Below are 72,089 nucleotides of genomic sequence, written 5' to 3' on the forward strand. Positions count from 1 at the left end.
TAAATCATGAAATAATTGAAAAAAAAAAATATAGCAACCTTTGTGTTTGGCTATCATTGTAGGGAAACACCCTGGTTCAAGTGTGACGTTTCACAATATCCACACTTTTTTTTATTTTCAAAGTTCTTTAATGCAAAAACATCTTTACAGCATACTGTACCTTTTGATGACATTTTTCTAAACTACAGTGCAAAGAAGTTTGCCGTTAAAGTTCAATCACTTTTTAAAATCAGGTGCAGTACTACTACTTATCTGTCAGCCAATTCGACCACAGACTGAAACATTTCACATTAAACTGACTGAAGCACAATTGGCCCTGAGTGTTAGTTCTGCAGCAGACCATTATGCAGTGGAGACGAAGAAGCAGTTCAAAGGAGGATGGATCTTCATACAACTTGCAGGCATGTCCCACAGTTCTGTTCTGTGACCAGGTGGTTGTGCATGGAACCCCATGGAGAGAGTATCAAGGCAGTAGCATTTTTGTCAAAGCCACAGGCCTTTGAAGTGGGTGACAGGTGCGAGAGTCAGTGTTAGCCTTTGGGCACCAACTCTCGGACTGTGGGCCAACTGTCTACTGTGCATTCAGTATCCAAGAATGAGTGAGGGTAGTGTAGTCAAAGTAGGAATAGTAAGAGTCATTTGCTTCCACTCTCTTGTTTGTGGCACCAGGTCTACAACCACATTATATCACCACGTATGTGGATTATGTTCATGATGATAAACATATGCCCAGTTAAACGTACTTGCCCTAAAGTAGCAAACATAATTCAGCATCTACCTTCTCAACCAGAGGGAAAGGCAAGGTTTTTGTAATGAGAAAAGGGAGTCTGGCCAACGAGCTGGAGAGCCCGCGGTGCCAGGAACAGAGAACGATAAAGTGATCAGAGGGATTTAAGGCGACAGTCAAGACTAGCGAGAGAACAGAGTTACATCAGGGAAAGGCTATGGGATCAGCGAGAATAGTTAGTATCGTCAGTGATGGCGACAGCAATAGAGGGTTGATGGGTGTGGGACAGGGCTGGGAAGAGTGAGGAATAAAAAAAGAGCGGGCTGTTTAATCCCTTAACCGCAATAGTATTAGGGTAGAGTGAAACAAAACAAATGGTGCGAGGCAATAGGGGGACTTATTGTAAAATCAAGAACATTTTAGAGGCCAACAAACCTAAATAGTGACTTTGCGCCTGCAGTGGTGGAAGGGCTCACGATACATCACAATGCCTTTCAAAGAGCTTAGCTGTTTTCTTGGGAATATTTTTTTAATTTAATACAATATAAGGTAGATTTGCAATGAGTACAACACACAGACACATTTTTCTTTTGAAAAGAATACATTATTGAGTAACCAACTTGGAAGGGGGCAATACTGTCCCTGGCATTCACAAACAATGTGAAGTACTAACAAATATAGGGGGGGAGGATAACATAGTCCTAGCCGAAATAATTGATGAAAAACAGTATTGTAGTTTATAGAGGGATCAACAAAGACTCTTATGGGTCTGTATACTAAACTCCAAGCTGCAAAACTGGGGGAATACAGTGCAAAAACAGCACCATATTTATCAAAGAAAAGTAATCTAATTCAAAACAATTGTTTTCCCCCTCTTTTGATAGATCTGTTGCAATTTTTTTTGCCCCAGGTTTTTTGAGGTAGAGATTATAGTAAATAACCATATTCATTTCAGAAAGGAAGATTTTACTCGACTAAGGAATATTCTGCAGTGAATACATTGGGATAACGTGCTTCAGGAAAAAATACAGACAATATACAGTATGGGCATTCTTTAAACTATTGTTGGATGAGTAAGTGTATGCCCTTTGATAATAAATATAAAAGAAACAAATCAAAATCAACATGTCTAAATTAAGAGATACAGGAAGGCATGAAAAGGAATAGTCAGGCATGTGGCTTGTTGGAGTCAGAAGGGACATCATTTCAGACTGATGGAGAATGTAAGAAAAGCAACAAAAGGGTATCAGAATAACACAAATAAATTAAAAGAGGATTACAATGGGAAGTAAGATCAATCTTAAGAACTCCTTCAAGTACATCAATAGCAAAATGATTAGAAAAGCAAATATAGAACCATTTCACTGTGTGATTAGTAAACAGTCTGTGATAAGGAGAAGGCAGACGTATTAAACAAATTACGTACCTAGGTATATACAGTACTGTAACAGAGAGGAGCCACTAGCAAAAATATTACAACAAAAGGAAGCCATAATCGTAATATTAACTAACATTTGGCCAACACAAGGATAAGTGAAAAGGCGGCTTGAAGAAATTAAGGTAAATAAAGCACTTGGCCCTAATGACATTCACCAAAGGGTGTTAAGGAGCTTAGTCCTGTCATAGCCAGACATTGATTTAATATTCAAGGACTCGATTTCCACAAGTTCAGTGTCACAAGATTGGCGTAAAACAGAAGTCATGCGTTTATTTATAAAGGGAGCTAAATCACAATTAGTGAATTATAGACCTGTAAGTCTGACATCAAAAGTGGAGAAGCTACTTGAAGGGTAATTAAGTTAAATACATTTTGGATAACACAAATCTTTGTAATAGAATGAATTCATGAGGGATAGGTCATGCCCAGCTAGCCTTATTAGTATATTTAGGGAGATAAATAGGAATACAGACCAAGGCAATGTAGTGCATGCGATCGTCTTAGATTTTTCAAAGGCTTTTGATAAGGTGCCACACGAGGTTAGTGTATAAAATAATATACATGGATTGAGACCTCTTTGGAGGATACGAAGCTGAGAGTTGTCATAAATTGAATTGTAAGCAGAGTGCCTCAAAGTTCAGTACTGGGGCCACTGCTTTTTAAGTTGTTTGTTAATTACCTCAAGTTAGGTAGAGAGAGCAAACTCGCCATCTTTCCTGTTGAAACTTGAAAATTGTGAAAGGTAGTAAAAACTCAGAGCAGGATATCATTTCTCTACAGAAGTACAGTACTTAGATGAACTACAAACCTGGGCAGGTAAATGGCAGATGAGGTTTAATACAGATATACATGTATGCAAGATTATGTAGTTTGGACCCAACAACAATGAGGCTACCTACAAACTAAGGGGGACTAAATTCGGATGGAGAAAGCTTTAGGAGTGCTTGTAGACACCAGGTTTATCAATAGTGCCCAATGTTGGGCTGCAAAGCCTGAGGATATTAATGCAGGATAGAACAAAACTTTGATGGGCATGGATTCTAGTAGGCTAGGAAACAAAGCTAAACAGTATTTTCCCATGGTGGCAAAAGAGCTTGTGTTTTATATCTTTCTGTTTGCGGCAGTCAAAATGTTGGGCAATTACTGATAAACTCCTGGTAGGCAGAGATTTGATGTGATTTGATGTACTGCATATGTAGCACCCTTGGGGTATGCTAGACTTTTCTTAGTAATTCCTAGTCCCTACTGGGAGGTAAGGGGTTACGTCCTCTTACAGGCCCTAGTTGTAACCCAGGGGTGCGTAAACTGGGGGGCGCAAGATTTTTCAGGGGGGGGGGGGGGGGGGGGCAGCACTCTCCTACTTGAAATTTGATAGGGTTATGACAGACACGTGCCAATCCAGAAAACGATCACCGCCGGCATCAGAAAAACTATTAGTAAACATAAACAGCATTCCTTTAGAGGTATATAAAAATGAATCCCATTGCTTTATTAACTTAACATAAAGTCACCTTGATAAAGAGCTAACGCTTGAAACCCATAGGTGGAGGCTTTTTTGCCTGTGTATGCTGTATGTATCCATGCTGCTAATAAATTAGCTTTGTTTTTCACTTTGGGAACGCTCTCCCTGCCTTTTTGATCATTTCTACCTGCTGGAAAGTAGTGCTTTGTCTTTTTTGGTTCCTGTTTTAACATAAAGTCATACTGAAAAAAAGGCTGTGTGTGCTGTGCACGTGCATAGTAAGTGAAACTTCTTTGACTTTTGTCACATAAATTGTATTTGTATTGGTGATGTTTTAATTAAAAATCAAAATACAATTTCATTGACAAAACGCAAATAAATTTGACTTAGAACGTGCGTACACATCCCTTGTATTTGCACTAAGCGTGAATTCCGTGTGTGAGTGTGACTGTGTGACTGTGCGTGTGACTGTGCGTGACTGTGCGTGACTATGCGTGTGACTGTGCGTGTGTGCGTGACTGTGCGTGTGACTGTGCGTGTGACTGACTGTGTGTGACTGACTGTGTGTGACTGTGTGTGTGTGCGTGACCGTGTGCCTGCGTGACGTATGCGCAGCCCCCCTGCACCTCATATATCCCCCTAACCTATTCACCCCCAATACAGCTCCAGGAATCCCACCCCAATACCCCCTGCCCTCCCCCTAATGATACACCCGAATAACCCGGGTCCCCCACCCCAAATGATATAGCCACACCAATACCCCCTGCCCTCCGCCTAATGATACACCCCATCTCCCCAGTCCAGGCACGCACTCACCGGGCGGCAGGAAGAGGCTGCCCCAGACCCTTCCCTCCCGCACCGGGCTCCGTGTCACCCCCTCCCGCATGAAGCTCCTCTCCTGGGCGGCCGTGGCCAGCAGGCGGCCGCACGGCTCGTCTGCACATCCCTCCGGAGCAGCCTTCTGAAGGGAGTCCGCGGCTGCAGGGAGCACAGGAGCCGCTCGGGCTCTACCCCACAGAAGCTGCCGCCCTGCAGGGCCGGGGAACGGCTCAGCTCCAGCTCCCCACCCGGTACCGGCCCAGGGAGGTGAAGGTCTCCCCGCCCTCACCAGTCACAGTCACCTCCTGCCCGGAGCTCAGGCCTGAGACTGACCCGCAGCGGCTCATCCCACAGGCAGCGGCCGGGGAAGGCCTACAGGGACACGGGCATGCACCGGGAGGGGAGGAAAGGCCGCGGGAGATCAGGGCCTGCATAGGGCCCCGGGGAGCAGTGTGGGCTGCCGTGTCCCTGTGAGGAGAGCCGTGGTGTCTTGAGCGTCGCCATGACTACCGTGCTGGGGCGTGTGGGGAAAACCTTATTTTAAAACACTATATTAAGACTCATAATTGTAAAAACATTGTAAAAACCATTATATCAACTTTATATAAATATACATTTTAAAATATATTTTAAAATGTATTTTTATATAAAGTTGATATAATGGTTTTTACAATGTTTTTACAATTATGAGTCTTAATATAGTGTTTTAAAATAAGGTTTTTAATAAATTGAATTTTTAAATATTTTTAAACAAACATTATTTGAGTATCTTGTAAAACAATCATTTAAACTCAAAATATAAAAAATTTTAAATTCATTTTAAAAGACGTGAATTTATAATGGTATCAAACAGCATCATTTGTAACTTGTATCTGATAGTGCCATTTAGTTTTTAAAGTGCAAACGTATGTCACATCGATATAGGATGGATCAATATATTGGCAAATATGTCATAACTGTATGTTACAGATATAGAACAAATTCTTTGTCTGTTAGGATATTTTAGGTATGATGTGTTATTTATGTTTTTTCGTGTGTTTTTTTATGTATTATATGTCTGTATTATATGTATGTTAGGATGCTTTTGCACAGGACATGACTGACAGGAGTTCTAACCAATCATGGCCATCACAAGTTTATTCAATAGGCATTTTCCCAACCAATGTTGTACTCCTTGTCAGTATATAAAGACTCCATGGACTGTGTCAATTATCCCCTGAAGAAGTGCGCATGCTCACGAAATGCGTTGGGCATTTGAGAGTTGCATTTTGGCATTGAACTTTAATAGGAGCAGACCTCTGCAAGGATCCATCGGGCTACAGTAAACAGGAGAAGTGAGTTCCGGGAATTGGTCCCGCCCACAGTGACGCGTTTCCGGTCGCGGACGGATGGCATCATGAGAAGCTGCCTGCAGTGACGCCCAGCCTGGTACTTATCAGAAGAAGTGCCTGCAGTCTTCCCTGAGCGCCACGTGTCCACCAACAGCTGCCGCCGGACCACGCTCACAACATACACCTGCCTGTACCTTTTGTATTTCTTGTAAGTAGGATTCCGGTTTTACACACCGGATCCCAGACCTGCTCTTCATTGGTTCATTGCATTTTATTGTGTTAAATAAATTCTGTTTTATTAGTCAGCCTATCTGTTATTGTTGTATGTGTTAGTTTGTCTATGTCTATGTGTTATATGTTCAGTTCATACCTTGTTACGCTATGATTTTCCCTCTTGTCTCCCCTGTACTATATATCATGGTTGTTGCTGTGGAGTCTGCTGTCTAAAGATTGGATCATCCTCCATTGGACATTGCAGCCAATCTTTGGACTCATCCTTGTTCTTTCCATTTGGACTTTGAGGCGCCGGTCTGTATTGTTTTTCTAATGTACCCAGGGCCGCCAACAGAAATCATGGGGCCCGGGACAAGAGCAGGCAGGCCCCCCCCCCCCGAACCCATAGCGTAACTACCACGAAAAAATATCTTTTAGCGCGCAACTTTTACTTAACTGTTTTCTTATTGTGATACAGAAAAAAACATTACAATGCAACCTGTTTATTTTTATATTTTCAACAAAAGATATGTGACTGCGTGCCTGGGTAAGTGAGTGGATGGGTGAATGACTGACTGGGTGGGTGAATGACAGTGACTGGGTGGGTGAATGACAGTGACTGGGTGGGTGAATGACAGTAGAATGACAGTTGGGTGAATGACAGTGGGTGGGTGGGTGGGTTGGTGGGTGAATGACAGTAGAATGACAGTGGGTGGGTGAATGAATGACAGTGAGTGGGTGAACGAATGACAGTGGGTGGGTGAATGAATGACGGTGGGTGGGTGAATGAATGACAGTGGGTAGGTGGGTGAATGAATGACAGTGAGTGGGTGAACGAATGACAGTGGGTGGGTGGATGAATGACGATGGGTGGGTGGATGAATGGATGAATGACAGTGGGTGGGTGAATGAATGACAGTGGGTGGGTGAATGAATGACAGTTGGTGGGTGGTTGAATGAATGACGGTGGGTGAGTGAATGACAGTGGGTGAGTGGGTGAATGACAGTCGGTGGGTGGGTGGGTTTGGTGAATGAATGACGGTGGGTGGGTGGGTGAATGAATGACAGTGGGTGGGTGGGTGTTTGAATGAATGAATGACAGTGGGTGGGTGAATGAATGACGGTGGGTGAATGAATGACAGTTGGTGGGGGGGTGGTTGAATGAATGACAGTGGGTGGGTGAATGAATGATGGTGGGTGAATGAATGACAGTTGGTGGGTGGGTGGTTGAATGAATGGCAGTGGGTGGATGAATGAATGACATTCGGTGGGTGGGTTTGGTGAATGAATGACGGATTGAATGAATGACAGTGGGTGGGTGAATGAATGACAGTGGGTGGGTGTGTGAATGACAGTGGGTGGGTGGGTGAATGACAGTGGGTGGGTGGGTGGGAGACAGTGACTGGGTGGGTGGGAGACAGTGACTGGGTGGCAGTGGGTGGGTGAATGAATGACAGTGGGTGGGTGGATGACGGTGGGTGGGTGAATGAATGACAGTGGGTGGGTGGATGAATGACAGTGGGCGGGTGGGTGGATGAATGACAGTGGGCGGGTGGGTGGATGAATGACAGTGGGCGGGTGGGTGGATGAATGACAGTGGGTGGGTCTGTGGATGAATGACAGTGGGCGGGTGGGTGGCTGAATGACAGTGGGCGGGTGAGTGGATGAATGACAGTGGGTGGGTGGATGAATGACAGTGGGTGGGTGGATGAATGACAGTGGGTGGGTGAATGAATGACAGTGGGTGGGTGGGTGAATGACAGTGGGTGGGTGGGTGAATGACAGTGGGTGGGTGGGTGAATGACAGTGGGTGGGTGGGTGAATGACAGTGGGTGGGTGAATGACAGTGGGTGGGTGGGTGAATGAATGACAGTGGCTGGGTGGGTGAATGAAGAATGAACAGAGCTCTATCCGTAACAGAGGTCTATCCTGGATCTTACTTCTCCCATCGTACTTTCAGTGTCTCGTTTGCCAACACCTCCTCCTCTTCTATCGATCTCGCTCTGGGTTCTGTCTTGGGACCTCTTCTCTTTTCTCTTCTCTATGCTGATGACACACAAATTAACCCTTCAACCCCTGACCTTACACCTGCTGTACAGTCCAAATTCGCCAAATGTCTTTCTGTTATATAAACCTGGATGGCCATCCGCTGGGGTCACACTCGACTCCCCCCTCACATTCACAATGTAGCTAAAATGTTACCTCTATGACATTACAAAGATACGCTCTTTTCTCTGTCACTCTACTGCAAAAACTAATACAAGCCCTCATTCTCTCCCGTCTCGACTACTGTAACCTTCTACTGTCCGACCTTCCTGCCTCTCTCCTACAATCTATCCTTAAGGCTGAATCCCCGGTGGTCACAGTGGTACGCGCTACGGCGTGCGTGCCACACACCGCAGCACAGGCCTCTATGTAGCAGGCCACAGTGGCTGTGTGTGTGCGTGCAAAGCGCTGTGACGTGTACGCTAACAGGGAAGAGAAGAATTTTATCTTCCCATGCCGCGGTCACATGGTCGGTGCGCAGGCAATGGCAGATATGCCCCATCACGGTCACGCCCCCGCCCTCCCCTACAGACCACCGATCACGGCTGTAGTCTATGCATGCACCACCATGCGCGCGCGCGCGTGCAGCAGGGAGGACTCGGGCCGTAGCCTATTGCTGCTGCTAGCATCACTTTATGCTCTCCGAAATCTCTCAGCATCTCTCCTGCTGAGATTTCTTTCTTTCTGCGGAGCTTCCAAACAAATCCCATATTACTTAAAAAAATTCTACTCCTCTCAAGGCTATACATTCTTCTGCTCCTCCTTACATCTTCGCCCTAGTTTCTTGCTATACACGCTTGTGTTCTGTGCAAGGATGTCTTCCGCCTATCCATTTTCTATCTTAAGCCCTCACCCGCCTAAAACCTCTCTCACTTTGCCCCACACCTCTGGAATGTTCTTCCCCTCAATATCCGACTGGCACCTTCTCTCTCCACCTTTAAGACCTAACTAAAAACACACCTCTTTAACAAGGCATGTGGGTTGCTCCGATGGCTGATGCTACACATCTCAGATGAACCGACCTTGACCCCTTGCAGATGTATTTACCATAACACCCTCCTACGGTCTCTATAAGTTTCACTAATTACCACTTAGATTGTAAGCTCCTCAGGGCAGGGACTTCCTCTATTGTTACGGTCATGTCCGAAGCACTTATTCCCACTATGTGTTATATTATTATATCACATGTATTACGGCTGTGAAGCGCTATATAAAGATATACATACATACATACATATAAAATACACCAGCAACAACTCCACTCCTGCTGCAACTGGGGAGAAAGGGAAAGCGGACTGCTTGGGTGGTAAGTGGTTGAGAGCTGCTTGCTGCCAACAAATATCTTAAAGGGTCACTTCCTATGCGTTTCACTGCAAAACTGACTTCTCAGCAATTATTGAATAGTATTGGCATGGTGGAAGCTGGAAAAAAAAGTAGAAGATTGCTATTATTCTTGACATACACATTTGGAAGGTGACAGATTCCATGGGCGATGGGTTCATTTGTGACGTCCAATACTCCTCATTCATCACAGAAATAACTTCACAACATTAAAACGTACAAAATATTATTTTTATTAAATGCTTTAAAAAGAAACCCAATACATCTCAGCTTGGCAACTATGCTTCTGTCATGGAAACAAAACCACGAACGTGACAGAATTATGGCACTTTAATACCACAAAATAGTTTTATTTCGTTCTATTTCATAAAAATGTCCACACTATAAAAAGATTGGCACAGTTTTTTTGTTGTTGCCATTAATAAAATAAAAAGCACACAACCCCTTCTCTGCCACAATAGCTTGGCTATTGTAATTGTAATTGTAATGCTTTGTAGGCACCCTGACCACCTAGAAACATACATACTGTACATATCATTATTCTTCATTTTTTATCAGGCTGCAATACTGAAATTTCTACAATTACTTTAAAAAACAAAACAAAAAACATTGCAATTTTCACATTTAGGAATACAAGGCATGTGTAAAGAAGAGTCAATAACTCAATGATTATTTATCTAAGAAAAAAAACATTATATATTTGCAGCCTAAAACGTAAACATTTTTTTTTACATTCAAGCAGTATTTCATAGAGAAAAAGGTACCATACTTAATTGTTGGTGACAAATCTAGGTGACCACCATTTATAAGAGGGTACAGTTGAAAGTTATAGCAGTGGTATTGGTCTTGGAGAGCAGTAGATTTTGTTGTAGGTCATGATACCTATTAATTAACATGACCATTCTTCATAGAGGACATAGTGTACAGACCTTTCATAGTCTCACAGTACTCTTCTGTATGTGCACCAACTGAGGACCTAAAACTCCTTCAAAATGTGTTGTGATGGGACTGACACCCTAATTATTTGTCTTTGGGGCAGATAGTCCCAGAATGCAACACAAACAATCACAGTAGATCAGCGCACAGCAGAAATTACCCAAACAAGGCAAAATGCAACGCAGCTGATTGTATCGCTTCACATGTTAACATACAAAGAAACCACCAAAAGGCACAGCACAAAAATAAAAAAAAATAAACAATGTATAAAGGCCAATGTGGTGTTCTTCGTGTGTACAACCCAATGCTTTACTTTAAAGGTGCAATCCCCTACACCCAACTTTATATGATTTTGTGATTAAAATGGCTGTCAAGTCACGTGGTGGTTATAAAATATTACGGCTGCTACATCTGTGTGATTAACCCCATTTTTGTGCTGAACTTATGACTATGTATATATAATAAAGAAATAATAAATAATCACTTACCCTGCACCCCCGTTGTCTCCGTGACGGGATTCCCCAACCGACCCCATGTAACAACAAAAAGGAAGAAATAGCCGCGCTCTTCGTGTTCAAAGGATCCTCCGATCATTTATTTTAATTCAAATAAGACCAGTGATAGCGTTATCTCTGGTCTTATTTGAATTCAAATAAATGATCGGAGGATCCTTTGAACACGAAGAGCGCGGCTATTTCTCCTTCTTCCTTTTTGCTGTAATATGTATATATAAACACACAAAATAACAAGTTATCAATACAGAAATATATTTAATAAATAAGATGTTACGAAAGACCCCAGTGGAATTTTATGCAATTAAATAATATTTAATGGCTGGCACGGACAGGACTTTTGTGAACAACCATAGGTTTATTCACAAAGACTCAATGTTTCGGTCCACCATTGGGACATTTATCAGAAACAGTGATTGAGGCTTAGCGACACCGCTGTATGCCATGGGTGTGGCGCTGGAGGGAGACGAATCAACGCAAAAATGAGAGCCAGCCAGCAGCTACGTAAGTTGTCTTGCAACGGCAGCTGTGTAAAGACAATGTAATGTAAAAATAAACATACAACGTAACACATCGCTGATAATATTCAAAAAGCACTGAAGGGTGAGAAACGTGTAGGTTTCTATGTTTGACGTGTTGTTGTTCTAATGAACTGTAACCTTTTACTGAATCTTGTCTTTTCAAGTTTGCTTTGAAGCCCTACTCCAGTGGGAAACTGCTACTTGCGCTGATAATATTGTGCTGGGATTACATGGAGGTTTAGGGATACATTGTTACTCTCTGTGGTGTCTGTAGCATATTGGATACAATATACAAATGTCTACCTACCTAGGGGGGATGCCCTCTTTCCCACACAGGGTTAAGTGGGCTATCCTGCTCCCACCATTAGCTCCCTCCCCACTATTTTATATCACAGTGTATATATACCCTGTATTATATATATATATATATATATATATATATATATATATATATATATATATATTTGTGTTACCAATAAAGTTAAATTTTTAACTGCAACTCTATTTAATTGAATAGCCTATGAAGGGACACTGTTACCCTTGGATTACATTTTTCTAGCCTAATCTAAGTTCCCAGTGAGTGCAAAATAAGGCATCCTTTTGGTTGACTCCTATCAACCACTTTTGTACGCATATTGGATACATAAATAATGTTGGAGAAGGACAACGAATAATAAGCTGGCACATGTAACGTACGTATCTCTAGTCCAGGACAATAAGGTGCCAAAAACATAAGTCCATGTGGGTACACTCCGGGGTGAGACTCGCAGGGAGTATCACAGCCAAATTGGCAGTGGGACCTGGGCAGACATTTAAAGTCCAGGAACCCACACCATCACCATGATCCGCAGCCCCAGAAATTTGTAGATAAAACATGGAGTAGATATTTATCACACTCATCTCACACTAAAGGGATGGTTGAAGCTTTACAATGTGATCTGCACAATTATCCAGCAGGGCTAGAGATATACTCTTGGCCTGTGTATTGTAATATGCTATTATTGACTGCCCTCCTCCAACATTCTTATGTATCTAATGTGCTATAGACACCACGCAGAACAACAACAGCCCTAAAGATATAAAACTCCCACCTCGTTACATTGTACTTCTTTATTTTTATATTCAATTCTCTTTACATGAACATGGTGTTTAGAGATTTTATGAATACAACGTTTTCCTTTCATCTTTATTTTGCACTTATGTCACAATATGCCGTGATGAATATGATCATTTTACGCTCAGCATTTGCGTGACAGTTGTGTGCGTCCACACCTGCCATTGCCTGGTAACGCAGACAGCCACGGGCTCGTTCACATTTTTGCAACGTTTCTGCTCACGTGCACAATGGGGCCTAGTCGCGATTCAGACCTCAGGCGTTCTGGGGGCTTGGATTTTGATTCTCCTCCCCCCTACTTTGAACAAATTGGTTTTTATTCCCACTAAAAGTATTTATTTCCATTTTATGCCCCAGCAACGCAGGGGGTGTCCGCTTCTAATTTTCAAGGAGCACAGCCACTTTTAGAAGGACGGCTTCCAGTTTCTCTCATAAAAGTAATATGTCACGTAGGTAGCAGTCTTACTGTAGATATAGCAATACAAGTAGAGCACTCAAATGCACCTGATAAACTTTCTCCAGAGAAAATAGTGGCGACTCCCCAGTCCAAAAAAATGTAGTTTAGGTGATAAGAACTCCCATTCATCCCTCATGTAGGCGTACAATCCATGGAACCTGTAGGGAGAGTGTGGCTCCCTCACATTGTGCGTTTGCAAAGTACGTGAAATAAAATAATGCGGTTTTAAAGAATGGGTGTTCTTATCACCTCAAATTCATTTTTGGACTAGTGAGTCACGGCTATTTCTCTAGAAAAAAGTCTATTCAAGCAACAGTCAGAGCGGTCAGCCCCTAAAAAACAAGCATTTGACCGTGACGTACCTGGTACTTCATGATGCGCCGGCTATGTCAATAAGGCATTGAAAAGATTAAAGGCATATTTTAGGAACTCTAATAGTAGGAGGCTGCACCTAAAGTAGTATCAAAAGGGTAATTTAAACCGCAGAACATCTACAAAGAACTTTCCTGCTGGCTCATTACAATGTATTACTTCTCACAAAAGAACAGTTTAACATAAGGCAAGTTTTATGCAGCCCTCACCCACTGACACTTGACAGGTCAACTATATGTTCTGGTACAGTGCCAAACGTGTTTTATACCATAGTAATACCACACAGGAAACACTACTGCTGTAGTCACTTGTCTCTTTTCAGTGGTGGTCAGCAGTGGACTCAGGGTCTGTAGGGTTCTTTTTAATGGCTCAGCATAAAAAGTGGGAGGCATTTGGGGGGCTCAGAGTATGCAGTGATGTTCAGTACCATTATACACAACAGCATATTCAATTCCAGAAGAGGGTAAGGCAGTACTCAGTTTCATAGGTTAAATGTCATTGAAAATATATTTACTTGTCTACATTTTTTTAAATCACTTTTTTTTTGGACATTTTCATGTACAGTAAGGGACTCTGAAAAGTTGGGTTTATCGAATTTCTTTCATCTCTGTTGTAAGGTAATTTATATCGCCTTACTGTCACAGAAGAGACTATTATACATGAGTGAGAGGGACAGATTACCAGGCACAAAGGAAGTTAAACAATGGTCTGGCAACGAAACACATCCCCCAGGTCTCACCTTACACACATTTCTAGGTAAACTGTCAAAGATTATTTCAAACCAAGATAAGTTAATAATATTTAACCTATTAAACGCAACATTGCCACGAGCGGCCACCTTGGCCCTATGTCAGAGTGCATTATAAAAGATAAATAGAAATGAGAAGCACTTAAAAAAGGTAAAATTAACATTTTCAAACAAAAAGAAAGAAAATAGTGCTCTGGGGCAGTATAATACACCCAGTGTAACGACAGAAAAGCTTGCAACCTTCCAGCACAGATAAACGCACGCTAGAAATTGCACACGTGTAGGAGCTTCCTAAATATTGCACAGTGTAATCAATACGGACATGGAAGATTTGGTATTGATGAACCTTTGAGCTGCTTGCCCCAAAATAGGGGTGAATTCAAGGCACTTGTTTGCTGCGTATCACAGCTTGCATAGGTAAACTGTTCTTATAGGTTGTTTTTTTTAAACTACAATCTTGAAGAGCGCTCTGCTTCAGAATGGCGGTTCTCCACATTTGGTTCTGGTTCATACATATCCCAGGGTTCACACATTTCAGCAACATCCATGTTTCCGTTCATTTCCTGCAGCTGATGGTAAGAATACTTCCCGTCTCCCTGTCTGTCGCCTTTGCACCACGGTGCCTGCCTTGCGTTGAATGCAACGCTGACCGCAAGCAGCAGAGCAAGGGCGCCGCATACTACTATCCATGTCTTCCTGCAACAAGGGATTGGACATATTACTGTAGCTGAAAACAAACAAAATAATGAAAATATACAATAAAACGTATTTCAAAATCACAAGATCATGTAATAAACTATTATAAGAGAGTCATGCAGAAAGCGCAGTTACTTTGGTGCAGTTCTAGTTGAAAAATCTTTTTTTCCCCTTCTTCCATTTACATCATGGTGACATTTTACGGAAGTTTTCCGTCTTGGGGATTTGTTGATTTCAAATAATATTTTGGTAAACACACAGATACCCAACAAGCTCTGTCAATGTATATAAGTGCTAGTAGGCGTGGCTAAATGTATACAACAAAAAAACAGACAGAGGCCCAAAGCTACTTCCAATGTGACAAAAATACACAGTGCAATACCTATATATTCTCTTGAAAGTGGCAGCAGACTTAAGACGCTTTGGCCAAAGGGTTAAACTAAATTACCCTTTTTTCAAGAGAATATATAGGCATTGCACTGTGTATTTTTGTCACACTGGAAGTAGCTTTGGGCATCTTTGTCTGTTTTTTGTTGTATACATTTAACCACACCCACTAGCACTCCTTTTGACACACACATACATACATACATACATACATACATACATACATACATATATACATACATACATACATACATACACACATACATATACACACATACATACATACATACATACATACATACATACATACATATATATATATATATATATATATATATATATATATATATATATATATATATATAATGTGGTAATGTTAGGGGTTTCTCAGAGCTTGTTGGGTATCTTGTGTGTTTATTAACTGTGTGCAGCTGGTCTCAGTTGCTTATGGGAGGGTAGTGGCCCCTCCCCCCCAAGGTTTAAGCTTGCCCCTCCCCACTTTCCAAGTTGGCAGGTCAGTTTCATTTTCCCAGGTTACGACAGATCCAATGTGATAATTCTTCCTGTAATTATACTGGTTAATAAGTATTTTAACCCAGAAAGTGTTAGGACCTGCTATGGTCATGTCTTGAAAGTGGCAGCAGGCTTAACACGCTTTGGCCAAAGGGTTAAACTAAATGACCCTTTTTTCAAGAGAATATATAGGTATTGCACTATGTATTTTTGTCACATTGGAAGTAGCTTTGGGCATTTTTGTCTGTTTTTTGTTAAATAATATTTTACATTCTTAATCCCTTCTCTGCCAGCTCTTCTGTCTAACAGCTTGGTCAGTGCAAATTTGGAATCCCTGTGAAATATCGAACTTAATGTTCTGAGGAATATCTAACTCTGTAAGATAGGAGACCCTAATGAGAGCAGCATAAATTGTACGCAACATTCTGAGAGAAATATGAAATATTACTGAATATATGTTAAACAAATAAATATATATATATATTTGAGCAAGTGTAAATAGATTTATTGCTTTCATTTTGCACAATTCCAGTATATGTCAAGTGAGACCTGAAAATACAAACTGGAAGAAAAATAAAGTGCCTGTACTCATTGGTGTTGTATCTTCTCTACCATTTTTAACAACTGTTCCATCATGTATTTCATGGTTAAAGCCTTTGCAAATTCCACCCCAAGCCCTGAAACCAAAAGCAGGATATCAAGCATCGCAGAGTGTACAGTACACACTGCCTTTAAGAGCTGGTGATTGACTCAAATCTACAGTGACTGAACGAATACTGCTGTAGTCATTCCTTGCTGAGTTCTTAAACACTTTAAAAATTATTTTATTAATCTGCGCCAGAAGTTCTAGGTAAAACAATTGTAAAAACAGAAGACTTTTGCGTCAGAGGGAAGTGTGTGATCTGCATGAAAAGGGAAAGAAATGATCCGTTGAGTGGTTAGGTAACACTGCACCTTAAGGCTACGGCCTCAGTGCTCCCTGCTGCATGCGCGCCTAGCGGCGCGTACACAGACTACAGTCGTGATCTGTGGTCTGTAGGGCAACTATGGGATGCGCGAGGGGGAATCCCATAAGGGTAAGTCCCCAGTGGCTGCTGCGGCGCGTGCTGCAGCATGCGCACCACACACCTATGGGGCAGGACCCAGTGGCCGTGCGTGGGCGCACAAAGCGGTGACACGTACGCTGGCAGGAAAGACGAGAATTTTGTCTTTCCGTGCCGCGGTCACGTGCTCGGCGGGCGGCCAAAAGGAATGGCAGACACGACCCCCCCCCCCACGCATCCCATAGCTCCCCTACAGATCGCGGCTGTACTCTATGCAAGCGCTGCCGGGCGCGCGTGCTGCAGGGAGCACTGGGGCCGTAGCCTTAGAAGCGGACTTGTAGTGCATATACACTCTCACCTCTCTCTGCACTGTGAACTGGGGAAGATATGGCAAGTACCTTTCTAGCTGTTCCATAAATCAACAGATAAGGGAGGATAAAGTAAAGGAATAACTCAGGCCGACTCTTCACTCTGTCACTTTGTGGCCATACAATCACAAATCATTTTAACACGTCAGTCACTGATGGCCAACAGAGAGATGTTGCTCACAACTTTACTACCCCACAAGATTGAGTATTTTAAAAATAATCTCTCCAAGGTAAACGGAAGCAATTGAGGATTTTGCGCTCTAACATCATTATAATTATATACCGTCATTATAATAGGAACTGCGGAACCTACAGGCAAAATGACCTAATTTTGTCAGTGTGTAAACTGGCAAATTATAGTATTATCTATGATTCATATAGGTAAATTACACTATTAAGGCAGTACAGTGAACTTAAACTGTAAAATAAGTGCAGGGAGCAAACCTTACTCGGTCAAAAAATTATCCTTGGTACCAAATCGGAAGCTTTTTTCCCAGGATGTGAACATGACGGATTCCAGACAGCGACCAACTAAAACAGGAGAAAATGTGGAAGTGAACATTACTGCAAATATGATATCGGATGCAGGCTTTCTTCGAGCGCCTGTCGCTCCAGTTCCAAGAAGCGTCTTCCCTCATCTGCCCAAATTACTTTATCAACATGAGAAACAGAAAACATTTAGCTCCCTATTGAATATGCAGTAAAGTCGCGTCCCTGTGATGGGGAAAAAGTTATTTTTCCATTGAAATTAATAAGACTATCTTCTCCAGCATGCTGAATAAGGGCTTTAAATGGCAAATATAGAATATAAACATTTTAAGGCAATAGTTTAGCAATCACAGGATTAAAAAAAAAGGTCCAAATTATATTATACTGGCAATATAAAAAAAATAATCATGTTGTAAAACGGTATTTAAAAAAATAAAAAAAAAACACTATATTTCAACATCATAATTTTAAATACTCAGAACATCACCATGATGTAGCAGCTGGTATCAAAGTAAACTATAAACCCATAGGATATAGTGGCTGAAATGCATCTAAGCAATAGTGTAACTGATGTTTTGTATTGATCCAATATAGGTGGTATGTAAAATGGAGGTGTATAAAAGGATTTACTCAGGAAGCACGATTTTATTCCAACAAATTGACTCAATCAGGTACAGGGAAACATTGGCACTACATTAAATTAATCTGGTCAATTTTATTTTTTATAAGATAAAATCAATGGGAGAACGATTATAAGTTGAAATATATTTTACTACAGCAGGTGGAGACAGTATACAGCTTAACCCCGTTATAACGTGATCCGTTACCACGCGAATCCGCTTATAACGCGATGCAAGCGTGGCTCCCAATTTTCGTATTTATGAATACTTTACAACACGATTATTGGGATCTTAAATACTTTATTGTACAATGCATACAATTGTACATTATATCTAACGCGATCCGCTTATAGCGCAATGTGATTCTTTGGACTCCAAGCACAGCGTTATAAGGGGGTTGAGCTGTATTTTACATGGCAAGGTTGAAGTATCACAGAGCAGCTGGAGAGAGGAAGTGTGCCCAGATTGTAATGTGCACACTTTCAGCACTGCAGTAAAGCTCAGACATGCATTCTTTTGAGATAGTCTCTGCACAATTGATTAAGCAACTGAAAGTAACCTAGTGGTCACTGTCCCAAATAAAAGTTTTGCCGACAGCAAAAGAGAACAGACAGTGTAATGTGGGACCAAAATATTGGCAAAAGAGATTGGGCACTGCAAAACGATGAGGCTGATCGTCGTTGATAAAATAAATTTATTAGGGCATGATAAGCCAAAAGTTAAAACAACACAGGAGTCCCCTGACGCGTTTCTCGCCTCACAGGGCGCTTTCTCAAAGGGACCAAGATGAACCAATGCGCCAGTGTCACTAAACCATGTAAATATTATGTTTTCTATGCAGTAAGCTACCCTGCTCCAGCAGAAAGGCATTTTTTTTTTATTTACATAGTTGCATAGTAGAGGAGGTTGAAAAAATACATATGTCCATCAAGTTCACCCTATGCTAAATTTAGACAACAAATACTTATCCTATATTTGTATTTAGAGTATATTGATCCAGAGGAAGACAAACACAAAAAAAAAACCCCAGTGAAACATCATCCAATGCCGTCTCATAAGGGGAAATGAAATTCCTTCTTGACTCCAAATATTGGCAATCAGATTTCTCCCTGAATCAACACCCTTCCCATGTTTACTAATTTGGTACATCCCTGTACACCCTTCCTTTCTAAAAAGTTGTCCAACCATATCTATTGTATCTGCCATCACAGTCTTAGTATGTTCTTTTAAGTTGCTAGTTATTAAACAATTATGGGGGTACTCTGTCTTCTCAAGAGAAAATACAAGACAATAGTTATAAAACCAGACAGTTGACGCAGAGTGACATATCCCAGGTACCCAAATGGGGGTGATGCTTATCTGCTTTTGGCCAATTTTAACGCATTATAAAACAAAATCCTCACGGCACTAGACCCTAGAAGGTTATACAAAGGCGAGCGTGAATTAAAATAATTTGAGCCTTGTAAAATCTTCAGCAGTATCACTTCCAACCTGACCAAAACGGTTGCGATTGTGTAGAAATTAATAGAACACCACTTATAGAAATAGTGGATAATTTATTTCACTCAAGGTAACAAAAGGTGTTAATAACATTGCATAGCTATACGTCCGGCAGATTATCCAGAATATGCTGGAGTTGGCACCATGTATTTGCGGACTACTGGGGGAGAGTTATAAAGCATTTTATACGTCTTGATTGAAGTTGGGGGGGGGGGGAAATGGTTTTCGTCCAAGACCAAAAGCTATTAAATGGTCCATAGCTGGGAAAACACATGACTCTCAGGACACACCCATACAGGGTAGGAAAGGTTCTGGTGTTCCAGCACAGATCAAACGAGAAGTTGTGTATATGATTCAGGTCTGAAATTTAGAGAATAGATCTGGGGGTACACTTTGTGCGTGTATGTCGCACATTCTTCCTATGACCTCCGGGGGAAACCTATTCCAAGTTATTTAAAGTGCCTGTTCTCAACTACTTTATTTGGTAAAGTACAGGCTTCTGTTTTATTCCCTTTTATTTTAAGTGGTCTGGTATTATTCCCTGTATGCTTCTTTGTATTTTTAAGTGTATCAAGTGCACGGGGGTAATCGTGTACGTGATAGACAACTAAATGTTTAAATCGTTACTGATGCCTTAAGACATATCTAAGAATTAACATGATTTTTGAAAGTTGAAAATATTTGTAAACAATGTAAATAGAATATTTTAGTTTATCACCTTGATTTTTTAAAGTTTATTTCTCTCCCCTTCTTTCTTAGGCCGTGCTTATAGTGCCCGCAAGGGGCGCCGGCGCCCAAAACCAAATACATTGCCGCCGCCGTGTGCGCTTATATTAAGCGCGACGGCAACAATGCGACGGAGCGATGTCGCGTTGTGAACTTTGGAAGCTGACAATGTTTGATTTTTTCAAGGGCTGTCGCATCATGTGACAGCCCCTGAACAAATCAAATGCCAGTACGCCTGCAACGCCGCCGCAAAGCGAAATATAACTTTCGCTAGCAGATATACGCGAGGCCTTAGGCTTTGTCCATAGTGAAAGCGAGCGCGAGCACTACAGTGCTACAGTACGTGCCTCGTGCAAGCTTTCCTCTCTGGTGATGTGTGGATTGTAGGTTTATGGAAAGCGAGCGAGGGGGTGGGCATGGTCATGACGTGGGAGGGTGTGTCAAGGAAGTGTCATGCATGAGAACACGCCTTTAGCAAATAATAAAATGCATAATGCCATGCAATTTACAGAAGTATTCTGCAAACATACATATATATACATATATATACATATATATACATATACACACACACACACACACACACACACACACACACACGGTCATGCATGAAAACATGTCTTGTTGGAAGATTTTTTTTTAACAATTATATACAAGTAATGGACAATACATCAGAAATGTCTCTCCATAAATTATCGTTGATATTTCTGTCATGGTTTGATTTAAAGATTCACGTTTGTAAACCTCAGAAATCACGTTTTCAATAGTTAAGTTGTCCATATTCTCACAGCAAGCACAACTCAACTGCCAAAAAGTAATTTGAACAGTATCCAGGCAGAATAGCTTACAACATTTTCATTGGCTGTTAGTCGCTCACATGACTAGGCTGTCTCGTTGAAATAGCAAACACGTTTGTCTCCTCTGCTTTTGGTATCCTTGAATCTCACGTGCAAGCATGTGCTCACTATGAAAAATGGTTGTTAGGTGGTCACTGCAGATGGAACTCAGCCAAGGGGATAAGATAAAATCAGCTTTATTAAACTTGAATGCTGCACATCACAGAGAGTACCTCTGACGCGTTTCGTTCCGTTTATGGAACTTTATCAAAGAGTAAAGTTCCATAAACGGAACGAAACGCGTCAGAGGTACTCTCTGTGATGTGCAGCATTCAAGTTTAATAAAGCTGATTTTATTTTATCCCCTTGGCTGAGTTCCATCTGCAGTGACCACCTAACAACCATTTTTCTACTGTTTACTCCTTGCGTGGAGCACGCAGGCAACTATTCTGAGCAGGGACTCGAGACGTTCCCTTCCCCTTCCACACATGCGCCTGGTGCCGCCCCCTCCTTCGTTGGGGCTTTCACGAGCGCTGGAGCGCATTGCGCATTGTGACCGGATCCAGCACCGCGACCTGCGTCCTGTGATGACGTCATTCGTGAGCGCGGTGTCTCCTCAGCAGAGACCGGCAACATACGGGCAGTGAAGACACCAGGTCGGGCAAGGGCAGCAGGCGATGGTATCCGTGAGTACATGAGAGGGGCACCTTATGGTTGCCTCTTATCCTGTCTCTATCTATCCCCTGTTCAATAGCCCCCCACCTAGGTTAATAGTCTGTTATCCCGTTCGTTCAGGACCTTATCTTTTGACTGATTCATTGCCAGAATTGCTGCCTATTCATTCTTTGTATTGGCCAGAGACTGTTCTATTTGCATTGTGCATACACCCAGCCATATATGTGTTTGTAGAGCACCGGACACGTTGGGGTTCACTCACCCATATAGTATACATGTGCTCACTATGGCCATGTGCTTTGGAATACACACGTTTGTTTGTAGCGCGAGCTATGTAGCTCGCTCCGTATCTTGCACTATGGACGAGGCCTAAGCCTATGCTTTGTTAGGAGCAGAAACTCATATTCTGTATCTGATAAAATGATCATTGGTTATTTTTACATTAACACTCTTTGCGGAGTCACCTAGCTGGAAATAAAAAATGTTCAAATTTAAAGTTATTTCAAACACTATAATTCCTCAGATTATTTTTTCCTGAAACTGTAAATTGTCTAGATTTCATTTATTCAACCTATCGCTGCCATTAGCGCCGTTTGGCCTTGTAAAGACCTGGCCTAGTCTAATTCTCTAAGCATTCAGGCTAAAAGAATTTTGTGGAACGTCAAATCAGTAATTAATTACATGTTACCAATTTAAAAATTCCAAGTATTTCATGTATACTATTTATAAATGACTTCCACAGCTTGAATGTTGATGATATATTTAAGTGGTGTCAAGAACAAATAAAGTACCATGCTAGTCATGTACCTACTGTATTTGGATATATGATCAAACATAATTTCTGCAATTATTAAAAAACAAAAAACAAAAACACACATTTCTTAAACCGGCTCGTGGAACTTCCAAAATCTTTAATGGAGATCCTTAATAAAATCAAATGACATAACTCATACGTTGTATTACCATTGTCCTTCATAAAATTCCTGATGTAATATTAACAAAAAGAACAGTCGCATTTTGAATAGTTATAATTACATGGGAGGGAGGAAAGCTACTGTATGATTGCTCTTGAAAACACAATGCTCAATGAAAAACTACAAGGGCTGTTTATTCCAGATTTCAAACTACAGTACATCAATTACCTTTGAACTTCCAACAGATAGTAATATGGCATTACATATTCTGGCCTAAAAAAAGTAGATGTTACTGTACATTACAGTGGCTGTGGTTCACAAACATATCAATATCTCTAATGACCTGAAAATATCAAACGGTTTTCAAAATGTTCAAGATTATTATGTTTACTTCAAGGAATTGGAAATTGTGTAATGGAAAAAATCGTATTCCTCACTTAAAAGTTAAAACCATCAGAAATGTTAGTTTTTTTTTAGACTGAATACTCTAGTCAACACATATGATATTCACAAGCGTCTTGACGGAAATTCAATAATTGGTTTGAGGAATGAATGTGAAGCGGTGTAAACATTTTTAGCCTCCGAACGCGATAATAAATAGATTTGTGGCTTATTTACCAAAGATGAACTAGTCACAAAGAAAGGTTGACAACACTAAAAGTACTTTGTAACAGCTTCTGGACTCCTTACTATCTTTACACAGCTACTGCACAGTAGTGCGAATAATTCAGATTTATAATGGAAATGAAAAATGAATAAGGGTGCATTACTACATTTTCTAAGTGCCGTACAGTGACATGATTTCGAGACAATGCCTCTACATAAAGAATTTGTCACGAGCTGCGAACTTCAACCAGGGTTACATTAAGCCCTTTAAATGCCGGTTGGAAGGGCAGCAATACATTGGAATCTAGCAAACCATACATTACCACCCATAACTATGGCTCTAATCCTGTTAGCACCAGTATATTGCACGTACTTCTGCATTCCACTGCAGATACGGGGAAGAAGCCCAAGCGGCTGAAAACCTTTTGGGGCGATACCCTAAAATGTACAACTCGCTTTTAAACTGTCCATCACTCCCCACATAGGTATGTGGAATTGCTGCTTTACTGAATCTGTATTTGTGGAACTGTTCCAATTACCATTTTCATTGTGTCTATAAAATTCCTAGAGAATAGATACATTCTTGTGCTGCTAGATGGGTCTCCAATACAATGTTTTCCAGATATCTCGTCACCAAGATAATGCTAGTAGATCACAAAAGTAACTGTTCGTATTTATCGGCACAAGAGTTTGAACAAGTTAGTAACAAATCAGTTGAGAAGACATTAATGCACAGTTAACATGTGAAATTACCTTCAAACGAATATAAAGTTACTCGTTGTTAACTGTATGTTAACGACTCCTTACTATGTTGAATTGGGGTGTTAGAGATGACAAACTGGGAGTTAGAAAAGCATAAGTGGAAAAACCTACCTTTTGCTATAGAATAATTTACTGGATGCTCATGGGTAATATTGCAGCTTCCTGTCACATGATGGCAATAGCATTGTTGGTCACACCGACATATTTGTTGGCACTGTGGCCCAAAAAAACCAAGGGAACACACTGCAAGAGAAATAAATGGTTAAATGGTTAATATTGAATATTAAGAAGATACAAAAGGAGGTTATATGGGCGTAGTCTATTTTTTCGTATAGGGTTCCTATGTAGAGTAAATTCCATTCTAAGACCTTTTCAGAGTGATAAAATCACTAGATATAGAAACAGAAGACAGATAAGAACCACTTGGCCCACCGAGTTTGTCCATTTTCTGACCCAATGACATATTTAGCTTTCTTTCATATTTTGGATACTTGTGTCTATCCCACTGTATAAGCCTCTGCCACCTCTTCCGGGAGGCTTTTAAATGAAGCCACTACCCGTTATGTGAAGAAGTACTCCACCACATTTCCCCTGAGCCTCCCATTCTCTCGCCTGTAGAGCATGAATTCTTGTTCCAACACTTCTCTTTTTCTAAAATGTGCTTCCCTTGATGAAACCCTCAATGTTTTCCAACGTTCCTTTCACATCCTACTTTCTCTTCCACATTAATGTTAGTCTTTCACAAAAAAAATTATGATGTGCTCCATGCAGCATTTTAATACATCTAATTTATTAATGTCCTTCTAGAGATATGGTCTCCAGAACGGAACACAGCATTATCACCTCTCTGTTTCTGTTGTTCTGTTGCTAGTACCATTCCTTATACCAGGGGAGCGCAATTTTTTTTCCCGGCGCCCTCTGCCGTTTGTCCTCCTCTCCTCATGCCCCCACCCCCCACCCGCTTACCTTGATTCTGACGTCACGTTGCCACGGCAACGTCACACGATCCTGCGGTGTCATTTGATGCCGCACTGGCATGGCGACGTGTCATGCCGCACTGGCATGGCGAAGTTTATAGAGGCCTTGCAGCTCCCCCGGCATTCATTTAAATGCCTTCGGGAAGTGCCCGGGGCCTCTGTAAACCCTGCGCGCCCCGCAGCGAAGCCCCCACTTTGCGCACTCCTGCATTACGACTTGAGGAAATTTTTATTATGACATGTACCCACAACAGCCCCCCCCCGCAGCGAATCTCACGCCCCCACTTTGCGCTCCCCTGCCTTATACAACCAGTCACCCTGTTTCCATTAACTGTGCTTTGTCACATTGCTTGCCTACTTTGAAGTAATATGAAATGATGACTCCCATGGCCCTGTCCTCTATTGGTGGTTGACATGGTACCATTAATACTATACTCATCTAAGGGGTAGCTGCCACAATCAACCAGTTTGTCTAAATCACTTTTCACTCTTATAATATGTGCCCCTGCATGCCTCTAAAGTCACTAATATATCCTGCAAGTCCTGATTCCATATGTATGTCTGCAACATACACAGAAAAGAATAAACTCAGAACAATTGAGTTCACAATTGTGCAGCAGAACATTGAACATCCAATTGGTATCTCCAATCTCCACGCTATATAACACCCTAACATCCCCATCCTCAAACCTTAATGGGATCAGCTGTCTAATGTATATTCCATCCCACTATGAGCAGCCACTTTACCTTTTGTTTCAACATTGTCCCTTATTCCCTCTAAATTGTAAACTCTCATGAGCAGGACCCTCATTAACTTCTGTATCAGTTTGTACTTATTTGCATGTAACTCTGTTTATGTAATTATCAAATCTCTGTACCCCCATTGTGCCGCTCTGCGGAATATGTTGGCCCTTTATTAATAAAAGATAATAATAATCTGTATCAGCTGAGATACTGATGCAAATGCAGATATATAATCACATTGTTCCTTTTGAAGTACTGCCATTTATGGATCAGCAAAAAAAAAAATTTATAAAGAAAATGCAAACCTTACAAAAACTGGGTTCTGGCGAGTCTGTGGTTATTTGGTCCGATTTCTGTTCTACGATCATTAGGTAAATATGCACTTTTGTTAATGGACATGTATCCGTCTTCTTATACTATTCACCTTTCCTTCCTTATGTGATTAGTGGGTAAGAATAGCTGGACAGGATGTCCAGAAATAAAATAAATGCACGATTCCTTTATCAGTTCGAAAACAAAATGGTCTGCGGCAGACATTTAGGCCCATATATTTACTATAGACACATTACTGCCTCATTACTTTCCCTGCTAGATGTCTTCTGGTATCGGAAGGGTTCTAACGGAATAGCACCACTTGGTAAATATGGCCTTTATTACCCTATGCGATCCCAGCTGTATTAAATTATAGGGTGAAAAAAGAGAACATTTAAACAACTTACTGTCATTTTCTTTTCCTGTTCACCCTGGCAGTGGGCACCGTAGGGGTTAACTCCATCCTCAGCTTAGCAGGACAGGAAATTAAATTATTGCAGGTAGGCCATAAAAGGCCCCTCCCACTACCTGCAGATTAGTCTTTGGATTCTCCCATGGCTGAAAAATACAACTGATATATATATATTAGGCACACATAGGGAGGGTAACTATGTGCCCACTGCCATGGTTCCAGGAAAAGAAAAAGACGGTAAGTTGTTTACCTTTTCTCTTTTCCGGTTCACCCTGGCAGTGGGCACCGCACGGACATAGCCCAGCAGTATTATTTAGGGAGGGAAAACAAAACCCATATGCCAATATCAGTTTCAACCATTTTATTCATTACATTTTCCACTTTATTTTACTACAGACTGACACTTTTCGCCCAAAGCTTGCGTCAGCTGAAGCCTGAATGTCCAATCTGCAATACTTCATAAATGTGTTAAATAAAGACCACACTGCCGCTTTGCAGATTTGTCATGGTGATGCCAGTGCCTTAAATGCCCATGAAGTGGCCATGGCTCTTGTTGAGTGTGCTTTTAAATTTAAAGGAGGATTTTGTCCTTTGTTTTCGTATGCTTTCCTGATACAATCCAATTGGATACAGTCGCTTTGGACACTGCTTGCCCCGTCCTTGGTCCTTCAGGAATGATAAACAGCCTATCTGACTTTCTTATGTCCTGCACCCTTTCAATATAGGTTTTCAAGCACCTTACTACAAAATGGGCATAATGAAGGAATTACAATTTCTTGGTTCATATGAAATTGATTAACTACTTTCGGCAAAAAATGATATACTGGTCGCCACACTGCTTTATCCTGGTGGATGACCAGAAACGGTTCTTTACAAGACCAGGCTTGTAATTCTTCCCCTCTACTTACTGATGTGATAGCTATCAGGAATGTCACCTTCCATGATAGAAACTTTAAGGTTTGAACAGGTGCATAGTGAGAACATCCAGTACCAGTGACAGGTCCCATGTCGGCACTCTACTCTTGACTTGTGGTCTTGATCTCTTGACCGCTTGTAAGAAACATATACACTACCGACACACTTTATTAAAGTGTGGCCGGTACCGCAAGCCGGGAGATTTCCCGGCTTGCTAGTGGCCGCCCCTCGGCGTGCCGCGCGTCATAGACGCGCGGTCACGCGTCTTCGGGAGCCTGCGCCCCCTGCACGCGCGTCCAGGGCTCCCCGAGGGAGCCCTGGTGTCCCGCGATCGCGGGACGGCGGCAGGGGGTTCCGGGGGACCCGGCGGACCCGGCAGCGGTAGGGAGAGCGCCCCGATCGGAGGGCGCTCTTCCGCTGCTTCGGCGCGCGCCCGTCACCCTCGGGCGCGCGCCAGGCTACTGCTGCGGCCAAGAACGGGCAAATGCTCGAATAAACTTGGCCGCAGCAGTAATAAGTCTCTCAGTTGCTAGATTCTTCTCTAAAGTGCCGACAATGCCAAAACTTGTACCTTCAATGAACTGAGGCGGAGTCCTCTATCAAACCCTTCCTGTAGAAACTTTACTAGTGTCACAGTATTTGGAGAACAAAACTTTTGTCTCTGTATCACACACCAGTCTCTGAAGCATAACCAAATTCGATAGTACACTGTTGAAGTAGATTTTTTTTCTTGCTTCCAACAAAGTTTTTATTGTTCTATCTGAACATCCTTTTTCTCTCAATGTCTCCCACTCAATCTCCAAGCCGCCATGGTCAATTGTTTGGTGTCTGGGTGATATACTGGTCCTTGTTGCATCAGTTCCTTGATATTTGGAAGATGCCACGGAGTGTCTATTACCATGTTTATGAGATGGGCAAACCATGGTTTTCTCGGCCAATATGGTACCACCAGTATCAATCACTTCTGCTTGATCGCTCCTGATCTTCCTCACCATCTTTGAAATTGGAGGAAACAGATACAGTATGCCAGATTGAATTGCCACTCGAAACTGAGGGCATCTGTGTGACTTGCAGTGGGATGAAAATGCCTTGCGCAATAATTCGCCACCTTTCTGTATTGGCAAGTAGCCATCAGATCTATCTCTGGATGTCCCCAGCATTCTACCAACCTGTGGAATACTTGGTTGTCTAACGTCCATTCTCCCTGGTAAATCAGGTTGCGACTGAGAAAATCTGCTGTAATATTTTCCGGCCCTGGAATATGTACGGCTGTTATATCTGTAACATAGCCTTCTGCCCATGATAGAATCTTTGATGTTAGACTCATCAAGTCTTTTGCTTCTTGTTCCTCCTTGCTTGGCTATATATTTTACCACAGCTCTGTTGTCTAACTTTATTTGTACATTTCCATCTTTTACCTGGCTTTGGAATGCTTCCAATGCTTTCTGCACTGCTTTGAGTTCCAGCAGGTTTGATGATAACTGTTGTTCTTTGGTTGTCCAAGAACCCTGTACCAGTAAGTCCCCCAATTGGGCTCCCCAACCTGCGCTGCTTGCGTCTGTGGTGATTGTTACCCATAGTTTCTAGTGCAACCTTTTAATAGGTTCTGTGTCTTATCCCACCATCTTAGTTCTATCTTTGTGTGTGGGTATATGTATATGTTTTGTCTTACATCCTTGGGATCTTCGTTCCACTGTTGTAAACATTTTTGTTGCAATGGTCTCATGTGTAGATCTGCACATTTTCCTACGTTTAACGTTGAAGTAAACTTTCCCAGGAGTCTCATGCAGTCTGCTGCTGCTGATGTGTTCGCTGTTTTGAGCGTTCTTCTCTGAATTCCAATATGTTGGATACTTGAGTATGGCAAATCGCACCTCTTCTTCCGCCGTGTGAAATTCAACTCCCAGGAATTTTATTGACTGTGTTGGTATTAGCTGGCTATTGTCGACGACATTTATGATCCAGCCATACTGTTCTAGAAAAGACACGACAATGTTTCTGTCTAGTAGCAGTTTTTCTCCTTTTTGTGATTTGATCAGAATTTCGTCTAGATATGGATAAATCTCCACACCCCTTTTCCTTAATTCTGCTATCAATGGGGCTAACACCTTTGTGAATGTTCTGGTAGACGTTGCCAGTCGAAACGGCAGAGCCGCATATTGGTAGTGTTGTTGATTTACTATAAATCTGAGCAATTTTTGATGTCTTTTTGCTATAGAAATGTGTCAATAGGCATCTTTTAGATCTATTGATATCATCCAATCCTTTGGTTTTACTTCTTGAATGATGATGTTTAATGAAATCATTTTTAATTTTCTTACCCGTAAATAGGTATTTACTGTTCTTAGATCCAATACAGTACTGCTCTAATCCTCCTGATGTCTTTTCTATCAAGAAAATTTTGGAATAAATGCCTTTTCTCCTCTGTCTTTAAGGAACCCTTGTTATTACATTGGCCTGTAATGAATCCTTCAAGATCAAACTCATTTGCTTTATTTTTTCTTTCGTCCGAGTATATTTTGTTCTTAAAAATATATCCCTTCTTGGAATGTCCTTGAACTCCAGGTGGTACCCTAAAGAAATGATATGTAGTAACCACCGGTCTTTTATTGATTGGGCCCATGTCACTTCGAATTGGTTCAGTCTTCCCCCAACTGGAAGTCGCTGGACACCCTGACCTTCATGAGAATTTTTCTCTGGCAAATGACGCTCTCCCTCTGGCGCCATAAACAAGCTTATTCTGTCCGCCTCTCTATGACTTTTGCCTTGAAAACGGTTTCCTAGGACGATATGTTCTTGCTTCCCTATACTGTGTCTTTTCCGTCTGATGGAATGTAGGGCTGTATCTTCTATTTTTACTCTCTTGTGGTAAAAACGTGCTTTTACCTCCTGACGCTTTATTTATAATCGCATCCAATTTATTCCCAAATAGGAATTCTCCTTCAAAGGGCAAATTGCATAAACTGTTCTTGGAAGCTGTGTCTGCCATCCAGTTTCTGAGCCATAGTGCTCTTCTTGCTGTTACTGTACAAGCCATTGACTTGGCTGCCAGTCTCACTGCATCCAGTGACTCTTCCGCTATGTAGTCCGCTGTCCACTTGATTTCTGACAACGCCTTCAGAATAGAAGTTCTCTTTACTCCTTTCTCCAATGCTTCTTCTATAATAGCAATCCATATCCGCATTGCTCTTGCCACTGATGTCGTTGATATCACTGGTTTCATGCTGTACCAGCTGTCACATAAGCCTTTTTTAAAACACTATCCATCTATTAATCCATTACATCCTTGGAGGAATGCTGCATCTTCAACTGGTATAGTTGTTTTCCTTGACACCCTGAATATTGCTGCATCAATTTTAGGACCGACTTCCCAGTGCTTTACCTCTTCTTGTGAAAATGGATACATTCTATTAAACTTTTTGGGCATATTTCGTTCTGCTATGACAATTCCATCTGTTTCATCTCTTTGATCACTTGATGAATTGGAAAACATCTGGTTTTCTCCTGCCTTGTCCCGAATAATTTATCTGATTTTTGAACCATTTCTTCCTTATCCTCTAGCTCCAATGTTTCCCTCATTGCCTTTATAAGAGGGTCCACCATTTCTAAACCAAGCTCTGATTCTTCCACTTTGCTCTGATGAATCACACTCCCCATCTGACACCTGGTAAGGCTTGGGTCCTGCTGCATCTGGCGGCATGCGCGCCACTCGCCAGCTCCTTACTTCCTCCCTAGTCGGCCACTGTCCCTCCTCGCTGCCAGGCTCACTTCGCACTGTGACACGTCAGCCAGCAGGGGCTACAATAGGATTGTGATCCCGAGCGGCGACGCATCACGTGGTGTGGCAGGGAGCCAGTAAGGAGGGGAGATCGTCGGCAGGGGGTGGATCCTTCCTCAATACTGGACACACAGACACACACACCAGAAATTGTACATCATGGCCATGCCCCCGTTATGGTCCCGCCCACCCAACTCGTTTTGGCCACAGCCCCGCGTGTAGAAACGGCTCTCTAAAGACCGCAGATCGCGGTGAAGTGCCGTGCACACGCCATCAGGGCGCAAGGCGGGCGCGCCAGCGCATACAGCGGGGCCTTAGCCTAACACATCAATTCTGATTCGTCTGATGAGGAATCTCTTACTTTATCCATGCTGGTCTGAGACCTTGTTCTCTTTTGCTGTGTCTTCACTGTTTGCTGCATTGCAGAATCAACACTTTGTTTTACTGCATCTTTCATCCAAGCTAGAAAAGTACTCATCTGCTCATTTGACTCTCCTGCTGCAGCTTTAAGGTAGTCTGCACAAAGCGTCTTGCCCTCTAAGGCTGGCTTTTCACAAGCTGCACACCACTTAGTTTTTTTTAGCAGCTTTTTTCTTCTGATGTAGGGACTCTACTGTCGCCTTACAAGTTCCTTCCTCTGGTTGTATAACCATAGAACTAAAGTAAAAAAATTAATTCAAATTAAATTAAAATCTTTCTTTAGTTCCTCCAATCCACTCTCTTAAATCCTTTTGTAGAACTAATCTAAGGACTCACCTAATTTTTGTCAGCGACCCTTTACTTCAGCTTCTTGGAGCTGATTTCTTCTATCTCCGGACATTCCATGCTGTGGCTGCTTCAGGGCTCCTCTCACACACTGTGTTCCGTCGCACAGCGACGTTAGCCCAGCCGGAGCTCTCATGCCCGCCGGTGGGACGCAGCACGCACGCTAGAACGTGCACGCGCTATGCTCTGCCTGAGAAGCCCGGCCGGCTTGTCTCTCCCACACAGCTGCGTTCTTAGACGCCTGTGCGATATACACTGAGCCTTTGTTGCTCAAACAGCCCTGCTGCTCTGCCCCAGCGTTCCGAGACAATTCCGTAGGACTACCCGGTCGTGCAGGCCTCCATCTTGATACCCACTAGGTATCGATCAGAGCTTCAGGGACAAGAGAGGTTGAGATTCCCTGGCTTTACTGCACTAATTACAGTCAGGAGAGTCCTATTTAAAAAAAAATAACAAAACCTGCTCCTAGCTGTAGGGCAGGAAAAAAACTAATCTGCAGGTAGTGGGAGGGGCCTTTATGGCCTACCTGCAAGAATTCAATTTCCTGTCCTGCTAAGCTGAGGATGGAGTTAACCCCTACGGTGCCCACTGCCAGGGTGAACAGGAAATTAGTGATTAAAGCGCTAGTCATACAAGTGATACAATATGAGTGAACATGTATAAATGTAGAAAAACAAATACTAAACAAATGCTAAAATAGCTAATAATATGCACAATAAATAATACTCCAACGGCTTGTTCGGATAACTTCTACAAGTCTTCAGAAGAGTCCCTTCAGCAGAGGAGATTTGGATGGACAGTCACCAACGGTTTGATTGTTGTTTAACCCAATCATTCATGGTTTAAATCCAGGCCCCATATAGGCCTTTTTTTCCCCATGTATTAAATTATAACCAAACTCCTTGGGGCTTATTATGCAATTATAAATGATTATGGAAGAGATATTTAATTCACTGATTTTATGTTTATGTATTTTTTTTCTATTACTCGATTGGTTGCACGCAAGATAGACCAATTAGCTAAACTACTATTGCGGATGACAAAACGTGTGCTTAAAATGATGGTTTGATGGGACAGTTTAAGGATTCCTACTTATTTACAATTTAAAAAAAGAAAATCAGCAAATATTTGGTGCCAATAACCACAATGTGTATTTAGCGCATGTTCAACCTTTTAAGGTTAACACCTCCCATTAGATTTTCATATCTTAGTAATAACATATTTGAAACAGCGCTTTGGTTTAGTGAGGCAGCCAATAAAAACCATTAAACTAAGAAAAATGCAGCCCTACTTTGACGTTTTTGCATTTTAGGGGGTGAACATCCTTTATGTGAATAAGGCCCGTAATATAGTGGGCGCGCTAGCTGCGCGCGCACGCGGCACTTATAATTGGTTGTGGTTAGCCAGCGATTGTATGCTAGGGCCGCGCATGCGCACGGCAGTGAGCGTGGAGCCGGGTGATCGGGGGGGAAGACTGTGAAAAGTACGTTTTCGCGCCGCTACCGCTCAGTTTGCAATGTATGTGTGTGTGTATGTATGTATGTGTGTATATATATGTATGTGTATATATGTATGGAAACTTCCTGCTGCTTTCCACATTTTTTAAGAGTTGCTGCTTTGATGCCATCACTGTTAGTAAGTCCTTCAATCTATAATGCATTACTGGACCATCCGGAAGTAAACGGAGTAAATAAATCATACCAATATTATTTTAATTAATAAAAATGTTGTAATGAAAAGCCAAATCGGCTGTGTATTAAGCTGATTATATTAATGACAAACAGCATGTCAGTAATTTAATATCCTGATGTAATTAAGTAAGCTGTATAAAATGTACAACATTTGTTTAGCAAGTCTCATATCCATAACAAAGTATGTGTGTGTGTCGCTCACAGCAGCACGGACCGTACACACAAAAAGTGTGCATCACGTGCACGAGCGTTCACACAGGCGCCCACTATATTACGGGCCTAACTCATCTGACCACAATTACCCACTACTGTCTTGTACCATCAGGTGACCATTATATGAAGGTCCAGAAGTAAGCAACTAGAAAGGTACAATTGCAGTTAAAAGTGAACTCTGATACTTCCAACACTGAGACAACACGAAAACTCCTACCTCACAAAAGACTTTATACAGAAAGTGAATCGTTTCCTGAAATACTGTATATATTCCATTCCATAGCTGTGATACTAAGCATGGCAGAACACAAAATAACAAAGCATAAATAATCACAATGCAAAAATGGCAGAAACATTACCCTGTTCGCAGAACAATCCCTTGTATCCAGCTAAGCATCCACATGTCCCATCGACATGGTCACAAGTTCCATTGTTCTGGCAATGACATTCCCTGGTGCATCCATCACCATAGAAACCCTGAACACAGGCTAATAAAAAAAAAAAAAAAGAATGCAACAGAACATAAGTGCAATACAGTAGTAATCTCACACAAGAAACAGTCCTTGATCTAACCGTTTGCAGCAAAAAAAAAGAAAATGGATTCTGAAATCAGCAGTAGCCGCAAAGGTTGACCTCAAACGCCATACAAAAACATGAATTATTCTTTCTTTGATGTGCAACAAACGAAAAATGCCTTTTGTGGGTTCATTGAAATTCATTTGATTTGATATATTTCTAAAAGCTAAAACAAGGCCATAATAAAAAAGCAGAAATTCTACTCCTCGTAATCTCACTTTTTACAATATTGTAACCGCGATAGTTATTTAGTTATTTTATTTGTTGTTATGCCAAGACTAATTATGTGTATGTGTAATTCTGAAACGTCATTGTAGGTATTACATAATGGCTTCATTAAAAGTAGCTTGGCTTGTTAATCAAAATAAAAATGAAAGGATGGCTAAACACGTGCCTATGTGCAATCTTTCCAACTGCCACTATATATATACATATATATATATTATTTTTTTTTTGGACTGACTACACTAATACTTTGGGATACAAATAAACATATTTGAAAATCTTTATCGAATCTCTTGTTATGCCCAATTTCAGAATTTCCAGGTAATTTGCATTTTGTTGTTGTTCTTTGTTCCTAAAGTAATGATGATGCAACCTTTAGTGAAACAAATAAACAGAGGCATCTAATAAATAGGAGTACATGGACCCACCGAGACCTTGGGCGAGCCACATTATCTTCCAGTGGTTCCGGCATCAAAATTGGATTATAAACTCTCCGGGACAAGAACTCATTGTGTTTGCACAGTTATATGTATAGTATTGTGTACATTGTCAGTGCTCCAATCAGAATAACAATTCTGAGGATATAAATAAGTGACATTTTAACTTGAATCTTTCTAATTATGCAAAATTGTTTAAAGGAGCAATCCATGCAATATTCCATGTGTGTTTTTTTTTTTTTTTTAAATAAATCAGTTCTGTAGTATTAGATAATATTTACTATTTGTTTTTTATTCAACTCTTACTGCCATCTAAATGAGTTTTAATATACTGATTATCCTTTGATTTATATAAAACAGGTTCAGCACACCTACCCAGCAGTACAAGATATGTGTAACACGTTCCTGCTTGTAATTATTTGTTGCCAATATTCCCAGCAGTTTGAGCTGCAAACTGTAACAATAGATAATGTTACCGTAGTAATATAAGAATACATTGTAGCTGCTGAGTGACACTGACAGAAGGATCAATTGAAACTAAAAGGTGACTCATTAAGTCAACCCTGGGAAGCAGGAATTTGCTGATCTATCATGGGAGAACTAATCGATTGGCAGCTTAGGTAATTAATTTTCAATACAGGCAGTCCTCGGTTATCCGACACAATGCGTTACTCAAAATGGCGTTGGATAGTGAAACGTCTTAAATTGAAACACTTTTTTCCCATAGGATCACTGTTTAAATGAAAGGTTCCGTTCCTGAAGGCATTTTTAACACTAAAATACACCAAATATTTTACGCAGGCAATAAGATATGCAGCACACACATAAATTATATAGTATATATACTGTATTTATATATATATATATATATATATATATATATATATATATATATATATATAATATAACATAATATATAATATAATAATATATTATATAGTATAATATAATATTATAGAATATATATATTCTATACACATAAACAACGTTGCAAAGCGTTGTAAGAGCGTTGGATAAGCCATTTTGGCGTTGTATAAATGAACATAGGTATGCATTGCACAGCATTGGATAAGCCATTCGTTGTAAAACGAAGCGTTGTAAAACGAAGACTGCCTGTAAAGTTAAATTGAAGGCAGCATATATAACAAAAGATGAATATTATTATTTTTTTAAAGTGCGCTTAAACTGCCTCTTTAGCAAAAATAAATACAGCTCAACCCCGTTATAGCGCAGTCCTCGGGGGCCAACCGATCCGACCGCGCTAGAAACGTGGTTGCGCTAATAAAAAAAAATGGCCACCGCGCGCTCGATCGGGAGGGAGGAAGGAGGGAGGGAAGAGGTGGCCGGAAGCCCTACACGTCCCCCAGCAGCGGCCCTCCGAGTCCAGCCGCAGCCTGCTCCTTACCTTCCCCCCCCCACCACCCATCCCCCTCCACCGGCATCCACTTCCCCCCCCCCCCCGAGGCCCCCACATCTACCGGTCCTCCGCGGCATAATCAGTTTTGGGGCTAGCCCACGCGGCCCTCCGAGTCCCAGCCTGCTCCTCACTCACCCCCCTACCGGACTCCACACCACACACCCCCTACCGATACCCCCCCTCCTCCTCCCGATGCCAGCTCCGCTCCGATCTCAGCAGCTGACACCAAAGGTAGGGAGGGGGAGTGGGAGGGGGTGTGTGAGTGTGGTGTGCTGTGCGCTGTGTGCTGTGAGAGTGTGCTGTGTGCTGTGTGAGTGTGCTGTGAGCAGTGTGCTGTGAGTGTGTGCAGTGAGTGTGTGCAGTGAGTGTGTGCAGTGAGTGTGTGCAGTGAGTGTGTGCAGTGTGCTGTGTGCAGCGTGCAGTGAGTGTGTGCAGCGTGCAGTGAGAGTGTGTGCAGCGTGCAGTGAGAGTGTGTGCAGCGTGCAGTGAGAGTGTGTGCAGCGTGCAGTGAGAGTGTGTGCAGCGTGCAGTGAGAGTGTGTGCAGCGTGCAGTGAGAGTGTGTGCAGCGTGCAGTGAGAGTGTGTGCAGCGTGCAGTGAGAGTGTGTGCAGCGTGCAGTGAGAGTGTGTGCAGCGTGCAGTGAGAGTGTGTGCAGCGTGCAGTGAGAGTGTGTGCAGCGTGCAGTGAGAGTGTGTGCAGCGTGCAGTGAGAGTGTGTGCAGCGTGCAGTGAGAGTGTGTGCAGCGTGCAGTGAGAGTGTGTGCAGCGTGCAGTGAGAGTGTGTGCAGCGTGCAGTGAGAGTGTGTGCAGCGTGCAGTGAGAGTGTGTGCAGCGTGCAGTGAGAGTGTGTGCAGCGTGCAGTGAGAGTGTGTGCAGCGTGCAGTGAGAGTGTGTGCAGCGTGCAGTGAGAGTGTGTGCAGCGTGCAGTGAGAGTGTGTGCAGCGTGCAGTGAGAGTGTGTGCAGCGTGCAGTGAGAGTGTGTGCAGCGTGCAGTGAGAGTGTGTGCAGCGTGCAGTGAGAGTGTGTGCAGCGTGCAGTGAGTGTGTGTGCAGCGTGCAGTGAGAGTGTGTGCAGCGTGCAGTGAGAGTGTGTGCAGCGTGCAGTGAGAGTGTGTGCAGCGTGCAGTGAGTGTGTGCAGCGTGCAGTGAGAGTGTGTGCAGCGTGCAGTGAGAGTGTGTGCAGCGTGCAGTGAGAGTGTGTGCAGCGTGCAGTGAGAGTGTGTGCAGCGTGCAGTGAGAGTGTGTGCAGCGTGCAGTGAGAGTGTGTGCAGCGTGCAGTGAGAGTGTGTGCAGCGTGCAGTGAGAGTGTGTGCAGCGTGCAGTGAGAGTGTGTGCAGCGTGCAGTGAGAGTGTGTGCAGCGTGCAGTGAGAGTGTGTGCAGCGTGCAGTGAGAGTGTGTGCAGCGTGCAGTGAGAGTGTGTGCAGCGTGCAGTGAGAGTGTGTGCAGCGTGCAGTGAGAGTGTGTGCAGCGTGCAGTGAGAGTGTGTGCAGCGTGCAGTGAGAGTGTGTGCAGCGTGCAGTGAGAGTGTGTGCAGCGTGCAGTGAGAGTGTGTGCAGCGTGCAGTGAGAGTGTGTGCAGCGTGCAGTGAGAGTGTGTGCAGCGTGCAGTGAGAGTGTGTGCAGCGTGCAGTGAGAGTGTGTGCAGCGTGCAGTGAGAGTGTGTGCAGCGTGCAGTGAGAGTGTGTGCAGCGTGCAGTGAGAGTGTGTGCAGCGTGCAGTGAGAGTGTGTGCAGCGTGCAGTGAGAGTGTGTGCAGCGTGCAGTGAGAGTGTGTGCAGCGTGCAGTGAGAGTGTGTGCAGCGTGCAGTGAGAGTGTGTGCAGCGTGCAGTGAGAGTGTGTGCAGCGTGCAGTGAGAGTGTGTGCAGGGTGCAGTGAGAGTGTGTGCAGCGTGCAGTGAGAGTGTGTGCAGCGTGCAGTGAGAGTGTGTGCAGCGTGCAGTGAGTGTGTGCAGTGAGTGTGTGCAGCGTGCAGTGAGTGTGTGCAGCGTGCAGTGAGTGTGTGCAGCGTGCAGTGAGTGTGTGCAGCGTGCAGTGAGTGTGTGCAGCGTGCAGTGAGTGTGTGCAGCGTGCAGTGAGAGTGTGTGCAGTGAGTGTGTGTGCAGCGTGCAGTGAGTGTGTGTAGTGTGCAGTGAGAGTGAGTGCTGGTAGTGTGTGCAGTGTGCAGTGTGAGTGTGTGTAGTGAGAGTGTGTAGTGAGAGTGTGTAGTGAGTGTGCAGTGAGTGTGTCCAGTGAGTGTGTCCAGTGAGTGTGTGCAGTGAGTGTGTGCAGTGTGCAGTGTGCAGTGTGCAGTGAGCAATTTTTTTTTTTTAAATTCGGGTTTCATGCTAAAACCGCGTTATAAGCGGATCGCGCTATAACAAGGGTTGAGCTGTACCTAAATTGCCCCGCTGCATTGGACTGCCCCTTTAAGTGGTGTCTTCAAAAATTAACATGACTATCTTTAGGTTCCACTGCAAGGTGTGTGAGGGGATGGAGCTGGAGGCAGGGAAAGGGGTAGATTCTATATAGTCCAAATAGTCGCTCGGGCTGTTTTCAGATACAAATCCCCATTGACTTCTACAGATTATTGTCCGAAAACATTCACTTCCGACTATACAGAATTTACCCTTAAACCTACACCATGAATTAGCCTCTGCATACAGCCGGGGCAGAGCTGGAGCTGGGATACATTTAGAACGCTTGTAATTAAACTCAGAAGATTTGATATCAATGTTAGCCGTATGTGTACCATCTCTGCACAGAGATTTCAACGGTGTATGCTGCCATTCATCATTCTGTGTTTCTAAATTAATCTCCATTTGTTTCAACAGATCTATTGTCTGCTGAGCGTGCCTTTTTTTAACGCAGGATTGAAGCAGAGGGTCTCCGGAGCTGATACCTCCATAAGGGATGCCAGTAGCCGCATCGGCTGAGCTAGCTGGGGTTTAAAGTTTCCGTGTCACGTTAACCAATAGGAAGGCAAACCCGATGATGTCACGGCTCCCTATTGGCTCAAAAGGACGCCGGAACTTAAAAAAAAAGCAGCCATCTCTTGATCCCTCAGTGCCAGCTAGATGAGCCGGATCAGCTACTAGCACCCCCTACGGAGGAATCTCTGGAAGCTGGGGGGTCCCCAGAGCTGAATTGAATGGGGTTCAGCTCTGGAGACCTCTTTCAATCCTGTCTAAAGTCTACTTTTTTACGCCAACTCTCCTAAAATGTGAGTTGCTTGATAGTATACTTGCATTACCATTATCGCACACACTGCCCATCCAGCCAGCATCACATGCACATCCATCTGCAAAATATAGTAGAAAAAAAAAGTTATTATACAAAAAGTAGATATATTTTTATACTATTTATTTTAAGGGTATATTAAAAGACAATGTACATCCATGTGTTTTCAGAAATTCCCCTCTTTTACAAGTATTGAAATCTTAATTGCATCCCTACTTAAAAAAAACTCAGAGAGAAAGCTTCGTATACACAACGTCAATGCCGTATTAATATTGTAAGAGCAAAAGGGAAGCAGTTTTTTGAAAATCGTGTGTGCATATATGTAATACACACACACACACACACACACACACACACACACACACACACACACACACACACACACACACACACACACACACCAAAATAAAGGAGCTCTTCAGTATTAAGTGATACCTTTTTTTATTTGGACTAACAATTTATATGTCATAGGACGAGCTTTCGAGAGTTCTCTCTTCCTCAGGTCAGCAAGACTGGTTTACAAAGGAATCTATGGCTAAAACAGAGGTTTGGAAAGCAGAAAAAAACAGAGATTTAGATAAGAAGGGGTGACAAAGGGATGTTTGAAGAAATAAGAAGGGTAATAATACGGTGACAAGTAACAGCATGGAGGGAGAATGGGATGCTGAGGTGGGGGGGGGGGGGGGAGTTGTGGATAAGAACATTGGCAGAGAGGCAGGCAGTATAATTACAAACAATTTTGATAGTGTGTGAGAAACCCCATATCCACATTAAGACCTCTTGTTTTGGTGTCAAAGAGTCTTATCATTCTGAGTTCAAATGTTTTCCGTTCTTGGGTGCGTTTAAACATTCCATTGGAGAGAAGGAGCAGCTCAGTGAGTAAAGACACTGACTGGCACCGAGTTTGAAGCAGGGGAGCCTCGTTCAATTCCCGGTGTCGGCTCCTTGTGACCTCGGGCAAGTCACTTTATTTCCTTGTGCCTCAGGCATCAAAAAATAGATTGTAAGCACCACGGGACAGGCACCTGTGCCTGCAAAATGTCTCTGTAAAGCGCTACGTAAAACTAGCAGCGCTTTACAAGAATGTGCTAAAAAACGTGCTAAAAAATAAATGCTGTTACTTGTCACCGTTTTATTACCCTTCCAATTTCTTCAAACATCCCTTTGTCCCCCACCTTATCTAAATCTGTGTTTTCTGCTTTCCAAACCTCTGTTTTAGCCATAGATTCCATTGTAAACCCGTATTGCTGACCTGAGGAAGAGAGGAGAACTCTCAAAAGCTTGTCCTATGACATAAATTGTTAGTCCAAATAAAAAAGGTATCACCTAATACTGAAGAACTCATTTATTCTGCACTATTGCAACTGACTAACACGGCTATTTCTGTGATACATACATACATACATACATACATACATACATGTACTGTGTTAGCCGAGCGTAATAATAAAAAACGAATAAACAATACCGTTCTGTGGCTAACGCAATGCTTCCCACACAACGTTTTGTCCTACAATGACGCAGAATAAGACAGAAACTCCAAGATTAACACGGCATTTGTAGTAGCACCTCCCTGATCTCTCCACCCCCCTAGTAACCATAATAGTCCTACAACTCACTTTCCAACTGCATGTCGCCCCCCTGTATAACCTGTATAACCTACACTGTATTTTTCCTTTTTGGCTACCCTGTTAAACACCTACAGCAATGCGTCTATCTTCTCAGGTATCTGAGGCTATTGTCTTTGAATAAAAAACAAATTGAAACAAAAAAAAAAGAAAATGACTTACTCTGGGTGCAGGTCCCATGTCCACTGCAGTTTGATGGCCCACAATAGAGCACTTTGCAAGCAGGTCCCGTCCAGTAGTCAGTACATTGACACTCTCCTACAACACATTGTCCGTGACCTCCACAATCAGGGGGATCACAGAATGGCTCATGAACACATAGAACAGTAGAGATGCTCCTTGGGCAACGCCACTTTGGCTCAACCACACTGAGGACACAAGAGAATAGTGCAATAACCTGATAGTTCTCAGTAATGTTATGAGAAAAATGTTCAGCATCCCGTATTCAGTTTTAACATACACATAGTTATTTGGCTATAAAGCAGTGATTTTCAACCAGGGTTCGGTGGAAGACCGGGATTCCTTGAGCACCCCTCAGGGGTTACGCGGCTGCCAGCGCGGAAGGGCTAAGACAACTCTCCCAGCTATGCCAGGCCTGGCGGCACCTCCAACATAGCAGGGACCCGGCATCAGCAACCGCAGCCGCACAGTCACTGCTATCGTTCCTCTCCCTGCTTCTGCCATCAACTTCGGGTTGACAGGAGGGAGAGGAAGCATCAACGCCAGAGCCCGGCTCCCTTAAAGAGACAGTGTGTGTCTGTGTGGGGGATGGTGTGTGTGGTGGTAGGGGGTGGAGAGGGAAGAGGGTGAACAGTGTGGGGGAAGGGGACAGATGTTGCGCCTGTGTGTGTCGGGGGAGAGTGTATCTGTGTGGTGGAGAGAGAGAGAGAGAGAGAGAGAGAGAGAGAGAGAGAGAGAGAGAGAGAGAGAGAGAGAGTGTGTGGGGGGTGGGGGGGGGAGTGTGTGTGTGGGGGAGGGGAAGAGTGTGGGTGCGTGTGTCTGTGTGGGGGAGGGGAAGAGAGAGGGGAGAGAGAAAGAGAGAGAGTGTCTGTGTGGGGGTGAGAATGTCTCTGTGTGTGTGTCGGGGAGAGCGAGTCTGTGTCTGTGTGGGGGGCGGGGAGTGAGTGTGTGTGAGGAAGAGTGAGGGAGTGTGAGAAGGGGAGGGTGTGTGTATATATAGAAGAGAGAGGGGGAGAGTGAGTGTAAGGGAGAAAGTGTGGGGGATAGGGAGCGTATGGGGGAAGAGTGTGAGGAGGGGAGAGACACGAGAGATGGGGGGCGAGGGTTGGGGTTCCCCAGAATTTCACAATTGAATTCTGGGGTTCCCGAACCCAAAAAAATGTTGAAAATCACTGCTAGAGAGAGGATATTTACGACTCCATAAAACACATTCCATATTGGAAGACATCGTAGAGCCCTATTCGAGTGAATGTTCTATTTTTATACATTAATACCACAATATTACTTCCTCTCAGAGATAATGATGACATCACTAATTACCCCCGTGGCTGCACAGTAAGTGAACACTATTTCACCAGATGCACAGGAAGTCAGAGAGGATTGTACGTAAGATAAGCTAATTGAGGCTCATTAACATCAATACAAATCATTTTAACTACCAGAATATTTTTTTTTACTGGGTTTCATAGTTACACATCCTCACATTACATACCAATGATCAGACGGGTAATTGGAGAGGGTTCCATTTATAACCAGAGTAGCTGATCCTCCACCATCCAGGTTTATAGCATTAATAACTCCTTGACCTTTTAAGAAGTTGGCCATTTCCCACAAGTTCAGGCTAAAGAATTAAGCAAAATATAAAGCTGTAGGATTATTTCATTATGTAATGCAATGAAAACTGTCCCTAAATATGTTCTATGCACACGCTTACTGATTTTCCAATGGCCACTGATGAAATGGAAACATATTCATATTTACAGTAAATGCACACAACAGTCTTTTACAGTTTTTTCTCTCATTTCAGCTTATTGAGATAAAAGTTATATAGAGGGCAGAACAGTGCACTTATACATCCAACTTTTACATGTTTACGGGCAATATCTGTAATGTGAATACGGATTAGGCTTAGGTAAGGTAGAAGCACACGAATATTGCAATGTTGAGGTATTATACAGAGCAATAATTGAATAAGCGTACTCGCCTGTTGATATTTAAAGCTCACAGGTATATATTAAGAACACTATAGAGCATGTAGTGTAAGCGCAAGACAGGGAAAAGTCCTACTATGCGCGCGGAGGACAGTGAAGTCTCAACTCCCCCTGTGTAAACTTCATTCAGAGAATCCAAAGTATAAACATTAAAAGGTAGGTGTGTGTGTGGGGGGGGGGGGGGGGTGAAAGCATTCAATCTTAATGTTCAGAAAGAGAGGAGAACAGTCTCTATTAAAAAAGTATTTGTATTTAAGTGTACATACACAGAAAAAGTGACAATTACATTGGATTACGCATGCTGTATACAAAAATAGAACACACACATAGCTGACACACTCACCTGGGGAGACTCAACGTTTCGGGCCCTTTGTCAAGAGTACAAGGTACACAATGTCACTAGATTAGTAGACTCTTGACAAAGGGCCAGAGCCCGAAATGTCGAGTCTCTTCGGTCGAATGCGTCAGTGATGTAAGTTTTTTTCTATTTGTGTATACAGCATGTCTAATTAATCTATAGCAAATGTCACTTTTTTTGTGTATGTACACAAATATAAATCCTTTTTTGATGGAGACTGGTGTCCCCTCCCTTTCTTAAAATTAAGATCGAGTGCTTTCCCCCCCCCCCCCCCCAACACCTTTTAATGATTATACAGAGCAGTGCACTGGCAACTTGCAGGCTGTGATTCACAGTGAAAACTACAGTATGTAAGCCCAACTATCGCAAAAAGATATAGGACGCCTCCTACTGGTAGACTGTTTGATAGCAAGTAGACTTCAAGAAGGTCTTCGAACTGGAAATAAGATCACAGAACTGTTTCTGCTGCATTGAGGCAGGTCTATTTACACTGAAGCTGTAGGCATGAAAAATACTAAAAACCACACTACAACCACAGATAAAATAATGTGTTTTTTCTTTGCCCTAAAGAACCACTGTCTATATAGCAGGGCAAGCATTCGTCTCAAAGTAGGTTTGGCGCTTAATACATGGAAGTTTAAAACATAACCTTATACAGACTCAAATAATTGAAAGCTGAATATATGTCAAAGGCAACATGCACCTAAGAAACAAGATAAAATCCTTATTTGTTTTATTCATTTAACTGTGGATTCCACCAGCAACTAAAGATGCTGGCTCACACTCCCTCTGATAACCCTCAAAGTTGCAATCCCTACAAAAAACAAACTTTAATCTTTTCCATGCATATATTAATTACTTCAGATTGGTCCTGTTGGTAAATTGTAAAGCAACGTGATCATCCTACAGTCAGCATAGCAGAGATCTGCTAGATTGTGTGTAAGTGGGAGCTAGATAAGATTTTACCTATATTAGCTTTTATGGGAGTGCATATGTTTACAAATACTTCGTACCATTCATGGGTGGCTTGCCCTATCGGGCGATCGAGGTTGCCCTGGTGGGGCCGTGCTGCTGGTGCCCTGACCACCTTCAATACTCTCTCTCCTCCTGTGGGCACTGGGATTCAACTTCTGCCCACCCGGAGGGAGTTGGGGAGTCCCCGGACCAGCGCAGGACCATTCCTCACGCCAAGGTGTGTGTGAGAGAGAGGGGAGTGTCTTACCTCCTCCCGAGCAGCCCTCCTCCTGCAGCATCACATTGTCATAGCGACGCGTTGCCATAACAATGCGACAACATGATGCAGCAACGCTGCAGGAGGAGGGCCACTCTCTAAGGAATCGCCCGGACTGTGTCAACATTATCATTTGCAGTGGTGAAAATGGTTTCTTCAAACATAAAAAATGCCAAGAGAGTTACGTTTAAGAAACGTAATATTGTTATTAGAAACAGGCAGTCTTACCCCCTGTCATCTGTCTGCCCATCTACATGAAACAGGATAAGCCGACCCTCCTGATCGTGTCCCAGTGCTGTCCTAGCTGAGATCACATTAACAAAGCGATCAAAGGTGCCTGGTCAGAAAGATGCAAGAGAAATGATAGACTTCGGGATAAGCATATGAACTACAGTTCATAGAACAAATAAATAAAGTCCAACAAAGCAAACATGTATCTCTCTGTGTCACTTTAATGCCTTTAACCTATTGAGGTGTTTTAGTAATACAACAACCAAGGGGTTAACTTTCAGTTTAAATTTTTTTTATTTTTCCATGTCTCCTGTGAGGCCACCTGGTCTTTGCATTAATAGGCCAATAAAACAATGTGTTTATAATAGTGGTGACTAGTGAAGGTGTACAGATGTATAAAAGAGGTCACATGATCTCTAGATTATCGTCAAGGGAATCAGGGTAAATTCCTGAGACAGTTCTGACAAACAGTGTTACAGAAAGAGCACTCATTTTCAATACAGATTAAAAAATGTATAGTAATTAAAATTTGATGTAATTCACAAGGATAAAAAAAAATATATATATAGATTTGTGGTGGCAAAATTAGCGTGTGCAATAATATCAAATATGACAGGTTGTCTGGGTTGCATATGTCGGATATTTGTTTCCGCCTCAAAGATTAAAATTATTCGTCAAGACAGATGTCCCGGCGTGCTCTAAAATCATTCGTCTTAACGGTGAGGGTAGCATTATCCTAGGGGTTACAGGGTATTTTATACGCTTAGAGTTTTTCCAATATGGTTGGCCTGTCCTGGTCACAGGGGCAAAGTTTTGGGCATAAAAACAATGTAATTGGGTATCAAGAGTAGAACATAGATGGGTGAGATATCCATAACACGCGGGTTCTCATATCTTCACCGTCAAGACCTCTGACGGGAACAAATATAGTTCATTGGTAACATATAGGTTCACTGTTTAATCATTTTACTTTATGAAACGGTCTGAATTTATATACAGGCATACCCCGGTTTAAGGACACTCACTTTAAGTACACTCGCGAGTAAGTACATATCGCCCAATAGGCAAACGGCAGCTCACGCATGCGCCTGTCAGCACGTCCTGAACAGCAATACCAGCTCCCTACTTGTACCGAAGCTGTGTGCAAGCGGGGAGACGATAGAGCCTGTTACACATGCGTTATTTACATCAGTTATGCACGTATATGACGATTGCAGTACAGTACATACATCGATAAGTGGGGGAAAGGTAGTGCTTCACTTTAAGTACATTTTCGCTTTACATACATGCTCCGGTCCCATTGCGTACGTTAATGTGGGGTATGCCTGTATGGTATGTCTTTTAACATTCCTTTTCTCTAAAAAAGCCCTGTACCACTTTACAGATATTACATTTATTGTCTTTGGGCTCTAATTGATCTTAGTACCTTTTTGAAGATGGCAACTGCATCTTCTGACACATTTTGCGAAATTGTTTTTTGTGTGAAAATTATATCAAATAGGAGGCCAAGGACTCCCGAGTCAAGACCTTAAATTATTCTTGGTGGTGGCAGCATAATTGAGGTGTAGTGTGACTGGTTTGGGGGAGATATTGCTAATTTTTAGTGAGTCAGTTGGATAGCTGGAGTTTTTAACTCCTTTCACATATACAAGTCACGTGCACACAGGTGTGGTATGTTTACTGCCAATTGATTCAACTGTTGTCAAAGAAGCTTTACCTGTCGTTTGAGGTCTATCACATTCTGCAGCTTTGCTCTGCTCAATGTAAACTTCTCCATTACGCAGCAGCCATACAACTCCACTCAACAGTTGCACAAAGGGGTTTTTTTCATCTAAGACCTGCTCTTCTGACAGATAACTAGAAAATACACAGATCAAGTCTATAAAAACCACTGTTATGGTATTCATCTATCAGAATTTTTCACCCCATCTCTGCTCAGATGCTTTATTATTTCACAAGAAAACTGAATGCAGCAGCCATCCAAATTTAAAATTGACAAACAAGGACTGAGGATAAGCCAGAGAGGGGTCGAAACGCTGGAACTATGTAATGTAAATAATAAAACGTGTTCGTCAATTTTGAATTCAAAGTGCTGCTGCTTCATTCTCATACATGGAACTTCAAGGAATTTGGTCAATTCCAGTGAGGTACAAGCACCCCCCCCCCTTCCCCATGATATTATTTGATCATTTCCGTATACCTTTTTAACCCTGGGGCACCACCTCCATTAAGCAAGTCCTTTATTTCCCTAGAAACAGATGTAACACGCACATGCTAAATGTATAAATTTAGCTTTCTCTACATCAGGGGGGCGCAAACTTTTTTCCCTGCGCCCCCTTGCCGGCGGTCTCCTCACCCCGCACCCCCGACACCCACTTACCTTGGCTCCGGCGTCATGACATCACGTTGCCATAGCAACGTGACGTCAAATTACCTCGCTGCGTCATTTGACGCCGCGTTGCCATGGCGACGCGTGTAGAGCCAAGGTAAGTAAAGGTTTACAGAGGCCCTGCAGCTCCCCCAGCACTTAATTTTGACACACATGCCCCTATATTTACGCAAAAAATTGATTCACTATCACCTCCTAGATATGAAGGGTTTGGCCTCATTTGATTTAATTTACAAATATCTATCCAGTATACTTCAGAATAGGTGTCAGGTCCATGATATCTTCATTTTAATAAAGTCCTCCAACTAAGTGGTGACCTATTTGTCACCTCTTTCTGTGATGCACAAGTGATCATTCAAGACGGAGTTTCTTTTGAGGCCGACAGTCCAGGATCTGGCTATTGTCCCTACTAAACTACACATATTTCACTTTAAGTGGGCCATCAGTGATAGCCGGTTCACCTGCAATGGCTGAACATAAATTGTTCAGTCTAACCCTAACCATAATATGCCAGCCTAGCCCTTACCATACCCAGCACACGAGTCCTAATATTCTGGGAGAAAATCACTGCTTGCTAAATAAGGAAGAGAGAGGATGTTATAGAGCTGGATGTCAGGCATATACACATTTTGTATTATGATACATATCATTCCCATAATACAAAAAAAGAGAATCCAGAGAAGGGATTTCAAAAAGCCACTATTAGAGTGCATGCAATACGCCTGTATTTGTGTAGACAGATTGAAATGCCAAGACCTTTCTTGCCATACAAAAGGAGAGAAAGAAAACAGATCGAAAAGCTGCACTGGAGTTCCAAATAATCCCACAAATGTAGCGATAAAAAATTGACTTTTAATAATACTAATAAAATAACTATTATGCGCCTAAAAAAAATATATAAAATCGTACAAAATTGAGGGAGTGGGTGTGTTCCTATTAAATCAAGTGTTGGTCTCTAAGGTTGCAGCCAGGCTGGGAGCGTGCGTGCTGGCGCTCGAGCGCTGTGACGTCATGTGCTCTGCTTGGCTGTGTGATTCCTGGCCAGCTTGTTGGGTGCATGTGGGGGCATGTCGGGGGGTGCGGCCATGATGTCACGGAGCTGGTTCGCCTGACGCGCTAGAAACAAATGTACTTTTCTCTGCAAGCAGCTGAGCGCGCCGTGCGCACACGGGCACACCCGCTGGTCACACGCATTGTAGCAATGTGTTTCATCGCAGCGACGCACCAGCTCAGCATCACCCTAGCCACAGCCTAACACAAGCAATACATAGAGGTAATAGGAGCTAAGGAGTGGGAGGAATCTGACAGTCCTCGAATGACTTATCGTGTGTGTGTGCGTGTCTATATACATGCATGAAACATAGCCTGCAAATGTCTTAGTAGGAGATCCAGATTTCTCAGGGAAGATCGCAACAATGGATGAAGCCTGGGTAATGAGTGATAGTCCAAATGAACATACCTACAAAATCCTCTCCCTTCCCGCACGTAAGCCTGTGGTTGGAGCGGAGATCAGGACCTGTTCGATACTGCTGCATAACCCACCCGCTCCCTCCAGAGGGTTGACGTCAGACAATCCCAACGTGCATTTCGTGTATAGACATTTCCCCTTAGAAAGCGCCTATACGTGAAACGTACGACGGGATAGTCTGTCACCAGCTCTACATCGGCCCTTTGGAGGGAGCAGGTCAGTGAATCCACATGCTCTCTAGAAAGGGCCGGTGCCCCACACTGGTGACGGAAGCCAATCCCGACATACGTTTCACATATAGACGCTTTCTGAAGGGGATAGCAAAAAAGGATGACATTTCAATCTCTGTCGACACAATTATACACGAATATTGAGTGCACTGGATTCTCCCTCACCCGCATCCCTTGTAATGTCCTCACAAGTGCACCCTGTTCCTTAATATACTGAGAGGTTGAGAAAGTGGCTATGTTAGGGTTGATTTTACTATGAAGTAAAATCAAAAGCGCAATAATAAATACGTTGAAATTGAATAATTTACTGCAAGGTGCTTACCCGAAAACCATGGTACCATCTGCCCTGATGCCAAACTGAGCATTTTGGATGCCTCTGGAGTTTTGTACCTGCATGCCGTTACTCACGATGTTCCCAAGACAAGTTCCAGTACTTGTATTAAAATAACCACCGTTCTGAGCCACAATGCACTTTCCATATGTGACAGTTTCTTCAACAGTTGCTGTTAAGTTTTTACTGCAGCCTCCAGTTCCACCTGGCTCCAACACAGAAAATGTCCTCAGAGGATTATTTACGAATGTAAAATGTCCATAGACTGTCTTTTCATTATTTGCATCAAGAAACTTTGATACAAATACTGTGGTTGTAGCTACTGGAAGCTGTGTGTTATTGTTACTAGGCCACTCTTCATGTGTTGTATTACCATGAGCAATAGGCTGACAATCTCGGACATTCCGATGGCTGTGGTTCGGGCCATGTTTGGAGAGGGGAGGATATGGCAGTAACAAATCATCAAGCAACGAATTCCTAAATGCACAAGAAGTGTTAGCATCAACATAATTTGTTTTATTTGGGGCTCAATTTTCTAATAATTAATATTGGGTTTTGGATTGCTAGTCAGGGTACAAAAATGATGGACATAATTGAATACATATGTGCATTAATTAACTCCTACAGACAGGACATCAAGATTTTTAACTTAAGGGCCAAATTGGTGAACAGTACGATCATTACAATGATACATAGACCCCATGTCCTTAACCCAGTGTTTAACTTTTTTTGGTTAAGAAACCCTCAAATTATATTGTTAAATTCTGAGGAACCCCATCTCTCTCTAATAGTGCGTCTGAGATCAGATGTATTGTAAGGAACCCCAACCTTCTCTAAGAGCGCGTCTGAGATCAGATGTAGTTGGTACAATTTTCAAATGACCTGCAAATTAAAGGGAACCCTTTTGGGATGCCAGTGGAACCAAAGGGTTCATAGGAGCCCCTGTTGATAAACACTGCCTTGTCCAATAGTATGTGGTTAAATGGGAGTAGAGTAGCATTGCTATTTATTGCAAAACAAAAAACATACACTTAGGTTTTTAAAGAATGGTGTCCAGAGAGCTTTATCACCTAGTTAAGAACGGTGCTCTCCGGTTATCATGCACACTGCACGAGTCACATAAAATGAAGAGCAATATTCTATTTATAATAAAACTACAATGCAACAAGGACATCTTCTCAACACACGTTGTCCAAACACATCACATCTGCAATTCAAGGGCCACATAGTAACACAAAAAATGGAACACAAAATAGCAAAGGAAGTTTGGAAGCACACAATTAATTAAACATATTTGAGCACGGACATAAAACAGATGGCTACAGCAGAGCCCTCCAAAAGCAAATCACTTGAATGCACACCACTAAAGAAAAAAATATAGAATTTAATGAAAATCACTAAAACATGAGTCACTACAATTAAAAAAGGTGATAGGTGGAAAATATTCCCACCGAATAAGGATAAGTGATTGGGGAGATTCAATTAATGCTTCAATTATAAATAAGTAACTAGTATAGAATCACATCCAATTAATATCAGCATGCCAGGGAAAAATAATACTATAAACAGCTAGGCGACAATCAATATTGTGGGGGGAGGGGGTCCGATATATGTCCACACGTAAATGGGTAGATAAAATAGATGGGAAGCCTGATCTATATACATAGATATATACAAAAATGTAATAAGGTATGTGATGTTAAGAAATACCCCATATACAGTATAACAGAGGCTGTTGGCTAATAAATAAAGCCACAATGTTTTTAAATTAATCTAAATAGGGTAGTGAAATGCTAGTTTGAAACTCAAATTAGCAGTACTGATACTCATATGAGCCAATAGTAGAGTGATTCATAATATCCCAACATATGCATTGATAAGGAATACTGCAAAAATGTGGCTCATAGATTTAATTAAAAAAATAGTCCTGTTGATAATCATCTGGATAGAATAATACAATGAATTTTACCCTATACCTAGTAGATAAATTAAAGTAAGCACCTCTTTAAAAAAACGCCTACGTCATAACAGATATACAGCACCCAGATATACAGATATGTGCTCAAAAATAAGTGATATCTAGGAATGCAGCTCAAAACCCTTTTAGAGACTGGTCTAAGTCTAAGTCTCTTCAAAGGAGTATGGCTGCGTCCATACAGGGACAGACCGCGTGGACGGAAGGGGCGTGCGACGCGCGTGAAATCAGTCGAAACGGATTTCTCGGGCGGTCACGTAAGCGGTTCACCCAATGAGGGCGAACCAGCTCCGTGACGTCACTGGCTCGCCCATAGACACGCCCCCGGACGGCGCGCGTACTAAGGCTAGGGACAGCACCCGCTTTCCCTCAGCCTCCGCACGGCTGCAGTGTCTATGAACGCAGCCTATAGGTTGATGGAGTTTGGGGAGTGCAGATATCACCAGATTATGAAAAATAGAAAATATATAATAGTGCAGATGGTCTGCAATGTGGGTGAGGTAAGCAAAAATGATCCGAGATGTGCACTCACATTTAGTGTAAAAGATTAAAGCAGTTTCCAAATATAGTTTGGTATGTGAACGCTTGACCAGATGTCAGTCAAATCAGCTCAGATTTGGTCGCAGGTGCAGTGGTGTGAAGTTCTCAGAGCCTAATAAAAAAAAACAGAACATACTATAGTGCGATCTGTTGTATTAGGCAAATTGAACATATAAATGAATACAACTCACTTACTTAAACCGTACGGATACAGGTGTGTAGTACCATAGATGTGATCAGTTTCTCTGATCACTGCTGCCGTGTACCGTCCTCTGGATATTCGTGTCTCTCCGGCTGTAGAACGTCCGGTCTCGCTATTTCCTGTCCATGGAAGGCAGTGAGACGTTGGAACGCATGGGGCCCCTTCACCGGCAAATGCGGACGGGCGCTTCATCAAGTCAGCTGTCACCTTACGAAGCCGAATTACCTTCGAAGCGCGTAGAGTCTACTACAAGCCACTGCCATCTGAGTTGCTGTGTTGCCATCCTGTCCACCAGCCTGTCAGCTGAGATTCTGCCTTTGGAGGATCAGCGCCCGTCCGCATTAGCCGGTGAAGGAGCCCCATGCATTCCAACGTCTCACAGCGTTTTCCATGGACAGGAAATAGAGATACTGGAAGACCGGAAGTTCTACAGCCGGAGAGACGCGAGTATCCAGAGGATGGTACACGGCAGCAGTGATCAGAGAAACTGATCACACCTACACTGGCGACACACTTTATTCGAGCTCGGCTAGTCCCACGAATTCGGGTATACCCGGGTGTATTGAGGTTTGTCACTGTTTTCTGCCCGAGTGCATTGAGGTATTTTCCAGGCAGGGATTGAAGCATTTTATTCCCGCTGGCTGCAATACTGCACAGTATATATATATATACTGCATTACAATTCATGAATTTATGCCATCTGGTAGACACGCGAAGCATTGCAGCCTATTAAATCCTAATCATTATCATTTAACAGATCAGCCGCCCGTCAGCCAGGCATGAACCCAGGCTGGGAAGGCAAACGCAACGGGGCTTGTCAGAGGTGAGGAGCGGCGCATTCCAGGTATCTGCCAGGTACATACTGGGTATTTGCTCGAATAAAGTGTGTCGGTGCAGTATAGTACTACACACCTGTATCCTCACGATTTATGTGAGTTGTATTCATTTATATGTTCAATTTGCCTAATACAACAGATCGCATTATGGTATATTCTGTCTTTTTTATTGGGCTCTGAGAACTTCACACCTGCGACCAAATCTGAGCTGATTGACCGACACCTGGTCAACCGTTCACATACCAAACTATATTTGGAAACTGCTTTAATCTTTTACACTAAATGTGAGTGCACATCTCATAGATCATTTTTGCTTACCTCACCCACATTGCAGACCATCTGCACTATTATATATTTTCTATTTTTCATAATCTGGTGATATCTGCACTCCCCAAACTCCATTAACCTATGCTGATATAAAAGCAGCAGTCCAAACTGCTGTTTCCCTCCTCCTTTAATATGTGCATCAATACAATTCACACAATGATAAGTAATTAGCTAAGTTGGCGATTGATCCGTTCTCCTGTGATCGATCGGCGAAGGTTCGGCTCGAGGGTTCACTAAATGGCTGTCAGTGCTGCAGAAAAGTACCAAATATGTAATGATCTGTGGCGAAGATCATGTGACCAGGCAGTCACTATATAGAATTGGTGCACTGCTAGAGAGAGGCAGGGCTCAAAAAGGGGTTTGCCAGAGCCTATTTAGAAGAGAAAGGGGATGTGACTTTGTAAATGGTTGCTATAGAAACAGAACATGCCAGTTACATTAGAATACATTTAACATTTCATTCAGAGTAGTTTAAAAAAAATACTACAAGTATTTTCTAATAGTATAGAACTGCTTTATTAAAAAAGATTCTATACTAGCTACATATTTGTAATTGAAGCATTAATTTTATTGAATCTCCCCAATCACTTATCCTTATTCAGTGGGTATATTTTCCACCCCATGAGCTTTTCAATTATCCTGACTTATGTTTTAGTGATTTTCATTAAATGCTATATTTTATTCTTTTGTGATGTGCATTCAAGTGATCTGCTTTTGGAGGGCTCTGCTGTAGCCATCCGTTTTTGTCTTCATTTGATTACTAATCACAGCAGTAAACCCACGATATTGTCACGATAAATACATTTAACCATTGTTTATACACATTGTTGGATTTTACAACCCTCTAGTTAATCAACTTCTATTCCTGTGGTTTTTGTACATTTCAGTATTGCAACTAAAAAAACACAATCCACTTACATTCCTTTTTTTTTTTTAAACTTTATTTGGGATTGATTCACACAATTGGCACACTTTTCGATTCCAACAGAGTACAATATCGTATAAGCCTAACTTTTCTCTTTTATCTATGTATCAACGGTATCGTCCTGATGCACCATGTTTTCTAGACGTATTACTCATCAGTTTGTGTCTTTTAGCACTTTGTTTTCTAGTTTAATTTATTTTTTGCTTTCCATTTTGTTTATAATTCTATAAACGAATTATTTGACTTTTAATGCTCTCACTCCACTTTCACATGGCTACGATTTCGTCTAATTTGTTGTTTATTAAACATTCCTAGTTTATTTTTTTTAATGTCTCCAGAAGTTCGTCTATTAAAATAGCAGTGACTCGTGTCAGTGTGTTACTGTGAATACTGTCCAAACATACTGTAAAAGGTTTCATGAAAACACACAACTTCATTTGGAACTTGAATAAAAGGAAGGATTATGGTAGCAAGTGATTGAAGTTTAAACAGTGAACCCTGCAGTGCCAGGAGGATCAGTAACACGCTCCTCTTGCAAAGCAACGCAGGCCCTTCTTTTAATGTGTTAATTTAAAGAAATAATTTGCCTGTTCGCTAAATGCATTGAGATCAGTGGGCCAAATAAAAGTTATTCGCTGTTGAAACTCCAGCTGCGGCATCTGGTTGAAGACACATTACAATGAATCTTCTCGGACAAGTGTACAGTCATCAATAGCTGTCACCGAACAGGAAGCAGCAGTAGCTGCGCGTCTCCTTACCTGGCACTGACATACAGGCAACACTGGAAGATCAGCAACAGCCTCAGCGTCTCCCTGTGCCCAGCGCTGCCTGGGTGGGACTGTGCCCCTTCCCGAACCAGCGGTGGGTTACCATCATGTGCCTCACTCACCCCGCATCCAGCGGCTCTCATGGGCGCCGCCATGCTGAACCGGACAGCGGTCACGTGACCACTTCCTGCACTGTGCTCCAGCGGAGCACGTGTCACTAGCTGCTGCTGCTGCTGCTGCTGCGAGCAGTGACTATCAAGTTTCTCTTATGTTTTTAGTATTGCACCAAACGGGGCCAGAAAGAGCGGTCTGTGGTGAAGATATATATATAAAATTAGTAATATGCATACATTATCGTAATATCAAAATGTAGTGGCAGCCCCCTATGCACCCCTAGTCCCAGCCACCATGTGTATACTGTAAAAAAACTGCTAGTTTTTTTTTGTCCCTTGGGGCTCCAACTTGAAGATGCTCTTATGATATTGATAGGTTTATACCTTCCTCCTTGTATGTATTTGTAAATCTAATTGTTTATATACGTTTTGCATACCCCCTTATAGGAGGCTCTGCTTTTTTTCTGCCAAGGGTTGAAGCTCAGAACCTTTGGCTAATTAAAGCAGCTGGGAGATTGATGACTGATGTGATAGTGATAAGCTGATTGTGTGTAGCCAGGTCAGCTGATGGCTACTATTCTGCCCTTGGGCTGGCAGTAAACCCTGGTACAATCAGGTTGCCAGTAGTTGGTATGGGGTTTTCCCCTTCCATTTGCTACTGCACTTGAGTGACAGCAGGGTTGGTGTACATCAGGCCTGCACAACTCGTAAAGTGAGAAGGGCCGAAATGCTCCAAGGAAAAAAAATTTGGGCTGCACGGGTAAAATCATCATCATCATCTCTCCTCCAGCACCTCTCATCACCATCCTCATATCTCCCCCAGAACCCCTCACTATCAACCTTTGCGATGCTCCCCATCTATCTCTCATACCCCCATCTCTCCCCCTCACCCACACACATAATACCCCCCTGCACACCACACACATCCCACCCCCCCTGCACCTCACATCCTCCCCCCCCCCTTCACCTCACACCACTCTCCCCCCCTGCACCTCACACCACTCTCCTCGCCTGCACCTCACACCACTCTCCCCACCTGCACCTCACACCACTCTCCCCCCTGCACCTCACACCACTCTCCCCCCCTGCACCTCACACCACTCTCCCCCCTGCACCTCACACCACTCTCCCCCCCTGCACCTCACACCACTCTCCCCCCTGCACCTCACACCACTCTCCCCCCTGCACCTCACACCACTCTCCCCCCTGCACCTCACACCACTCTCCCCCCTGCACCTCACACCACTCTCCCCCCCTACACCTCACACCACTCTCCCCCCCTACACCTCACACCACTCTCCCCCCTGCACCTCACACCACTCTCCCCCCTGCACCTCACACCACTCTCCCCCCTGCACCTCACACCACTCTCCCCCCTGCACCTCACACCACTCTCCCCCCCTGCACCTCACACCACTCTCCCCCCTGCACCTCACACCACTCTCCCCCCCTGCACCTCACACCACTCTCCCCCCTGCACCTCACACCACTCTCCCCCCCTGCACCTCACATCACTCTCCCCCCCTGCACCTCACACCACTCTCCCCCCCTGCACCTCACACCACTCTCCCCCCCTGCACCTCACACCACTCTCCCCCCTGCACCTCACACCACTCTCCCCCCTTGCACCTCACATCTCTCCCCCCTTGCACCTCCAATCACCCCCCCTGCACCTCCAATCATCCCCCCTGCACCTCCAATCACCCCCCACTGCACCTCCAATCACCTCCCCCTGCACCTCCAATCACCTCCCCTGCACCTCCAATCACCCCCCTGCACCTCCAATCACCCCCCTGAACCTCCAATCACCCTCCCTGCACCTCCAATCACCCCCTATGCACCTCCAATCACCTCCCCTGCACCTCCAATCACCCCCCCTGCATCTCCAATCACCCCCCCTGCACCTCCAATCACCCTCCCTGCACCTCCAATCACCCCCTATGCACCTCCAATCACCCCCTATGCACCTCCAATCACCCCCCTGCACCTCCAATCACCCCCCCTGCACCTCCAATCACCCCCCTGCACCTCCAATCACCTCCCCTGCACCTCCAATCACCTCCCCTGCACCTCCAATCACCTCCCCTGCACCTCCAATCACCCCCCTGCAAATCCAATCACCCCCCCTGCACCTCCAATCACCTCAGCTCCTGCACCTCACATCACCCTTCCTGCACCTCACCTCACTGCACCTCACCTCACCTCAATGCACCTCACGCCCTGCACCTCACCTCAATGCACCTCACCTCACCCCCCTGCACCTCACCTCAATGCACCTCACCTCAATGCACCTCACATCACCCCCGGGACCGCGGGGAATCGCCGCCATTTTTTTTTTTTTTAAGTTTTTTTTTTTTAAGTTTTTTTATTTTTTTTAATTTCATCGCGGGCCGCACAGGCGGCCCGTATGTTGTGCAGGCCTGGTGTACATCCTGTTGTAGCTGGGACAACAGGGTGTCTGCCTCCTGGCAGTACTTAAAAGCAGGACCGCCCTAAAGTTAGTAGATTGTCCTTTCCCTCTGAGGAAGGCAGGTCACACAACTGGGAGCCTGAGATTGGGGCCTTCCCATGTGCTCTTCCCTCTGGGGAGAGTGAATGTGGACCATACCTGCCTCTGCTAGGGAGGTGGGGAAGAGCTAGGACGGCTGCGGGTACCCTCGGCCCATAGCAACGGTCCAGGGACCATCATTAGTGATAGCTGACCTGACAGACTGCATCCGGTGGAAGACTGCCGTGTAACTGTGCTGTACAGACTGAATAAACCGTTCCTGTTGTTATATACTTCCTGTCTGGTGTGTGACCTTACTGAGGGGAGAGGTAATAAGTTCTACCGTGGGAAATCACCTTCAGTTCCTGGAGCCTATGGCAGATGGAGGCGCTGCACTGCTAAAGAGAAATGTGGGGTATGAACCCCAGATGCCTGATCCTGTGTACCCATTACCATCGGTGGATGAATCATCCCTCCTGTTGCCAGCAGGTATATGTACCATACACCCTGTAATGGCCCCTATCTTCGATCGGGTGGGGGAAACACCGTTACATTTGGAGGCGCTGCTGATATCTGTAACAGGACAGGCTTTCAGCAAAGCAAAGCTGGAAGTAACAATGTACGCTTCCAGAACAAGTGCTAATGAAGGAGGGAGGCTAGGTATAGTGTCCAGGGGACCCCGACATACCATAACCAGGGACTATTTTCCCTACCATGGAACTATGACTTAGACTGCTCCAAGGGGTGAATGGTCTGGAGACGAGGGCTATTGCTGTTCTAAGTCACCCTGAGAGGGTCCGCGAGGTCGGCAGCCATCTGGGCGGCGTAAGGGTACTGCCTAGGGAGTATTTTAGGAGTGGTATCTAACGTACCTGGTGCCTGAACCTCCGCTAGAAGAAGCCCAGAGTACTACTAGCCAGTAGCCAGACTATGGAACCACAGTGTTCTTGCAATGGACTAAAATCGTGTACAGCGTCTCCAGATGGAGCTTTGCTAGCCTGGGGTACAATCTACTCTTGGTAGACTGCTAATCTGTGTGCTGTGAGGATCACAAGGACCGAATTCCTGTCGGAATCGTGGTCACTGCGTGGCCTGTGAATGAACTGTGCTCAAAATGGAGGTTCCCCCATCTGGGAATGCACCATGTGAGCCGCACAATCCAAAATGGCGGTTCCCGCCGAGAATGGGAACCAATTATAAGGCTTGTAAACAATCTGCATGCCTTTTTGTAAAGTTCTGCAAGGTATGGCGAGAAAGCCAGGAACTCACCCATGAGATGTGACTCGCTCAAGCCGGAGTCAGAGTCACGTCCCATCCATGTTGCTGAGTGTCCCTCCTCCAAACTCCACCGGAGGGAGGGGACATGCCGACCGCCTATGTTCAAAGACTTTGGAGAACTAGGAAGGTATCGAATGTAGTGAACCATACCCTCCGTTCCCTGGAGCTTGGCGAGCAAGAGGAGTGAGTTACCCCTTTCTTTTGTGCCCGTGTTTACATAAAATGAGGTCAGGCGATATGGACTTTGCCTACTACTTGCTGCCCAAAGGTTTCCTGGATGTGCCCACTGATGGGACCACTAGCTTGAGGTGCTTGGGCCCTGATTGTACATTCCTGGAAGAAGACCTTTTTGGGGTCTTTTTTCTCCGTGAATGGGGCAAGCTATCTTGTGTCTAGTCCACTACTGCCTACGAGTGATGAGTATCAAGCCCCAATGACCGAGACAAGGCCTGAGATGGTTTCCGCTGAACCAGCTCCAGCGATGACGTCAGACACGATTCGAGAATCAAAGATGGTTTGTGATGACGTGCCTGATCTTCATATCGAGGAGCCTGTTATTACTGCCCAGGTTCAACTGAACTGTTTCAAAATGGCGTCCGACTTTCCATCGACAGCCATGTGGTTGTGCTCAGCGTGGGTGCTGAACCACGTGCTACTGGGTGCACCCAAATCCTAGGGACTTGGGATCCGTCTATAGTGCGAAAACCAGGACTCCACCCCAGTGATGTGACTGGCTCAGTCATGAGCCAAGGTCATGCCCTGTCACTATGGACCCCTCTAAGTTCCACCCGAGGGAGGGGGCACTGTGACAACCAATGTTCATCGATGGTTGAACAGAAAGGAGTGTCACGGTTGTGCTCGCCACAAACCTGGGTCGGACCGCGAGGCTGAGGTGGGGTTGTAAAAGCACCGACCTTAGACCGCGCAGGCTGATCCGGATTGCGCAGTTCGTAGTCATACGTAGCAGGATCAGGATAGGAGAAGACAGCATCGTCGTTGTACAAGCCAGGGTCAGGACAGGAGACGTCAGAATAAACATTGTCCAAGCAGGAGTTCGGCAACAGGGAGTCAGGAAAGCCCCGCTTCAGCTTAGGAGCGCGGGGGTGGCCTCTGCGCGTGCGGCGACCATGGCCCATGGTACTGGTCTCAGGAGGTGGAAGACAGACCAGATACACACCGCCTAGCTGCACGGGTAAACCAGTGCTACAGCGCAAGAGTCCTGAGCGGGCTAGGGAATCCTCTGTTGCAGCGCAGGAACCAGGACACGGCCTCTCTAGATTAGGGAAAGAGTAGGCCCCAGGAACCAGGAAGCTGTAGATACACAGGGAAACCTCCGCTTCAGTGCAGGAATCCAGGAGGCTGAAGGACGCAGGGACGAAACCTCTGCTTCAGCACAGGAGAACAAGCGGGAGCTTGAAGGAAGCTGAAGGACGCAGGGCGGAACCTCCGCTTCAGCACAGGAGAACAAGCGGGAGCTTGAAGGAAGCTGAAGGACGCAGGGCGGAACCTCCGCTTCAGCACAGGAGAACAAGCGGGAGCTTGAAGGAAGCTGAAGGACGCAGGGCGGAACCTCCGCTTCAACACAGGAGAACAAGCGGGAGCTTGTGGCAGAACAGGTAGTGACATCCGGTAAGGACTATGCTCGGCAGGGAGCATTGTGGGAACATAGTACTTAAAGGCCAGCGGACCAATCCCCGGCGGGGGGTGTGAAGGTCCTGCTCCAATAAGTGAATACAAGGCTGGATTGCAGTGATAGATTGCACAGCTGCAGTAGATACCAGAGGGAGTGTGTGGCAGTATAGCTTTGGTGAGTGAATCCAGGCTGCAGTAATATCAGGTGAAGAGTTCCAGAACTGCACCGGTCTGCAAGGTAAGGCAACCAGTAAACCGCGGAGCGGATTCCTTACAAGGAGGAACCGGATGTATCCGGCAATGCCCTCAGTTCTTTGGAGCCACCGACGACGAACGAGCTACCCTACTTATACTCCTGTTTTCACGCACTTTATCCAGGCCTGAAATAGCGACCCGAGTGCTGGGATATTATGCCCTGCCAGGGGGATTCCTGGAAGTAACAGTCAGCGAGTCTCAGTGCCTGCTATGCCTGTGCTCTAATTGTGATTATACGGGCGGCGAGCTGGTCTGGGGCGCTACTTGCCCACGTGCGGAGCGAACTATTTCCTGCCCATGCTACCAGGGTCCATGGACTTTGATTTCAAGGATCTGACCGGCTCTGATACAGAGCCCGATGATGAGTCTACCTTGCTGTTGGCGATCCGAAATGGTCTAAGGGCTCTAAAGACTGCTAAAGGGGTTCCGTATGCCCCAATGATTGTTCCAGACCTGGTTCCCGACAAAGTCAGAGACCTGAATCAACACAATTCACAACCGAAAAGTCCCTGCTGGCATCTCGCCAGAGCGGCGGTAGGACAGCTGCAGTGTGTATCAAGCCAAAGGTGATTCCGCTTCCAGCTCTATCTAAAGAGAAGCTGAGATTCGGGAGGGCACAGCCAAAGCGACGGAGGGGAGGTGGCCCCTTCACGGTGATGTCCCGTGGCCTGGTTGGCGTACCCGTATCCCAAGTGGAAGATCCCAAGGTTCCAGCCTTTCAGCGGAGCTGTGAGAGACCACCTCTTTACTCCCTGCAGAGACAAGTGGAGACTTCCGGAGAGAAGGCCTTGGACGACCATGACTATCACGTGGGAGACAACGGAGACACGCTTCCTCCAAGACCGGATGTCAACGCAATTCCGGTGCGGGGCCTGGACTTGCCCAAGGAGCATGAGAGATCCATTGGCTATGATGTCGCTACAGTACTATGGCGACTGCCGGGGCGGATGAGAAGTCGATCCGCGCTCCGGTAAGTACCGCCTTACCATGCATGGGCCTGGGGCACTTTATGCATTCTATGCGGGCACGCATGGACGATCTTAAGGCCAAGACGAGTGCTTATGCCTGTGCCCGATGTCCCAAAGAGAATTCGGTAAAAGAATACCATGAGTGGTGTCAAGTTCAGGACTTTGGGGCTTCTGACAATGTTGCTAATATTGTACCTACTGCTTTGTGAAACGTTATGTAGCTCCGCGTTCTGCGCGCGTGGCGTGGAACCGTCAAGAGGCATTACTCTATTTCCACCGACCTTGGGATGGGGAGATTGATTTCGAAATGGGGTCTGCTACTGAAGAGATCGAATTCAGTTCTACTTAATTGCCTTCTCCAATAAAGCGTTTAAAGATATCATGAAGGAGAATCTGCCCTATGAGGGATTAGGGGGATCATCTAGTCTGTCTAGATGGGAAAGAGAAGAGATGCTTCACTACTGTATATTCCTGGGTGGAACACTGATAGTTGAGAAGAAATTTGGGGGTCTAATAGTTCTAGAGAGAATTGGGATCCTGAGGGGTCAGATGAGAATTGGTATAGCGCAGAAGAAGGGGGAGATAGCTCAGGGAAATGTTTTAAAGAATTGTCCCGGCATGATCCTTCAAGACTCATAGCTTCCATGCCTAAAGTATTGCCTGGTTGTGGTTGTCCAGTATGTTACCAGGAATATCACTATGCTCTCGCTTTAGATCCAGTGGATCATGCTGTGCGAAGACCACCTTTATAAGGTATTTCTATTAAAAGTGCCTGGTCATACAGAGCATTAGTTAGCCACTGGAATTAGAGCACTACTATTGATAACAAGGTTCTCCAAGTTGGGAGGGACCTTAGTTCTGCAATACAGTCATTTGATTGTTGTATTCAAATATAAGCTGTACTACGATATTCATTGAAATGTGTTATCATGCAAATTGAAATGTGATCAACCATTGTGTGAAAATGTTTATCTTGTTTTTGTTCAGGTTTCATTTGACGATGGTACCCGACAATTTAGGACCCAAGCGGGGTCATTGGGAATCCACCAGAGTGAGAGTGTAGCCAGGTCACCTGATGGCTACTATTCTGCCCTTGGGCTGGCAGTAAACCCTGCTACAATCAGGTTGGCAGTAGTTGGTATGGGGTTTTCTCCTTCCATTTGCTACTGCACTTGAGTTTGATGATCCCAAAGGGGAGGAGGAAGAACGCAGCACAGCCGTGCAATGCGAGAGCCACAATCGGGGCTACAGCTAGGTACTTGGTAAAAAAATCCTTTAATGAATCACAGACAACATGGTACAGAAACAAAGAGCACTCTTACGTGTTTCACGCTGATCCCAGATACTCTGACGAAGCGCTGGGATCAGCGTGAAACGCGTAAGAGTGCTCTTTTTTTCTGTATCTTGTTGTCTGTGATTCATTAAAGGATTTTTTTATCAAGTACCTAGCTGTAGCTCAGATTCTGCCTCTCGCATTGCATGGCTGTGCTGCGTTCTTCCTCCTCCACCTTGGGATCATCAAACTACTACATCACGGATGCATGCCACAAAGAGGAACCATACCAACGACCGCATGTGAGTAACCTCTTTTCATTGTGGCTCATATGTTTATGGGACTTTGCTGGGATCATAAATACAGGGATTATTACACTCTAGGGAGGCTGACCACACAGGAGGACATACAGACGAGTGGTGACTCATTCCCCATCTGTACTACCTACCAGGACACTGATACATACCTCCCTTTAATGAGTTTTCACCCTGACCACACCAGCATTTATTCATTCCTTGTCGTTTGATATCATTATGATTCTTCATGCAAGTTTATTTGATTCCTTTTTCTGACACATTGGTTACCTAAGTCATTTGTAGCACCGCTACACGGAACTGTGTTCTATGCCTTCTATACTTCACTTGAGTGACAGCAGCGGTGGCACATCCTGTTTTAGCTGGGACAACGGGCTGACCGCCTCCTGGTAGAACTTAAAGGCATGACCACCCTAAAGTTAGTGTGAGGATTCGGGGGTCACGGTGGTCGCAGCGTGACCCCCCCTTACCTCTCAATGTACCCGCTGCTGCTGGACACCCCCCTCGCCGGTCCTGTCCGATTGCCGTGATTGGGGGACTCCCCATTCGTCCCCGGCGGGTAGCCGCTGTCCCGTGGGTGGCTGGGACTCTGGCGGCGGTGTTGTCTCACGGGCGCGCGCTCCCCCTCATTACGGAGCGCGCGCCGGACCAAGTTAATTTATTCACTGCTCCTGCAGTGAGGCCCCGCCTCCAACACACACACAGCCGTCAATCATGCCACAAGACTGCTCACCTGCATTCTTCCTTAGGCAGCCTATCCAGGACAGCTCCAGGCACTCCTCCAGGTCTGCCCCCTATTCGCCAGCCGCACTTTATAATGCCTGTCCTGCTTTCCCACATTGCTCGACATAGTCTCTGCTACGGACGTCTATTCTGGCTCTCCCTTTGTCTTCGTTTATTCAGGTTGCGACCCGGCTTGGCGGACGTTCCTATCTGGCCCTAGACCCCGGCTCCCACTTGACCTTTTAGCTTCTCTCATCCCTCGACCACAGCTTGGACCTCAACCTCCCGGATCTCTCTCTCCCCGACCTTGGCTAACGGCAACGACTTCGTCTCTTCTGTACCGGTACCGGCAAGTATTGCTACACCTATTCACACCTGGCCTGGCAACGCCAAAACACCACACTCCGGACACGCTCCTTCTGCTGCGGGTGCGTGCACATATACGTCCCCACCTCAGTATAAGGGACGAGTCTGGTCTGCGGGCAGCACCGGCGTTACAGTTAGTAGGTTATCCTTCACCTCTGAGGAAGACGGGTCACACAACTGGGAGCCTGAGATTGGAGCCTTGTGCTCTTCCCTCTGGGGGAGAGTGAGTGTAGACCATACCTCTGCCTCTGCTAGGGAGGTGGGGAAGAGCTAGGATGCTGTGGGTGCCTTTGGCCTGTAGTGACGGTCCAGGGACCATCTTCAGTGATAGCTAACCTGACAGACTGCATCCGGTAGAAGACTGCCATGTAACTGTGCTGTACAGAGTGAATTAACCTATCCTGTTGTTATATACCTCCTGCCTGGTGCGTGACCTTACTGGGGGGAGAGGTAATAAGTTCTACAGTGGGAGATCACCTTCAGCTCCTGGAGCATACGGCAGATGGAGGCGCTACACTGCTAAAGAGAAATGTGGTGTATGAACCCCAGAAACCTGATCCTGTGTCCCCATTACTATCGGCGGACGATTCAGCCCTCCTGTTGCCAGCAGGTATATGCACCATAATGGCCCCTATCTGAGATCGGGTGGGGGAAACACCATTACATATGAATTTAACATCACTTAGGAATTTTAGTATACAGGTAGTCCTCGCTATCCAACGTTTCACTTTACAAGGAATGCATATCCAACACTTTACAATGCAACCCTATGGGCCATTTTTCGACGCCCAAATGCGTTATCCAACGCCTGAATGCGTTATCCAACGCTCACCTCCACGGATTAACATGGGACTCACTTTACAATGGTTTAACTATCCAATGCTACTTCCAAAACGGATTCCGTTGGATAACCGAGCACTGCCTATAAACTTATATACACACACTTTATATGTTTTATTGGTAATATTGGGGCTATTTTTGTGGAACAGCATGCACAACTACATAATTGTCACGTGGGCGGAGCTTCACAGAGGTTTAACCCCTTTAGTGCCGGAGGGTTGTGCCACCTCCGTGGCCACGGACCCTCCTGTACTTTCTGATCGCGTGGCCGCTCTTCGGAGCCTGTTTAATTTCCAGACATCGGGACGGATGACAGGGAAAAGTGCGGTTCAATGTAGTATGTGATCAGCGCCGATCACGTACAGCCCCTAATAAATACCACTAATAAATTAGCAATGGGCAGTGATGTACGTGATGTACGTATGTGAGAAGGACTCCTGGGGTGGCACTTTTGTTGACAAACACCGTATGTCATTTTTAATGCACTGAAAGGGTTATAATGTGGGGATTGGAGTGCCACATGAGGAGGTAGCAGACAGTGAGTGTCATTTGGCTGGGCCCTGGGCTGGCTTCCTGGCCCCCCATGTACAGACTGAGACTGAACCAAAGAGACTAATCAGAGTGTGAGCTGAAGAGAAAACGAGTGAACACGAGTGACAAAGAATGAAGAACACGGTGACACAGAACACACCAGGGGGTGCAGAGTCTGCTAGCAAAGACTGTAATGAGAAGTGCGTTTCTAAAATAAAGTCTAAACAGAAAGGAAGATTTATTTTTGTTCATTAGTTAAAACAGCAGTTCCTCCAGCCCTCACCCCACTTTTATTTAGTACAAAGATGGAAACGACAGGATCTAAAACTTGTTTTTTTTTGCTAAAAGGACCCTATTGTTTCCGAGATACCAGTAAAGGTAGCATCGGTTGTTTCGGGACGTTCGTGCCAATAAGAAGTGGCAACGGATGACATAGTGGCATTCAATTGGCTCGGCAGACAGGAGATTTAAACCGCCATTTTGTTTCCCCTTGAAAGACCTGGATACATTCCTTTTATCAGTATTTCGGTAACTGGAGCAGCCCAGAGCTTAACATAGATATTTTCAGCTCAGGCGACCCCTGGCTTCTATTCCGGTTAAAAAAAAAAAGTTAAAGGCCTGACTTCCATTAAAGAGGCAATGTAAATTTTAAAAAAAAAATCTATGCAGCTGCTGATTACCTAAATTGCTGATCGATCCGTCCCCATATAATCCATAAGCAAAGATCCTGCTTCACGGGTGTCACGGGAGACCAGTAATTTTAACACCAAAAGAAACCTTCCAGGATCACTATCACCAAGCACAGGACAAATTTATTAAATAAACAAGGTTTATTCTGGCAGAACCAGCAAATACACATAAATGACATACACTCACCAAACTGGGTACCTGGGGGAAGTCTCTTGCCTCACTAGGTGCAGGGCACCTGGTTCAGTAGGCTTACCCTGTCCGCTTCTTCTCCAGGTATCCAAAGTGCTATTCACACAATAGCATCTTTCAATCTGCCGCCAGGTCCGTAGATTCACTCTATAAATGCGGCCTTAGAGACAAGACAGCCGGGGGCGTGGCCTCATTGGCTAAACCGCTCATGTGGCCGCTGACATCATGCTGCGCTCGCTGAATAATCAATTTTCATTGACTTCCAGTGATCGCGACCAAGCTGCCCCGATGCTCCTACTATAGTCGTTTTGACGCGACGTCGCAGGGGCTATAAGCAAGGGTGCCAGCAAGTCTGCATAGAGTCCGTAGTTCAAAGTGGAGACACGATATTGAGAGGTGTCGGGGTGCTAAGTGGGCAGGGCGCAGTACTGAGTCCAGAGAACAGAGATCCCCATGGGGCATCCCGAGCCCACTTGACACGCACCTCCTCTGATGTCAGCCAAGAGACGGGCCTGTTTGCTAGTCAGATAGGGTTCACACATTCTGGTCGTTCCTCTTACCTCCATGCTACGGACAGCTTAGCGGAGTGTATATTGAGAATGGCATAGCAACCGGCTGTTTTGAAGCTAGGAAAGTCTGCCGTCTCAGAGAGAGACCAAGTTCTATGTCAGACGTGAGGACCAAGTTCTGAGACCTGAACGCAGCGGTCGCAGCTGGGAACTGAATAATAATAATAATAGCATTTTCTTGTATAGAGGCACAGGGAGATAAAGTGACTTGCCCAAGGTCACAAGGAGCCGACACCGGGAATTGAACCAGACTCCCCTGCTTCAAACTCAGTGCCAGTCAGTGTCTTTTCTCACTGAGCCACTCCTTCTCCCTTACTGAAGCCGAAGCCGAAAAGAGGACCAGTAGAACCGGGTGCATATCCCGGTCAGGGACACCTAGGAAAGCCTAGATTTTTCCCCCAGGCCCCCTGCAAGTGTATTTTTAACTGTTCCTTGTGTAATTCTTCTTTTTGTACGTGGGTTTACCAAAATAAAATTACGCAATTAGTTTTGACTACCTTGTTTTGCCTAATGTATGATCCTGGTAATATATAAATGGTGTTAAAAGTACCTGGTCTCCTGTGACAGCATCCACCACAGTCGAAATACAAAATGACATTACACAACTTGTATGCTGCATTGTTTTGCAAAACATTTATACAGTAGCAACAATTGTTACAGCATACAAGCGCCACCTAGCTCAAATGGAAACTCAACCACATCACATGTTGTCTCAGAATGGGGTGTGGGGGAGCACTTGATCAGGATGGCAGCCCCAACCACTCTAGCCCAACCCATATAAGCATTGGTTGACAAATCACCAAAAAATCTACTCGCCACACAAAAAAATCTACTCGCCACCTAGTACCAAACGTGTGCTGCTTGGGCCAATATTTACTCGCCCGGGGGTTAAATCCACTCGCCCGGGGCGAGCAAATGTATAGGTTTGTCGAACACTGCATATAAGTAACATTGCATATCAAGGGGGAGGGGAGAAACCAGCCCAGCTCAACCAATCAAGGCATATCTAGCATCACATCACATAGCATCACATCCAAGAGGAAGAGAGCAGCAGGCCGGGTTATTTTATCCAAGCTTAAATTGGTACCTGCCACCTTGAAAGATAATGTATTTAAACAGATTAACTACATGTACTCATGTTTTAGTGCTTGGCATATGAGTAAAAATAAATAAAATGAGGATAGTAACTATATTTTATCCCTACGTGTGTCAATATATATTTGTGTATATGTGTGTGTGTGTGTATACTGTATATTTATGTCTATATATATACAGTATGTATATATATATATCTATATATATAGATATATATATATGTATGTATAGATATATATATAGATATCTATACATGGGAAGCTGTGTGTGTAAAGTTGGAACTTACTTGGTTATTGCCAGTAATGGAGCGAGTGATCTACAGTTGAAGCTCTCATAAATTCCAAAAAACGTTAGTGTTGGGCCTGTTCGTTCATCTGCCAAGCTGACCAATTATTTAATTCAACAAGTGCTTAAAAAACAGAGAAAGACGTAATCGCTGCTGAGGGAGCATCGCATTCCACACTCCAAAGCATAATAGTTACAAATCAATGGACTGTACTTCAGTTTTAACAAAAAAAAGATTTACCCTGATTCTGACACTGCGGGGAAATGATCTAGTGCTCGTACTAAAACTGTCACTATAATGAACACTTATTGCTCCACACACTGTGCACATTATGATTGAATTGCTTAATAGTCTTTTATTTCAATGGAGTTGCTACTGACGGCAGTAGCCGTGGTGCACTTGAAATGTTTTCAATTTTTATTTAGTACTTTTACGTGTAAAAATGGGAGCGGGGCGGAAGGTAAAATAATAAAACTATGAAGTCTGTCCAATTAAACTTCTGACACTACTTCAAGTTATAGATAGAGAAAAGTAGCCCGTAGAGTAGATGGAACAAAAGTAAGGTAGACGTGACATATGTGACAAAACGGACAGCATCGCTGCTAAAAATAAAGGTCAAGCCCTGTCCTGCTGTCCCTTTCATCAGGGTCATGATCCATGACCCAAGGGTTCATGTTGGGCACTGGGGTTTTGTCTATGAATGTTGTATGTATTTCTAAGGCACTTTAAAAATGTCATGCTTTATTATATATGAAAGCAGTGGTACTGGTCTGGGCCGTATATGGATTCTTCAACACGTGTGGGGCCAGTAGAACTACTCCGGTGGACATAGAGGGCAAAATCAAAGACCCTTTTCACACTTACAGCCGCGGCCCCTTTTATTCTCCAACATCTCCGATTTTTTTCGGGGATTTTTTCCGAATGCCACGCACTTCACCGCACTTCACCACGTTCATGCCGCATTCATACCACATTCATGTTGCATTCATGCCGGCGTCACCCGCGGTTGATGTGTTTATTGATAATGGTTCGGATTTAATTGGTTGCAATTCTTCGCTTATCCGCCAGGTGGCAGATATTCATGAATTGTAATGCGCATGCGCTTCAGTAATGCGTCGACTTGCAGGTGTTTAAAAAAATACCACAGTGGTCCATTGTAAATTGGCCTTGGTACTGAAGAAGTTGCAATAATGTATCAATTTAGGCTTTTCATATTAAAAAATACATGCACAGTGTCTGGTGTTTTATTGTCCTGAGAGTCCCGACATGAGTGCACCACCGCAGTCCATGTTCCAAAAACCCGACAGAATGTATGCTTATTTAATATGGGCCGCGATTAATGCAACAGATGATAAGATGGCAACAGTTGGTCAAATTTATCAGTATTTTATCGAAAACTATGACTTGTACAAATTTTCACCAGATGCTCATGTGTGGAAGCGTGCAATAAGGAAAAAGTTATGTATTGATCCGTGTTTTTTTCGTATTGATCCCGGTGTTATTGGAGGGTATTGGTGTGTATCACCAGATTTTTCCCGTATCTTTGATCATGGAGACTTCAAAAGGCGAAAGGTCATGTTAAAACCAACTAAGAAACGTCTTTCACTGGCAAGCAATGCGCCAGCGACAGTGCCAGCATCCAATAACGGTCCGACCGTCAGTGAAAACCTGGTGACCGGCAACCCTTGCTGTCTTTCCCCGCCCGGATACCTGCAGCCTGAACCGGATTTCACATACAGATTCCAGAAAGCTTGCATGTACCAAAGCGATTTCCAGCCTCATCCGCTGGCACCTGTCAACTACGTGTATAAGAGGGGTGGTGGGTCACAGAGGTGGCCTAAAAGATTCCTATTTGCACTCGCTAGACCAGTTAGTTAGGCTAGGAAAAATTCAATCCTTGGAGATAGCTCCATAGCCATACATGTACAATTATAAAATCATATTTATTAAACATATATACAAAAGACTTAATGTCTAAAATTCCACTATGTGGTTTCTGGAAACACAGAGAGAGCACCGGGGTAGTGCAGTGTAGCTATGAGAGTGATTCAAATTGTGGGAGACTGTTGTTTAGTATACTGTCGTATTGGTTCTGCTGATGTTCCCATCATAATCCCATATTAGTATCATAAAGGTATATAACCTGTGTAGTGGGTTGGGATCACAGCGTGGGAGGGTTACTAGGTAGTTATGGCTAATAGCCGTGTAAGGTGGGGCTATGTATTTCAGGGTAACGTCCCTATGTGTCAGGTGATATCTAGACAGGATAGTTTAGGGACCCCTATATACTGTCCCTCTACCTTCCTAGAGTAAGGTGCCTGGTGCGCCTGATGTATGCGCCCCACTAGGCAAAACCGATAGTAGTCTGGGCGTCACTACATATAGTATGGCTCCGTTTTTAGTTAGGAAGCCAGTGCTGTTATTGGTGCTGTCTAAATGCATGCACCAGTATGTCTGTAGCGCGCTCCCTTTAGCTGTTCATACGACCTGTCAGCCTGAAAAATCTCTCAGCTTCCCACTTTGTGTTCCTCCGCGACTCCAGATGACGTCACCGGAAGTGCGTCATCACGTACCAACGCACGTTTCACGCTCGTAGGCGCTTCGTCAGGGTAATGGGAGTGACGTCACTAGTCTCCTCCCTACTCTAAATACTGGTTGGTTGGGGGCGTGTAGCATCTCCCAACCAATCCCAGGGTTGTATGGATAGGAGGACAGCTGTAAATAATCCCCGTTAAGGGGTATGTATAATGTGCGTCCGGCTATCAGTGATTCATGTTACCTTGGTAACGTATCCGAATCAGTGCATGGAGTGTTGTGTACTCTCATAAGGGGCAGAAATGATTGTACATAATCAGCACAGGATGTATAGCGCGTGTGATATGGCAAAGTCATATGAGGGGTGTATAAATACTGCGAATTGGTCTGCCTTTGATATCAGTTTGAATGAATGTATATGGTATGGGGTAGTCCAAGATATTATTGATCATCGTCTAGGATGATTGTCAGCAATGGGTACCTCAGAT

At 44.0% G+C, this 72,089-nt stretch overlaps 1 protein-coding gene across 2 annotated transcripts; it reads right to left on the reverse strand.

The window, feature by feature from the left end:
• Nucleotides 1-11,137: 11,137 nt before the first annotated feature.
• Nucleotides 11,138-55,637, reverse strand: NAGPA (N-acetylglucosamine-1-phosphodiester alpha-N-acetylglucosaminidase). 2 transcript variants are annotated; one of them, XM_075589345.1, is made up of 11 exons: nucleotides 55,448-55,637; nucleotides 49,876-50,361; nucleotides 47,184-47,323; nucleotides 45,464-45,572; nucleotides 43,148-43,276; nucleotides 41,638-41,843; nucleotides 39,861-39,908; nucleotides 34,339-34,467; nucleotides 24,284-24,415; nucleotides 17,494-17,575; nucleotides 11,138-14,733 (listed from the first exon to the last, which is right to left on the reverse strand). In XM_075589345.1, exons 1-11 carry the CDS (start codon nucleotides 55,609-55,611, stop codon nucleotides 14,487-14,489), a joined length of 1,872 nt encoding a protein of 623 aa, XP_075445460.1. In that variant the 5' UTR covers nucleotides 55,612-55,637; the 3' UTR covers nucleotides 11,138-14,486. The 2 variants fall into 2 exon arrangements, with proteins under 2 accessions (XP_075445460.1, XP_075445461.1); XM_075589346.1 differs by having other exon boundaries at nucleotides 11,138-14,764.
• Between the last annotated feature and the right edge of the window lie 16,452 nt (nucleotides 55,638-72,089).

The sequence above is a fragment of the Ascaphus truei genome, chromosome 3 (genome assembly GCF_040206685.1).
Source record: "Ascaphus truei isolate aAscTru1 chromosome 3, aAscTru1.hap1, whole genome shotgun sequence".
Classification (NCBI taxonomy): domain Eukaryota; kingdom Metazoa; phylum Chordata; class Amphibia; order Anura; family Ascaphidae; genus Ascaphus; species Ascaphus truei.

Coding starts and splice junctions, on each gene's coding strand:
- NAGPA (XM_075589345.1), bottom strand. CDS start 55,611: ATGGCGGCGCCCATGAGAGCCGCTGGATGCGGGGTGAGTGAGGCACAT. Junction 45,573..47,183: donor TGATAGACCTCAAACGACAG/GTAAAGCTTCTT, acceptor CTTTCTGACCAG/GCACCTTTGATCGCTTTGTT. Junction 43,277..45,463: donor GGGCAGACAGATGACAGGGG/GTAAGACTGCCT, acceptor TTAATTCTTTAG/CCTGAACTTGTGGGAAATGG.